Source organism: Furipterus horrens, unplaced genomic scaffold (assembly GCF_987537825.1).
Source record: "Furipterus horrens unplaced genomic scaffold, mFurHor1.1.pri manual_scaffold_4, whole genome shotgun sequence".
NCBI lineage: Eukaryota > Metazoa > Chordata > Mammalia > Chiroptera > Furipteridae > Furipterus > Furipterus horrens.
Window position 1 is genome coordinate 16,424,543 of NW_028327174.1, and position 72,089 is coordinate 16,496,631.

At 41.4% G+C, this 72,089-nt stretch overlaps 1 long non-coding RNA gene across 1 annotated transcript; it reads left to right on the forward strand.

Moving 5' to 3' along the window:
• Positions 1-17,919: 17,919 nt before the first annotated feature.
• LOC150011186 (uncharacterized) lies at positions 17,920-21,577 on the forward strand. The gene is made up of 3 exons (XR_016510646.1): positions 17,920-18,086; positions 20,198-20,272; positions 21,412-21,577. It is a non-coding gene; the product is annotated as an uncharacterized LOC150011186 (long non-coding RNA).
• Positions 21,578-72,089: the final 50,512 nt, after the last annotated feature.

Below are 72,089 nucleotides of genomic sequence, written 5' to 3' on the forward strand. Positions count from 1 at the left end.
AATGCAGAAAAGAACTTTCCCCTTTCATCTTGCATTATTTTGGGGCTATGATTTGGTTCTCCTCCAAAATTCTGCCATCTCCCTCTACCACCCAAGAGATATAATTTGCAACATAAACATTTATGACAGCCTGGCTAGGTTATTGTACAAGTGAGGACATGAGTTCTTTTTTGCAAAGCTGATCTAGTGACTACAGTCCTAAATGAATTCAGTAAGGAGACATGGATCAAAATGCAGTACTAAACACAGTTCATGAAGCATGTCTCCTATCTTATACAATCTGTCTGGGTTGCCAGTTGAATGGCAGGTTCCTTTTGAAGTAGATCACCAGAGTTGGTGTTAGAAGTGGTTTTTAATCTGTTAAAAAATGGTCCTCCCTCTAAGCAGATTTATGTGAGTGCTGTGTATTACTCATTTTACTCTGTAAAAAAAGAGCTCATGGAGAAATGGTAGAGGTAATATATTGAGTTAATTACATTGGGAAAAGCAACAGAAAAATTGAGCCAGCATCCTTAATGATACTGTTCATTCAATTCCCAGACAGGGGTTGTATCCCATAATCAAATGATTTTACTTGATATCACCCATAAATTCCCCCTCTTAACACAAAGACCATTTAGATAGTAAGCATGTCAAGGTTTAAGGGCAGTTCAACCTAGATAGAGCCAGAATGTCATTGATTAAAATGCAAAACTGATACTATTTCTGGTCCTGGTAATCAACTATGGAAAATAGTTTCAATAACGAGAAGGTCTGCAGAAGCATGATGTTATATTTACATTAATGGAAGTGATTTCTTCTTTCAGTTACATGAATACAGGTTGAACACTGAAGTTTGGTTACTAAAAGAGAAGCTAAAACCAACCCTTCATTAATCACCAAACAATTTTCACTGAGTTTTTATATGTACCCATATGTGTATTTACATATGGAAACATAGATAAAGCAAAAGTGGGAAAGAGAATGCAGAAGGCAAGAGGATAAAAACAGAAAGCACTGACTTGCAATATAAGGTGCAGGTTTCCAATTAAAACAACAACAAAAAGAAACAGAGTAAGAGCACTGTTTCACTGATGATTGTAATTAAGAGATGGAAAAATAAATAATTGCATTGACGCCAGCCTAGTTGATTCCAGATCCATTTCAAATTTTTCAGTTGGCTAGGGTTGCAAGCAAAATCAGTTGCAAGGCACAGCAGTTAAATGAGCACACACAAATAAAAATGTTGTGGTGACTTCATCACACCAAGAGGCTAACAGTTCTACTTGGTACTGCTTTTATCCATTTTTCCTGCAGTAGTTTTCTATGCTGCCTTTGGAGACCCTGCAAAGGAATTACTGTGACACCATGCTGTGAGATGAGGAAAGGCTGAAGGATGAACTCTTACCAATTCAAAGTAAGTCCCAAAGGTGTTATGTGTGGGGGAGGGAGTAAGTGGGGAAACCCCTAAAACATTTTTTTAAAAAGCTAGCTAGATAAAGAATAGAAGATACTAAGCAATATCTCAGTATCTGAGGGATTCTTCCATTCTCTAAATGGGCATGTTACAACTATTAAAAATATGAACACGTAACAGTCAGAAGTAAACAGTACATTTGTGTATATGCTTGCGTATATGTGTATGCAATTCTGATTGCATAAACATTGTTCAGCAAAATAAAGAAAGCCTAGGAATTAATCTCAAAGCTAAAGGTGCACTAACTGAAACAAAGTCTTTTCTAAATGCATCTGAAATTGCCTGCAAATACAGCCTCTAGTTCCATGGCATCCAAGTTGATGAATATTTCAAGTTGAGTTGCCAGGCACCTGATAAAAATCCTTGCGACTGGACATTAAAAAAAAAAAAATTAGGCAAAGTAAGAAAACACCATCAAGGATGAAAGTAAAGAACTAAACATTAAAAAAATCATCAGAGGAACAGAGAAGTCTGCCAGTCAAAGCACTTTCTTGCTAGGAACCATAATCCAGGTAAAAAAGAGTGGATATTTGAACAGTTCATCTAAACAATGCTGAAAGTAATTCAAACATTCATTAAGAATTCAGAGACTACAGTCTGCAAGGATCTTCATTTGTTGCTGTTACTGTGAAACCATTGCAGTTTTACTTGTAACTGGACAATCACTTAAATAAAGAGCAAGGAATTTGTAAATTTTTATGTGTATGTTTTCATATATGCAAAGAACCCTCCACCAAAAATAAAACACCAGATGTTTTTACTTAGGACTCAGGGAACAGGATCAAGGCATACGCCTGATGTCATCACCACTATTTTAAGAAGAATCCACACAGACAGTGGAAACAAAAGTGGTGAGAATGAGCAGGACATTAAGGAACTTTGCATTCCAAACTCCTAGTCAACAGGGGGAGAGACCAGAAATTTCACTCCACATTTTTTCCTCATTTCTTACACCATAAATCACATGTATTGTACAGTATCTTATAGACCAGAGTCTGAATCGCATTGAAAGGAAACCTTCCCTAGAGTGAAACGGACCAGAATTAGAAAACCCACATAAAATCAGAAAAGGTAACCCATCTCCAGGCCAAGACTACAAAAGAACTAAGCAGAATTACAACTGTGACGTTTATTCTTCGGGATGCTGCATTGACCAAAATAGTTCAACACACCTGCTACCAAAAAATAAATAAATAACATGAGGAAGATGAAAATGTCCCTGTGAAGAGAGACTCCTTCAATCACAGGTTCTGTTCCACAAGGTAAGAACTATACCAAAACGTTCTTGGTTTCTTTTGGGCTTCAAGAGGCAGCCAGAAATGGACTTGGAGTTCTGGTGCTTTCTGCAGCAAGCCTTAGGAGACCAGGTGAAATAATTAGAACACTATTCTAAGAGTAATGCCCTGGAATAAACGATCTGCCTCTGGATGCTGCAACACTTGTGTTCTTTCTTAGAAACCTGCTTATTTTCTCTTAAAAAGAGTCAAACCATTCTAACAGCCTCAAAGCATTTTATCTCCCAGTGGGAGGATGAAACTATGTTGTCAACTCAAAAATGTTCCTATCGTCAAAGACCCACCAGCCTCTGAAGAGAATATAAAAAATGGTTTGCAGAACAGGCATCCTGAGACTCCAGGGAAAGAAGCAATGAGGTCATGCAGTCTACCCCGTCGGCCAGTGCAGGATTCCTCCCGCGGCCAATGTGACTGCCCAAGTTGTTAAACCCACAAGATCCAGGGCCATTCTGGACCCGCGGGCAGGTGTATAAAGCACCACTGCCCACAGCGTACTCCGACCTAACTCATGCATGTGCTCTTTACCCGGAAAGATGCAGTAGTTCACTACGTGGGTGGAACAGCCCCAAGCCTTCTGGATTCGGAGAGAGTGCCCCTCAGCACCCCAAGAATTCATCTTGCCCACATTTGTCAGTCACCCTCCACAGATCCCCTGCACACTGCTGCAGCTCACCATCCTGAACACATTTCCCCCGGCTGCTGCTTCAAGGACAAAGAGAGAGTGCTTATATTTCCATCGCAGCCGAGAAGCTTGGGTTTATGGCAGAAATAAAAATAAAGACACAAGCAATCCGGCTGAACGATCCCTGGCATTTTAGTGAGCTCCTCAGATACGGATGCATGAAAACAGGAGAACCGTAGAGAGAGAAGGTCACTACGCTGAGCCAGGAAGAGGAAGCCAGCAAGAGCCCTCAGCTCACTGCAGCAGACCGGCTCATTCAAGGCAAGCACTTACCATAAAAATAGAAAGTCAACAGAAGGAGAAGGGATCCTTCCTCAGCGTCTTAGGCAGGAAGCAATCCACCCTGAAGCTCCTGGCAGGGCTGGGGATGCAGCCAGCAAAGTGATGAAAGGCGATCTAACCAGCACACCCAAGTCCTTTTCACTTGTCTGTGCTGTGCTGTAGAAACCCTGCGAAGTCTGCAACAGGACTCTCCGGAGAGCGAGCGGGAGCGAGAGCAGCCTGATGCCTTTCACCAGCCTCTGAGCATCACGCCCAGGACGCGTCCTCCCCCGGGTGCAGGGGCGGCAAGGTCTGTGGAGGCTGAGCACCAGGCTGGGGTCAGGACGGCGAGAAGCAGAGGAGCCTCTTTGGAGTAGAAGGAACTGCCAGCAGGAATATCAGTATTCCACATCAGTGACTGCCAGCGACCAATCAGCCCAGCCAGGGGGCCGTGTCAGCGTAACCAGAGAGCAGCGGATGACAGCCGGTTCTGAGAGAGGCGGAACGGCCCCCTGCCTCCACAGAAGTTTGCAAAGGCTGGCATTATGCCCTCCACTCAGGTGCTTGTTGTTAAAAGCAAGAGCCAAAGCCCCCTAGTTACACCAGCCACTCAGGACACTTTCTATACTTCCCACAGCATCCTTGCAAGAAGCCAACTTGAAACCCACTCTAAATAATGTCTGACAGCCTCTCACAGACCAGACAGCTGTGTTCCTGTGCCCCGAGACGCTTCCATGAGGACACCAATGGCACGTTGGCATAAGCTTCTTTATGGCCAGGGCGCCGGATGAAATGACCAGGGACCAGGCTCCCTGTTTCACAAATGAGAAATTGAAGACAGAAAAGGGGTCAGAGGTCTCCAGAAATGTGCCTCTTGGTTTCATTCATTTTCTTACATAATATGGGTATGGCAATACTTGGGCAGGATGAGTTTATAAAGAGAGAACGTTTCCCTCTGAGGTCTCTTAAATCATCCGTAAGACACAGAATGTGTGGTTTGGGGTTCATAAGCCTGAAGCATGATTTACGGGCACACTGAAGGTTGAGAAGCTCTGAGCGAGACTCGTGGAAGAGGCAAAGAAGAAATCCCTTAGCAGTGACCAAAGGATGAAGGAAGGATTTTACACTCTTCCTGCTTGCATTCCCCCCCCCTGTTCTATTTTTAATATTAAACCTATAAACTTAGTGCCCATGTTAATTACTTAGAGTTAGGTGACGATTAAATTAGATAGGGAAGTAGGTTCTAAAGTTAAATGTCAGTCGCATTGGACTCCACAGAAAAAGATCAGAACTTTTTTTTTTTTTTTAAACTTAGAGAGATTGTCCTGGGTCACCTTTTTTCTCTTTGCAGAAAAGATTAATTCCCTGGTGCTAGCCAAGAGTTAATAAGAAAACACAAATGTCCCTGAGTTTGTTTTGCAGGTGACTTCCATGATACGGAATTTTTAATTTTAGTTCTGTTTTTACCTCCCACATGTAGTACCATTTGGACATTTTGCTGTGATCTCTACCCAGACGCAAGCTAACTTTGGGGAGCCTGGTGTCACAGCTTAAAAGGAAGGACTGGGCTCCAGGGAAGCAGTTAACTCATCACCCAAATGAGTCACAGCAGGAGGCCATAAAAACGTTCCACATCAAAGATACATGTAATAAAATTAAATTTTTGAAATGAAGAAAGGATGCTTTGTTAGAGTAGCCCTATATATGTTAAATAGGAAAACCTGGGGACCTCAGTCTCAACTTCTGCTTTGTATTCATTCCAGTTCAACTTCAATGAGCAAACATTGAAAGGGCACCAACTACGTGTCTGGGTACAGAGGTGAAAGTTGTCAGGCCCTTCCCTCAAGAAGTTTATAGTCTTAGGGACAAATTGAGATTTTTTTTTTTTCAAAATTTCAACACTGTGATTCTTGCCAAGACAGAAAATGTTCTGCTATTTTAATGTCTCTCAGATAAAAACAAAGCATGAGGTTGGACTTTGGACTCAAAGTTTCAATTTAGCCTAATAAGGTGTTTTCCATGATCAAAACCACTTGAGAATATAAATGCACAAGTTAGTTTTTAAATCTAATTAAAACACGGAAAGGGTTTATAACTCAATGTTTGCCTTTATCAGCATCATCAGTTTTTGACACTGCAAAAACATGGTTAGCATAACAAAGAATATATTTAATAAGGGAATATTATCTAAAGCTCTCAAAGTAATTGAGATTAATACTGTTTATGGAACAGATTCAATACCTTGAATACACAGGGTGATAATGAAGCATGAAAGTGATAAACCTGCAGAAGTACAAATTACTCAGTAGATGAAATAATTAAATTATATAACAACTGGTCAATGAAAAGAGGCATTCCAGTCACTTACTCAACTGTAATTAATTTTTAAAGTCTGGCTACTTCTCCATTCCTCCCTCCTCCATAGGTGATAGAAGCACCTCTTCTGTTTCAGATGGCAACAAATACCAATTAATCTTTGTAGGGTACAAAATATTTATCCGAGTCAATTAAACTTGGGACGATTTGGGGGACTGCCTCTTGCTCCCTGGTGTAACCCCAGTACCTAGTGTATAATGGGTTCTGAACAACTGTTAGATGGCCCTGTGAACGGGAGAAAAGTGAATCCGACGATAACTCTACAGCAGCATGATTTAATGCCTTTTAAGACTACAAGGCTCTCTGAATTATGCAGCTATACCTACCATTTACTTAAAAAGAAAAAAAGATAGTTTTTTTCAGGATATGTGCTTCAGAGCAGCTTGCTGAAAGACAAGGATTCTTTTTTTTAATCCTCACCCGAGGACATGCTAGAGGAAAAGGGAGGTAGAGAGGGAGAGAAACATTCATCGCCTGCCTCTCATACATGCCCCGACCGGGGACTATTCTAGGCGCTCCGACCACCTATCGGGACGAAGCCGCTACCCAGGCATACGCCCTGATGGGGAATCAAACTCGTGACCTTTCTGGGTCTATGGGATGACGCTTTAACTGAGCCTCACCAGCCAGGGCTGAAAGTCAAGGACTCTTCAAGCTCAGACTTTAAACGCTAAACTGGTGCCTACTTTCTGTAACCAGGCTGAAGAGAAAATGTAAAGACACACCTATTTTCCAGATCACCAAGCAGGTAAATGGCCATGCAATGCCATTTTTGACATCAGAACCTGTTAATGGAGGTAGGAGGATCGATGAAGTCTAAACAGCATTCTGCCATCAAAGGTTACAAAACTAAGTGATAATCTCCTTAAAGGAAAGCTGTTCTCTTTTGCCTTCTATAAACCAGTGTCCAAAGGACAACTATTTACTGAAACTTAATTTGTGCCAGACTTGATTCTAGTGGCTTCACTATTTCTTTTAGTCTTCAGAGCGCTCACTCCTAGGACTTGTATCATTAGGTACACTGGGGTAACTGGGGGCTGGGAGCTAAAGGAGCTTACCCAGGGGGCAACACCAGTGTATGAACAACCAGAACAGCCTCAGAATGCTTCTTCTTCTCCATGGAAACACATTGATTAAACCACAGAAGATTCCCAAAATGTTTTTGTCTAAACATACGAGATGATTTGGGGGCCATTCCCACAGCATACATGAATTTGGGTAATGTAGAAATGAGACAAGTCCATATGAAGGCAGAAAACCGCATTTCACCTCACAGATTAAATGTAAACCCTTTTATGCAATAGAAATTAATTCTTAATGCTCACAGAAAGAAAGCAATTTGTATTTGTTGACTTGTTTTGTCCCAATTCTGACCTTACGTGACATTTTAAAGCCAGGATGAGAGGTCCTCAATTACTAGAAAAGCAGAATAAAAGAATATCCCAGAAAAGTGTGGGATCTGATGTAAGTATTGTAGTCCCTTATTTAACACATGAATTCTCCTTCAGTCTTCAGCAGGACTAAAATGGAGAGAGTACTGTTTCTCTACCAGAGGTCGCTTGCTGAGAATGATTTCCCTAGAATGCTTAGTAGGCAGGATCTGAAATATGCAACAACAGTTCCAAATACATAAAAGGTAAATAACCTGTAGCACATGAATAGAGTCATAGCGTTCACGTCTTCAAAAATTCGTTTGCTCTCAGCATTTCTCAGCCCAAAGATTCCTATGGGACCAGCAAAGATCAAATCATACAGAAAGAATCCATAAGAACACAGACCTGTAACTTTTTCTTCTGCTGTTTTGAGGATAGAAAAGTAAATCAATCACTGGCTTGAAGAGTCAGGGAGAAATTGGGCTGAGTCTGGGGAAGCCACAATAAGGAGCAGGCACCCATGTGTATGTGCGTGTGTATAAATGGAAAACGAGTGTGTACGGTACACCCAAAATCCAGCTAGTATGTCTCTACATTCAGCTGGTCCTTAAGTTTCATCAGTGTTCTCACCGCATTTCTCCTCAAGACGTAATTGGGTATTAGAATCAATTCAGGGCCTTGTTTTTTTCTCCTAAACTATTACAGCAGCTTCTATCCTTTCCCCTGTTTCAATCCAGCCTCCCCTTTCCGACAGCATCTGCTTTCTAAAACACAGCAAACATAATGATGCCAATCCCTTGCTAACAAACCAGGCAGGGTAAGGCCAAGCACAGAACCTCCTGAGCCTGGCATTCAAGGCGCCCCACAATGAGACTTCAGCCTACCCCCTCAAACCCCCGCATTTCCCACCATTACTTCCTATACGCCCCATGCTCTCCAAACACACAATTACTTACTATTCCCCACAGACAACATTATTCTTTTATTGTCATAATCTCTTTTTCCTAGAATAACCTTCCTCACTTTTCTCCTTGGAGAAATCCTACTACTCATCCTTCAAGGCCCAGTTTTGCTGTCATCTTCTCGGTGAGGCCTTCCCCCAATTCCCCAAGGTACTTAATCACGTCTTCCTCTGTATTCCTATAGCATTTTTCTTGTCTTGTATTATAGGACAAATAACACTACGCTAAGTGAGTACCTTTCAATCTATTTAATTGGGATCCTTTGATATTCCAGGTGTCTAGCACTCAGTAGTTGCTTAGTAAATACATGATGAGTGAGTCCATTTTTTATGCCTCTTCTTCAGTCAAAAGCACTTTGAGAAAACTACAAATTTGTCTCTGGAAGTCAGGAGGACTACCAGCTTATGAGCCATATGTATCTCCTCCTTCAATCAGGAGTTTCTGTGGTTTAAAGAGAGAGCCTGGGTTAGAACCAGGAGAGCCACGTTCCAGCCCTGTTCCCCGTGTCACCTCAGGTCCTCTCTCAACCTAAGTGAGAAGAATAAAACCTGTCCTGCTTACATTTGAGGGCTCTTCTGTGCTACAAATGAAGAACTGCAAGGTAAAATAACTTACAAACTATAAAAGTATGTGGTGTTGGCATAGTTACTGCCACTGTTGTAATTGTTTGATAATTATCATTGGTAACGTCCCATCAAAGCCACCACACAACTTGTTAAAGCCAGCCTAGGTGTTCCATGCCTCAGCTTTTAGTCGTTCCAATCACCTTGCTTCAGTTCTGCTGTCTGCAGTTAGAGGGGGTGGAAAAGTCGGAAGACCCTGACTTAGGTCCTAGCTCTGCTGCTTCCTAGCTATAGAGACCTAGTCTCTGAGACCTGGTTACTTCCATTTTCCATTTAGGTAGCCATCTCTCCCTAACTCACCAATATCTACAATACCCTCCAACCATGGGCCTCCTTCTGTCTCTTGAACTCAAAGAGCTCATGGCCACCCCAGGTCTGTGTCTGTGTGTCCTCTGCCCTACGCTTTTCCTTAGATCCTGGCATGGCCATGTCAGGAAGGCTTCCTAGACCCCATCGGTCATTTTCCAGCACACTACTACTTTCTTCATTCTTCTTATAACATTGATCTCTGTAACCATTTTATTTCTTTGTCTGTTTAACATTTGTCCTTTGCAGTACAATGTATGCTCCTGTCAGTCATGACTCTTTGTGTGTGTGTGTGCTTCTTAATGTGTGCCTAGCAACTAAAATAGTGTCCAGAACATAATATATTATTGATAGACATTTCATGACTATTTATAGAATGATCAAAGTTTTAACAGTTGTTACTGTGTTCTTTAATTTGCACGAAGTCCCAATTATCCTTGACTACTGAGAGGGAATGAAAGCTTGGAAGTCATTTATATCAATGTTCAGGTTTATATAGATATTTGATAATGTGTAACACTCATTAACAGACATTAAAAATGTTATCCAGGGACAAGGAGTACCTACAAGTAATCGCAAACTCCTGCCCCCGTTAGAAACAGAAATTACCAAGAATGGCACGCTGACCCTCCCTGTGGAACTGAAGTACTGAGCAATATGGTAAATTATGCTTATTTAATAAATCAAGAAGTTTACTTGAGCTTTATTTCACGTTTTGAGTTAAAATTGCTCTGTACCAAGCTAATCCTGAGAAGAAACTGACAAGATCCTTGATCTCTGAAGCATCAACTCGAACAAATGGTTTCAGAAGATCAAGAGCCCAGGAATCTACACAATTTCCCCCCAGGGAGCTGTCTTGAAGGTGAGACCCAGAAATCCTCCCAAGCCTGACCATAGTAACCCTGTTTTCTGATTAGCCCAGCTGGGAGGGGGCCTGATAAATAAATAACCATGGCAATCCTTTATAATGTATGAAGGTTACTTTCCAATGGTCATCTGGAAGGACACAGTTTTCAATTAGAGTATTTTCAATTAGCAATAGCATGCCAGTCTATCAAATAGGCCTAGGAATTTGTCATTGGCAGGAAAAAACAAACAGGTTAGTTTTTTAAAGAAAGAATAAACATCCTAGACCTAGCATCAGACACATCTTTTTCTCCCAAGTCTGCTCTTCCTCTGGCTTCCTTTTTTTTCTGTTTAGGAGCATCACCATCTACTCTGTTGCCCAAGGAAAATGACATTTCTTGAACTCTTACATAAAAGACTTTTGGGCCACTGTATCAGATACCTAGAAATGTCAGCGTCCTCCTTACTTTAACGCATCCTGTCAATGTTACCTCCTGAACATTTCTTTCTTCCTTCCATCAGCTCCCCACTGCCACTGCCTCAGTCTAGCCACCAATTCTCCCTGGGCTAATAATGAGACAGTCCCAGAGGCCAACTCCGTACCTCGAAACTCACTCTGTCCGATCCATCTTTCCCAGAGAGCCAAGGATTTTTAAATGAAAGCACCATCATGTCCTCTCCCATTGGCAACTCTCTTCTGCTCCTTACCATGTGCAGGAGGAAGGGTACCCCTTAACCTATCATGACAGTCCCTGTGACTGGTCTCCATTACACCCTGCTTGGATCCTCCCATTCATGCATGTCCTAATACTCAGAACTCACTAATTTCAGGGTCCTGGCCTAAGCTTTTCCATTACTTAGAATTTCTTATCCCTGCCTTCTTCCTCTGAACTCTTATTCTCCAAGACTCAATTCAAGCAGCTCCATCCCCTTGGAAGCATTCCTTGACTCTCACACTCTACACTCTGACAGAGCTAACCACCTCCAAGGTATGGCACTGATCACCCCGTATTATAACTGTCTTATTATGTGGAAAGTTCTAGTCCTGAGTTTTATTCATCATTGTATCCCCAGAAACAAACTCTCCCTGGAGACACTCAAATAAGTGGTTATAGCAAGTCTAGGCTTCCCTGTGTATCTGGCTCTCATACAAGACCTTATTCCCTGAGGGATGGTAGAGTACCTTACCTGTCTTTCTAACTTCTCAGCTTATCACAACACCTGGCACATATGGGTGCTCAGTGCATAATTTTGGAATTGTTTTTAATAGGACTGGCAAAAAATTCCTTCAGTTCAAGGAATTTAGAAATTCACCTGAACTGATTTCTAATTAGCTCATTTTTTAAAAAGCAATATCTAAAAATTCTCTTTCTCCTTGAGATTATAAAACACCACAAGTATTAATTTGCTCCACAAAGATTCATCCTCTGAAACTACCAGCTTTTAAATGGTAACCCAGCTAATTGAGACAACTTAGGGAAAATAAAGTATTCCAAACATACTTTCTATTTTGAATTGCCTGGCAGAGGAAAGGATATCGATTTTCTCAGGCAGAAGGGGTTTCCTGGAGACGCTTCACCAGCATTTGTGTGGAGGGGGAAGAGCCCTGTCTTTCTGAGTGCAGAATTTCACCCTTAAGAGTGGGGCTACCAGGGGGCTGTGGGTGTTCCTTAGGAGCCCAGGGCCCCTCCCCCACCACAGGCTCATTATAAGGGGTGTGGCTTGAGGACCGCTGGCAAGACCTAGGGCTTACAATGGACCCTCCACACCAGTCAGAGGATTATTCCATTTCCCCACCCACTCCCCCATCTCACAGGAAATTAGCTACGATGCATCCAAAGAACTGGAATAAAACTTCTCTGTCCATAGATGCGATGGCCATCAGCACCTAAAGAACTAATCTCCCCTGGTGTGGCTAAATGGGGGATACCTAATTGATTGGAAGCCCACCCAAGTGACTGCAGACACCTGGCCAAGTCAGCTAGAGGGCAGAATCCGCCCGCATCCCTCATTCTCCCAGAGCTGCTGACCCCCAAGCAGCACATGGAGGATGAACTATAGACCAGCGCTACAGACGTGATGATCTAGTCTTCCTTTTTAAAATACAATTTTGTCTTGTTTCTCTGCAACCAAATTTTAGTTTTATTTTTTGAGCTTAGAGGAGAAAGCAGAATGAGCCTTTTAAAGGACTGTGACATGCTTTTATTTTGGTCAAATGAAACTAGGCCATACACTGACCATTCTATACCTTTGTGAAGGATGGATTTTTCCTTTATGAATTTTTAAGAAGTCCCTTGGACCTCTAACAAAACTAGATCTATATCACTGGTGGAAATGTAAAAATCATACAGCTACTTTAGGAGACAGTTCAGTTTCTTACAAAGTGAAATACACTCAGGCTCCTACCATGCAGTCCAGCAGCTGCACTCCTTGGTATTTATTCAAAGGAGCTGAGAACTCATGTCCATCCAAAAACCTGCTCATGGATGTTTATAGGAGTTTTAGTCATAAATGCCCAAACTTGGAAGCAACCAAGATGTCCTTCAGTAAGTGAAGGGATAAATAAACTGTGGGACATCTAGACAATGGAATATTATTCAGTGCTGAAAAGAAAGGAGAGCTATCAAAACCCTGAAAAGACATGGGGGACCCCAAATGTACATTACTAACTGAAATAAGCCAGCTTGAAATGGCCACATACATACAATTCCAACTATATGACATTCTAGAAAAGGCAAAACTATGGAGACAGATCAACAGTTGCCTGGTGATGGGAGAGGAGGGAAGGATAAACAGGAAGAACACGGAAATTTTACAGCAGTGAAACTATAGTACTTTCTATGATTTTATCATGGCAGATACATGATATTTTACATATGTCCAAACCCACAGAACGTACACCACCAAAAGTAATCCCACATGTAAACTATGGACTTTGAGTGAAAATGTGACAATGTAGGTTTATCAATTAAAACAAATGTACCACTCTGGTGGGGGATGTTGATAATGGGGTAGAGGTGTATGGGAATTCTCTGTGCTTTTTGCTCAGAACCTCAAACTACTCTAAAAAAATCAAGTCTATCAAAAACCTGTGGTACAGTTACACAATGGAATACTGTGTAGCAGAAAGAAAGAAGGAACTCCTGCCATTTGCGACAACATGGATGGAACTAGAAAGAATTATACTTAGTGAAATAAGCCAGGCAGCAAAAGACAAATACCACATGATCTCACCTAATACAGGAACCTAATGAGCAAAAACAAACAAAGAAGCATAATAAAACCAGAGACATGAAAATAAGGAACAAACTGACAGTGATTAGAGGGGAGAGAGGAGGGGGAGAAGGAGGGAAAGAAGGGGAAGGAACAAGTATAAAGGACCCACGGGCAAGGACAACAGAGTGGGGATTGATGGTGGGAGTCGGGGGACGGGGCGGGCAGGGGAGAGCAATGGAGGAAAAATTGGGACAATTGCAATTGAACAACAATAAAATTAAAAATATTTTTAAAAATAAAGTTTATTTAAATACAAAAAACAATCTAAATTTCACTGTAGACTAGGTAGGTTTTTTTTTACAAGTTTCAGTTGTCATATGAAACAGATACTTCTGTAAAACAAGGGGCTTTTTAAAAAAGTAGTGAAAGGACTCCCTATACCCTGCACGAAGCAAAGGTCTAAGAAATTCACTGTGACAAACACACAAACAAATCATATGGTCATTTTTACCTCTCAGAACTCAAACTATGAGTTTTATGGTGGCTGAAACTTTGCTGCTATCATTTCCACTGTCAGGATCTAGCAAACCAGAGCACTGCGAAGATATTGTGAATTCCACCAAAAAATTATAAAGACACAAAAAATCTCTTCTTTCCTTTTAAAGCTCCTCCCCTTTTATGCTTATGTTGTATAACTACCTAGCACTAAAGCAAGAAAAATGTGTGTGTATAAAATAAAATTAAAAAGCGTGCCTGTCTCTATGCATGAATAATGACAGGACAAACGCAGCCATAAAAGATTTAAGTACACCTATAAATTATCACATTTCAATGGCAATTGCAAGAAAAGACGAGTAAGTGAAAGGAATGTCTTTATAGAAGAAGAGAATTGGAGTTGTGTGTCTGGGGAAAAGGAGAAACTGGGCTGAGAAAGGGGGTCACATTAGTGAGGAAAATAGTCACTGTTTCCCTGAAGTTCACAAGATGGCAGGTAAAAAATACATGAGTACACAGCTACACTCAATGTAGGCAGATGATGAGATGCTCTAGCACAGACGCACAAGGGGCTATCACTAATGGGGTGGGGGGTTTCTAGAGAACCCTCCTGTCTAAGGAGGGACAACTTGGCTGAGCCTCTCTGAGAAAGGGCAGTGTTCCAGCAGGTGGAGGAAGTTAGGGCCAGCCAGGAAGGTCATTGCTGCTGAAGTTATGGCCAGGAGGTGAGAGAGAACTGGGTCAGGCGTGCATTCACTTATTCGGTCATACATTCAACAAATATGTTCAGCACCTGCCAGTGCCAGATGTTATAGATGGTGGAAGATACGGAGTTCAGCAAAATGCGATGAACAGTAACAAAGTCACACACAGCAGAGAGCCAGGTGACTTGGATGCCAGCGGAGCTGACCCCTGATTCCTCGTCCATTTTAATCTCCCTTCCCATACACGGGCCAGCAAACGAACATCTCTCTTTCCCAGGCTCCTTGAAGCCAGGACTCAGAAGGAGAATTTGGTCCCACTGATTTGATGCATTTGCATGAGATTCAGAAAGGGAAAGTGACAGAGACCATATTCCTGACCTCTTCTGGCTGCTTTCCGCTCTGACAAGCAAGGTCACAGAGGTGTGAGGTTTCTCTGCAGCACCAAGGTTCTGGGTGAGAACAAGCAGTTGAGGAGCATCATTGGCTTCCTGATTCATGAATCACAGGTCTGACTGGAAGTTCTTGAACTCCAGACTTCTAATAGAGACCTAAGAGATAGACCCTTTTTCTTGTGCCTGCTTTTCCACCCCTCCTCTGATTGTTGAATCCCCAAACCCCCCGCCCAGGTTAGATCCTTTCCTGATTAAAATACTTAAGAGTGGCCTCTGTTACCTCCACAGAACGCTGACTGGTATAGGCAATAAAGAATTTTAAGCAGGGAGAGAGATGTGTGCTTCAGGAAGTGACCTTGGCAGCTGCTTAGAAGATGGGAGAGGAGACAGGTGAACCAGAAACAGATCTGGAAAACTCCCAGACAAAGCTAGTGTGCCTGGAATAGTTGGACTGAATGAAACATGTGTCATGGGAATAAGAAGAAGAGAAGGAAATAAGTTATTTCATAAGTAGAATTTACATGATCTATTGGAAACGGGATGGGGTGAAAGAAACTTAAACTTGGCCTACTACTCCATCCCACTTCTGCTGGCGCGCTCTGAAACGCTCCCTCCGCCATCACAAAACCCATCACACTTATTTAAAAGTGACCCTCTCAACCCTGGCTGCTGTGGCTCAGTGGATTGAGCATCGGCCTGTGAGCCAAGTGTCGCTGGTTCGATTCCCAGTAAGGACACATGACTAGGTTGCACGTCAGGTCCCCAGTTGGGGCCGCGAGTGAGAGGCAACCACACAGTGATGTTTCTCTCCCTCTCTTTCTCCTTTCCCCTCTCTCTAAAAGTAAATAAACAAACAAGTAAATAATTTTTTTTAAAAAAACTGACCCTCTCTTCAGGCTTCACGCTGGCTTACTTTGCTGTCTGTTGCACCCTCAGTGCAGAGAGCAGTGAACAGCCCATAACAGAGTGCTCAGTGCACACCAGGCTGATGGAAACAAGGGAGAGAGGGAAGGAGGGAGAGAAGGAAGGAGGGAGGGAGGGAACCCGCAACCTCAGAGCTGCTGTGAAGATTGACATTCTGTTAACCAAAGAAGTAATCCCTGGCTGAGTACTGCTTGACTAATGTTGAATCTTGGATTACATGGGGCATCCGGCTGAAGAAAATTAGCACATTGGTAAAAACATGACTCTGGAGGTTGGAAAATAGGGACTTGACACAAATTGTGGAATCACCGCACAGAATGAAAGCTGGCTGCTTCAGAGGAAAACAGGATGCCTCAGTAAACCTTGCATAATAGCCATATTACCACAACTACAAAGACAAGAGTCAATAAAATGCCAGCCACCATATCAGACACTATACACACATGTACTTAAAAAAAAAAACTTTAATGTGCATTTTGTTAGGTTCTACATTTTTTCTACTTTATTCTTTATTGTTTATTCTATTACAGCTGTCCTACTTTTTTCCCTTTTGCCCCCCTCCACCCAGCCCACCCCTCTAGCCCACAGTCAATCCCCTCTCCATTGTCCATGTCCATGAGTTATTCATACATGTTCTTTGACTAATCCCTTTCCCTTTCTTCCAGCATTCCCCCCGCCCTCTCCTCCCCGCCCCCCTACAGCTGTCTGTTCTGTGATTCCATGCCTCTGGTTCTATTTTTCTCATTAGTATATTTTGTGATACCCTTTGTGACAGCATGGATAGAACTGGAGACTATCATGCTAAGTGAAATAAGCCAGTCAGCAAAAGAAAAATAACATAGAACCTCACTTATACCTGGAATCTAATAAACACATGTGCTTTTAATCCATACAACTTAGAAGAGAGGTATTATTACCCCCATTTTACAGATGAAGAAACTGAAGCTCAAAGTTAAGCACTGCCCAAGGTCACTTAGCTGATGATGACAGAGTTGAGGTTCAAAGCCAAGCCTACCTAACTCCAAAATCTGTGCTCCTCATTATGCCCCTATAGCTTCTATGGAAAAAGGAGTTAGAGAACATGAATAAGGACTGGTCAGATAAAACAGAAAAGAAGCCGATGACACAAAAGCCAAATAAGTGGATCAAAAAAATAAGGGTAGACTAGAAAATGCCCAGAGGAATCCATGGTGTTGAACTATAAGCAGGTGACCTTGAATAGGGCAAATTGGGAAGAGGTGTAGAAGCTACACCTTTTGGTAGTAAAAGGAGAAAGAATAGGTACTTTCTATGGGCTACATTCAAAAAGTTTAATGGTAACTGGAAGGATGGAAGTCAGACTATTATAAGATGGGAAAACAAAGTCAATCATGAGTTTCTTTAACCTAAGCAAGATGCTTGTGGAGCCAAAGAGAATAGTGAAAGGTGGAAATCAGAGACAGAGAAAGTAGAGTCCTCCTTTAAAATATCCCCAAAAGATGGAAAGAGTGTACAGCCCAGCCATTGAGAAAGGAGGGAAGACAGATGAATGATAAGATTGAGTTGTGGTCTCCCATCTGATATCTACAGAAGAAACACCGAGGGTCTCAGGAACTACTTCCAGTTTGCTAATTAGCCTAACAGAGAGTATGTGTTTGCACTGATCAGCCTGCACTCAAACAGAAATGATTTCTTTGCTTTGGTTGGAATATCTATCAACCCATTTTATAGCACTGATTGATTTCATGCAGAGTGGAAGCTCTAATAAGAAGTCAAATTGGTCTTTGGTTAGCCAAAAGAAAGTCACCACTGATTATTGTTTATTAAATACTGCTTTTTTCACAGTCTTCCAAAAGTCATAAAAGGATCCTTCATAGCAAAACAATAATCCACTGTCAGTAGAATTAGAGACTATGTCAGCAGAACTATAAAAATGCATAGAATACAATCAGATATTATTTAAATAGCTACAAATGTTGTGATCAGGAAAAAAACAGAATACTATCAGGAAATAAATAGATTAGTTAAATCTAGTCGAGCAATGAAGCAACCCCGGTGGATGATTAGAGACCTAATCAGACGACAGAAGATATAAACAGAATCCAAAAGGTGAGGACCATAAAACCATTCCATGCGGATTTGGAGACCTCACTGATACAACAACTATGGAAGAGAAATCTATGTGTCCCTCACGAGGTAAGAAAAATCCACCTGGACATCTGCACCTCCAGCCTCAAGTACTAGCAACATGGTTGATGGCAGAATTCCTTTCTTGGTGGGTAAAAATACCTGTTAAGCCAGAGAGAACTTAAGATATATTATACCTGGAAATAACGTTATAAATCATATCTGTCACATCAATAGCTTTGTGTTTGGTATTTAAAGAGTTCATAATATTTAAGAGAAATTGGTGCAGTGGATTAGCTAGCAGATGATTGTTGTGATTCCCATGCAACTTAGGTGATTGAGTAACAGACTTGTGATTTCAAGTTAAAAGTTACAGTAGGACTTTGCTAGGTTTGTCACAATATTTGAATGCTTAGGAGAACTTAAGTTTCACCACATTTATGTACTTACTTTATTAGATTTATAAAAATTAGGAAATGTTTGTTAGATAAGCAAATTAAGTCTTAAAAAGATAACAGGGTATTACAATTATTAATGCATTAAAATGTTTAGGAGGATTAATTAAATGAGGCCAGACAGTCACCAGATTCCTTGTGACTGTTAACACTGATAAGTTTAGAACTGAACACTGTTTGGGGATTAAACCTAAAAACTTAAGGAAAAAGTAGGTTTTTGAATTTATAATTTTAATATACTAAATATTAATGTGTAGTGAATGGCAAAGACAAATAGTCTTTTGCAAGCACAAAAGTCCCAACAAGGATATGTGTGTATTTTTAAAGGCTTCCCAACTGATGGATAGGTAACTATTGGGTGGGCCAAAAAGTTTGTTTGTTTTTTCCCTAAGATGGCTCTGGTAGCTCTTAGTTGTCTTTAATTTCATTCAAAACAGTTTTGTTAGATTGTATTATGACAGCTGTCATATCAGCATGCATTTAAAAAAACTTATCAAAATTGTGTAGCCATTTTAATAGTGAAGATGGAAGAAAATAAGCAACATTTCTGGCATATTATGCTTTATTATCTCAAGAAGGGTAAAAATGGGACTGAAACCACAAAAAAAGATTTGTGCAGTGTATGGAGGAGATGCTGTGACCAATCAAATATGTCAGAAGTGGTTTGTGAAGTTGTATGCAGGAGATTTCTCACTGGACAATGCTCCATGGTCAGGTAGACCAGCTGACGCTGATAATGGTCAAATCGAGACATTACTTGAGAACCATCAACATTCTACCATGCAGGAGATAGCCAACATCCTTAGAATACCCAAATCAATAAAGTTATTGGTGGAAATGAAAAATGTCTTTTATTTTACGGAAAAAAACAAACTTTTTGGCCAACCCAACTAGATATGTGCTAGTGGAAGATCTGGGTGGTGGCTGTTCACTGTAAAAATCTTCCTACATCCCTACATTGTTTTTAAACTTTTATAATAAAATTTCCAGGAAATAAAAGCTCTCCAAAGGGCATTTTCAAAAATTTTAAGCATTGTCTTCTGAAGCCAATGAGAGAAACTCACAATGCAATGCCAGTGTGAGAATATTTCTGATCAGAAGTGAATATTAAGGAAGTAAATCACAATTGCTGGACAGGGAATATTAGTATAGATAAAAGGTTGGAAAAGAATCTTTATAGATATTAAGAGTCATTTTTGTGGAAGGGAGTGGAAAGATAGGGATTACATTTATAAATCTAAATTCCAATAATATTACAAAATAATGGCACCAATTATTGCCAAATTGTATATGCAAGAGAGGCAACTTTTTCTTTTCCCCACATAGAACTTAGAAAGAGTCTTCCAATTTATGGAATCTCTTTAAGGAAAACCCCCAAATTAGGGAAACTGAATGTTAGGGCTGCATCTGCCAGTCTAGGGACAACCCCTCTTTCTTGTGGCATTTTGCTCTTCCCAGCAGCTGGTTCAGAATTTTAATAGGGCCATAGGAATCTGGAGACCTGGTTTCTAGTCCTCACTTTGTCACTAAATTGCTTTCTCATCGCCCTTACCTGTAAAAATGAAGACTGGCTTGTTTTACAGGTGCCTTATAACTAAAACCGGATTGAATACCTATGTGCCCTACCTAAAACCTGTGGGAAACATGCCCCTACAAGTTAAATACCAATACCTGCCTATTTTCCCTCATACATATCCTTCTTTCTCACTGGCCTCTCATCCCCAGGCAGTCCTTCAATATGTTATCTGCAAGAGAAAGTTACCTTCAAAGAAAAAGAGAAGGTCAAGGATTATCTGGAAGGTATCTACTTTTCTTTTTTGATCTCTGTAAAAGAAATAGAAGCAAAAGTCCAATGAGCAGTGGGGCGTGGGGGGCAACAATGAGGGGGATTTTTTAAATCTTAATTTAATTGAATTAATCCTTAAACCCAGCTCTTAAAGGCTACTATTCTTTTTTTACAACAAAGTCATGTAGCCCCTTCACATTAAAAAACTAACTCTTGTTCAAACAAGGAACACAAAAAAGTATTTCATCAATAGATTCCAGCAATTATACCAGAGCCTGTACCCCTTGGCTCTTGCAATGAGAGCTGTAGAAAGAAAAGACATCTTCCCAGGCCCTGGGGCATTTCTGGTGTTGAATCCCCGGGGTGGTTTTGAACCAAACCAGTAACTTCCCTGAGCTCTGGCTTGGGTCCAGATCACTGCAGGGGGGCTGTCAGCAGTCGGTTCTGACTGCGTCACTTCCAGCAACCACTGCACTCACCACCCAGAGCAGGCCGGGGCAGTCTGAGCCTCTGGGACCCAGGGACATGCCCAGAACAGGCTTGGGAGCCACACTGCAGGGCCTGGAGTCCCAGGTTTACCTGTTCCTGGCTGCGTAACCCGGACAGGTTCCTTTACCTCTCAGTGCCTCCACGTCCCCTCTTGGAAAATGGAAATAATACTGCTACTTTCTAAGGTGTTATGAGGATTAAGGGCACAAATTCATGAAGGAAGAGCCCCCGGCACATAGTAAGCACTCATTAAGTGTTAACTATTATTGTCAGTTAACATTTGGCCCCTTGTCTCAGTTCTTCCCATATTAATCAATTGGCAATTAAAGTCTGTGGTTATAGTACAGACCAATCTTTTTAAAAAATCATAGTTGTTTAAAGACACACAGCTGGGAGAAAGCCACTCAATTTATTTTCCTCTTAACAAGGAAAAAGCTCTTATCTGCAAAATGTCAGAATGGCAATTGGGAAAAAAAAAGTCTGTACTAGTTGTTCATAGCTTCCTCCCTGGAGTGGCCACTACCAAGTATGAGCAGGTTGTGCTCAGTTTTCTCTCAGTATTTTGTTGCATTCCAGGTGCTTCTTTACACTTTTATATGGATTATTTCATTTACTACTTAAAACAACACTTACGTAGGGGACCAGCATTACTTTCATTTTTCAGGCCTGGCGTCTAAGATTCTGAGAACACCAACACAAGGTCACACAATTCTGAATCGTTGGATCTAGGACTCAGGTCTATTCAATGACAAACGCTGAGCTCCGGACCCTGTACCCCACTGCCGACTATCACGCCCTGCTTTGATAAAGGAACTAATAATAAAGTGTGCACTCACAAGCCCATGGGTCAGTCTTATTTTGGATGAGAGGGTTTTGGTTTGGATCTAAGGTCTCTTCCTGATCTCAAATTTGCCCACGTTCTACACATCATTTTTAAGAAATACATTTCCAAAGACCTACACTTCCAGCAGTTACTCCATTGGGGAAGGAAAATTAATTCTCTGTATACTTGAAAGACTGCTGTATTTTAATGTGCTCAGTTTTTCACTCAGACAGCCCCAAACAAGCATTCTTTAAATCGCATTGAAAAGCAGGGGGTTTTATATATAAGAATTGATTTTAATTGGAGGGGGAAGGAGAAAGGTGATATTGGAGGCTTTGAATTGCGCCTCGCTTTCTCAGATTATAACTCATTCTCTGCCTAAGCATGAGAGATCTTTAGATTGAAATATAACTTGGAGGAGAGATTACACTGGATTTTTTTAAAAATTAACTTTATACAATCATTTGTCTTCAACTATACTTCCCCTTTAGGTAGCTATTCCCTAATTTTATTTTCATTTATGAGATTCTCTATAGAAAACTAAATTGGTCTTGCTGTTAGGAAACTGATGGTCATAGAAAAGAATTAAAGCTGAAACTCTGTGTTGAAGAAGAAACAGCAAGACGGACAATGGCCATCCCATCGTGGTTTGTCTGACTAAGCCTCATTCCAGGCACCTGGGGCGGGGGCCACAATGCAGTGGGCACATGCACCTCCCAAATGTCAGTTACAGCACAACATATGCACTAGCTCTATTGGCTACTAAGTCTCTTCATCTATTTGGATTTTTAAGTTCTCGCTAAGGAATAAGTTAATCAAAAACTCAATATGCTTCAGGAATTACCTTCTTCAGGGATATAACCTCAAGATGTTAGTCCCTTTTTCTATTCAATTAGTTACACCCTGTGACCTAAAAAAGTATTGGGATGCTCTAGTCTTCTAGCAATAAAAATTGCTGTTGATATAATTCAGCATACCCTTAAGGAGGTCAGCATTCACAGATAATTTGCTTTGGGTTTACTTCCTGGCTATTCACAAGATTTCATTAAAATTGGTCATAGAACTTAATATTTTTGAATGTTATAATTATTTAACTTCCTTTTCTCAAATAAAGATTTTCTAGACTACTTTTATTGAGAGGATAAAACCATACAGGGCATAGAGGTGGTTATGTTTTTCCAAGTCAGACTTTATAACAAGGGTTGGCAAACTTTTTCTACAGAAGACCATATAGGAAATAAATATTTTCAACTTTGCAGGCCATGCTATCTCTGCTGCAACTACTTAACACTGCTGATATAGCTTAAAAGCAGCCTTAGACACTATGAAGACAAATGAACAGGACTGTGTACCCATAAAACTCTATTTACAAAACCAAGCAATGGGCCATATGTGGCCCAAGGGCCATAATTTGCCAAACCTCCCTAGGCCATCTCAAGAGGCTGAATTTCTAAGGGTGGCTGATTTTCTACTTGGCATCACAATAGAGATTATTTAAAAACTGAGCAACTTGAGTACTATATAATAATCCTTTATTGTGTGCATCTGTGTTTTATGCACTCTACTAGGTATGTGTTCTATTTCATGATTAAAAAAACAAAACAAAAAACTTTGAGCAAGTGACAAAGTGATCCAGGGATTCTGAATGGTCAAGACTTAGAGGCAAGATACAAAAGGAACTTTTCTGGATAGGTCAAAGGTTTTTACAGAGATAGAGAAATTTTGGAGTTGGAAGAAACTTAATGTTATGTAGTCCTGCATCCTTCTCGATGGATGTTTTTGCAACATCTCTGGCAGGTGTTCCATTAACCTCTGAAGGAAGCTGTCTATGACTGGTGTGGTGGAAGAAGTACCATTTTATAAAGAAAACCAGCCCTCTGTGATTATTTCATTCAATTAATATTCCTGTGGACACCAAAGGAAAAGACAACAAAACAAAAATAAGTGGAACTACATCAAATTAAAAGGTTCTTCATAGCCAAAGGAAACCATCAACAAAATGAAAGGTAACTGAAAAAATGGGAGAAAATATTTGTAAATCATGTATCTGATAAGAGGTTTACATCCACAAAATATAAGGAATTCATAGAATTCAACAGAGAAATATATGATTATAAAATAGGGAGAGGAACTGAACTGACATTTCTCCAAAGAAGTCTTACAGGTGGCCAACAGGTACATGAAGAGGTATTCAACATCACTAATCATTGAAATGCAAATCAAAAGCACCATGAGATATCACCTCACATCTTTTAGAATAATTATTATCAAAAAGGTAAAAAATGGCAAGTGTTGGTGAGGACTTGGAGAAAAGAGAACCCTCAGTTCACTATTGGTGGGAACATAAATCGGTGCAGCCGCTATGGAAAAGTTTGGAGGTTCCTCAGAAAATTGAAGCTACCATATGCTCCAGCAATCCCACTTCTGGGTGTTTATTCAAAGGAAACGGAAATAGGATAATGAAGAGATATCTGCACTTTCGTGTTCATTGCAGCATTATTCATAATAGTCAAGAAACAGGTTCCTACACCCAATTTCATTATGTGTGTGGAGGCTTCCCCACACCAACAAGCAGTATTTCGACACAAGTAGGATGTCCAAGAATTCAACTCAATACCAACGTTATCTACTGGGAGATAGAATCAGATTCCACAGGTAAAGGACTCAGTCCTACAAGACCACCTTCCACAGCTTGTTATCTGTGCTTCTGACTGACTGGCTACAAGTTGGAGGTTCCCATGACCCTCTCCAACTCAGAATGCCAAGTGTAAGTCCAGACTGTCAACTGTACCTCTAACCAAATGGCTATAAATCAGAGGTTCCCATGACTCCATCCTTGAGTTTGATTACTTTGCTAGAATGGCTTACAGAACTCAGAGAAACATTTTACTTACTAAATCACCTGTTTATTATAGAAGGGTATGACTCAGGAACAGCCAAGATTGAGGAGATACATAGGACAAGGAATAGGGAAAGGGCACAGAATTCCCATGCCCTCTCCAGGGACCCCACTCTCCCAGGACCTCCACGTATTCAACAATGTCCGAATCCTGTCCTTCTGTTTTTTAATGGTAGTCATGATTGATTAAATCATTGGCCATTGGCAATGATTCACCCTCCAGCTCATCTTTCCTCCTGGATGTCTAGATGTGGGAATGAAGTTCCAACCCTCTAATGACAGAGTCAGGTCTCCTGGCAACCAGCCCCTATCCTCAGGTGCAGTCCAAAAGTCACATCATTAACATAATAAAAGCCACCTTAATCATTCTTATTACTTGGGGAAAATCTTAGGGGAGTTCTGTGCCAGAAATGGAAATCAAGACTAAATATATATTTCTTATTATAAATCCCAATATCACACCAAGATGAAAACAACCTAAGTGTCCATGAAAGGATGAATGAATAAAGAAGATGTGGTGCATATATACACAAGGGACTATTATTCAGTCATGACAAAGAAGGAAATCCTGCCATCTGCAACATGGACGGGCCTTGAGGACATTATGCTAAGTGAATGAAATAAGCCAGACAAAAATAACTACTGCTTATTAGTATAAGAAATTTTTTTAAAGTAAAATTCATAGAACGAGAGCAGAAAAGTGGTTTCTGGGGGCTGTAGGGTGGGGAAAATAGGAAGAGGTTGGTAAAAAGGCATAAGCTTTCAAAAATAGATAACTACTCCTGGCAATAACCAGGTTCAACTTATAATGCTCGGCTCTGTGAGAACACAAACACCTAAGACACTTTCTGTCCCTTAGGGAGGTGACAGTCTAATGGAAGAAATGACAGGATACAAATAATTATAACAGAAAGGAGAAAAAATAGTAGAAACTTATTACATCTTAACGAATAAGATGAAATACAAATAATCTAATTAAAAAATAGGGGAAGGACTTGAACAGGCACTCCAGCACTCCACAGGCATATGAAGAGCAGCTCAACCTCATTAGTTACCAGAAAAATAGAAAGTAGAACCACAATAAGGCACCATTTCACATCCACCGGATAGGCAAAATGTAAAATTCAGATGGTTTCAGATGCTGGCGAGGATGCAGAGCAATTAGAACACTCAGGGTTATTGTGGGAATTCCGTATGTAGAGTGTTTCCAGTAGAGCAGGTCCTTGAATAACATCACTTAGTTTAACATTGATAAAAATAAATAAAGAAATGGTGCCCTGCCAGGGCCACAGTCTCCAGGGAATTTGCGCATTCTCCCCAAGTCTGTGTGGGTTTCCTCCCACATCCCAAAGCTGTGCATGTCAGGTACACTGGCATATCTACATGGTCCCAGTCTGAGTGGGTGTGGGGTGTGTGACTGGCCCTGTGATAGAAGGGTGTCCTGTCCAGGGTGGGTCCCCGCCTTGTGACCTGAACTGCTGGGACAGGCTCAGGCCACCTGTGACCCTGAACTGGAATAAGCAGTTTGGAAAAGTCCTTCTGTTTAAAGCTGACAGTTTCCAAGAACCTATCAATAATGGTAAGTAAGGACTTGCTGTATCACCGGGCACACAGGAAACACTATGTACGTTAGCGATCATCAGTCATCATCATCATGACTGTCACTGAGTTATTATTATGTACTCATGGTGGAAGTATAAATTGATATAACTAATTTGGAAATCAATTAGGCCTGTAATACAGCTGAGCAGGTTCATACCCCATGGCCCAGCAATTCTACTCCTGTGTATAGCTCTAGAGAAACTCTTGCACCTGAAGACATGTGCAAGACAGTTCAAAGAAAAATTGTTCTTAATTCCCCCAAACTGGAATCACGCAAGTGTCCATAAATTGTAGAATCAATAAATACATAGAGTATATTAATATACTGGGATACTACTCAGTAGCAGAAATGAATGAATTACACTTGTCAACAACATGGATACGTCTCACCAAATTTATCTTGAATTAAAAAGCAACTAAAAGATAATATACTGTATGATGCTGTTGATATATAAAATTCAAAAATAAGACTAAGCTATGTATTGTTTAATGATAGCAATATATAGTAAAGCCATAAAAATAAATTTAAAAAACCCCAATTTAAGAGTGCTTGCCTCTAATATTGGGGGGAGAAGGAATAGGATCAGGGAGAGGCCACAGGAGCCTTCAAAGGCAATGCTTATGTTCTTTTGTTTAAACTGAATGGTAGATAAACAGGTGTTGGAGGTCATGGGGCCCTTTATAGCTTATGTACACTTTATAACTATTTTACATCTATTCAATAATAAATAAAAACCTATTTTTTAAAGAATTAAAGAAGAGCGGTCACTTCCACCTGGGAGAAAGTGGACAGATATGTCACCACGGAAAACTGGATTCCTTTTTGTGTTGGTTTAACTGGTTGGCGGCAGTTTACTGAAACACTGCCTGGGATTCTACAGCTGAATCAGGCTCCAGGGAGGAAAAATCTACAACCAATTCTCAGTGTCTGCCCTGGTCACTGATTTTGAAAGTGTCACTAACTCCCTGAGGTTTTGGCAGTCCTGGGTTGAGGTTTTCCTTGCTCATAGTCATTCCATTATCCCACATGTCTCCAAGTGAACCAAATGTCATCTGTGTTGGGTGTTGAAAGAGATGTGGCAATCGGGATGAGGGAATCCAGCGTGCCAGGCAGAGGAGCAAGAACAGTATGAGCAGTCAAAGAAAACCAAAGAGCATTTTAGGTCCCAGCCAAAGTCTGCTTGTTCTAATTTAACACATTTCTTTTCAATAGAATCAGTGGTATGGGGAGTATTATATATTTTAAAATCACTTAGATTTGGCTCTAAAACATAGATTTTAAAAGATAGATATATTCAATTATATAAAACTTCTCAGCAACTTAATAGGTTAAGTTTAGATTCTGGACACCCATCAACACCACTAATCCTCCCTCCCGACCTCCTTCCCTCCCTTCCACTGTGTTCTAAATGCCAGGCACTGTGCTATGCCCAAGAGATATAAAACAAACAGAGTCCCCGTTTTCAAGGAGCTTAGCATCAAACAAGAGAGAAATAGGTAAATGTAAAAAAAAACAACAACACAGGAACAATAACACACCAAGACAGGGCCTCTTACGGTCTGTTAACTATAAGATCTAGGACTCTCCAGTGCCTTCCTCTATCTCCTAACCCATCACTCCTGCCAGAGAGAAGGGGTGAAATACCAGCCGGCAGGCTCCAGCCACAGGTTCTCTTCTCACCTCCTCCAATGCAAGAGCTCACGGGAAGTCCTTACTTACACCTAAGGAAAGAGAATTCAAGGCAACTGGCAGAAAGTATTTTCTTTATTATTATCTTTTCCAAATGAACGCTTAGGTTTTTAGTAACTTTTCCCTGCCGATTTCCAAGAAGGTTGTGGGTGATTATTAGATAGATAATAAGGCTTTCAAGATGAAAATATAAAATCAGGACTCATGTAATGGGAAGAAGCAAGAATCTGAAACCCTAAGCCAGTAATTTTAAAACTGTAGTGTGCCTAAGAAAAGCTTGTGTTCCGCCTAAAATGCACATTTCCAGACCCAGAATCCAAGAAATCTACATCAGTAAATCTGGGGTGAGGTCAAGAGTCCATATAAACAGCATTCCAGGTGATTCTGACAATAGTAGTCTAAAGAAAGCCCTTTTAAATACCACTGACATTGGCTAAAATACTCATTTTAATAAAAGTAGACCTTGAGCCATGCCAGTGGTTCAGTTGGTTGGAGTGTTATTCCATACACCAAAAAGTTTTGGGGTTCAATCCCTGGGTCAGGGTGTGTACGGGAGGAAACTAATCAAGGTTTCTCTCTCACATCGATGTTTCGTTTCTCTTTTCTTCTCTCTTCCCTCCCCCTACTTCCCTCTCCCTCTCCCTTCCTCTCTCTCTAAAATTAATAAACATATACTTGGGTGAGGAATGAATGAGTGAATGAAAAATAAATAAATAAATGTAGAGCTTGAGTTTCCTAGTAACCAAAGCAAAAAAGAGAAACGTGGTATAATATATAATCATGACTACATCCAGAGAGACAAACATTTTATAAATTCTAAAAGTGATATAACGTGTTTTTATTACTATCTACAAAAAAAACAACCTCTGGGCTGAGTTACCTGAAACTTGGAAATGTTATCTCCTGAAAGTTTAGATAACTTGGATGAAAAAAATTATACAGAAATCCATCAAATAGTACTCAATGTAATTCTAAATTCATTTTACTCCTTGCAGTAGGTGTTAAGTCAATATCTTACAGCCAACTTACAATTGTGCCTCTGACTCCTACGCCTCCACAAAAGAAAGCTTTCATGATAATTGTTTAAGTCCAAATGACTTAAGGGATCCCTACCATCGAACAATGGGGTGGGAAGCAAAGAGGTCCTATTAGACATGGGAATGAAAGTGTATTTTTCTAAATGAATGTGAACTGACACAGATTTCCGAGGAGTAATCTACAATACAGATGGCCTTCTCTTCCATGACTTTAATTCTTTATAGTTGTATATCCTCTCACAATTCATATGAAGATTTTCCATATTCATTTAAGCACCACAACAATCCTATATGCAAATGTCTAAAAGCCTCATACCACAGTTAGAGAAACTAGGCTCAGAGATGCTAAGCAGTTGCCCTGGACAACAGCTGGTAAGGGCAGAGGTGAGAATGAAACCCAAGGTGGCCTCTTCCACTCCACAATAAACTCTCATTGTTATCATAACACCAGAGTAACAATTACATTTTTATCTTCATGAATATTCTATCCCTCTTTTTGCATTATTTATGAAGAGGTCAGATCAATTGCAGGAGCCATACATCCCTTGCACCTTTTCTTTGTATTAAAATCGCAAATGCATACCTCTCGGGATAGCCTTGCACTCTTGGTGAGGGAAGTGAGATGGACAGGGATGCATAGTTTTTTTAGTTTAATGAATGCCACCCCCAAAAATTGACTTCAGAAGTCTGTGAAAAAAGCATGAAGTTTTGTAGGTTGAAAATGACTGTGTGAATAGGTTTTCTGTCTTTGTATTTTAGTCCTTCTTTGGTTTCAGAGAAGCTGTTGACACGTCATAAATAGCTACCTAAACAGATGGTTCTTCACACATTAGACGCTGCCACGGGCACAGAGAGATTCATGGCATGACATTTTTGATATCTGTTAATTACTCAGATTTAAGGGAGTCAAAGTCTCTTTGAGATTTTATAAAAACAGAACCACACTACTAAAATTAATGCGACTCCCACTCTTCTAGAAATGTCTGAGTGTGTCGGGAACTCACAATGGAGAAATCTGAAAACCTGGGGAAATTGTAGCATTTTAAGTTACAAGAAATAAAGTATCTTCTGTCATTCAAAAATATTACTAAAAAAAAAAAAAAACATTAGCATGAAAGTATGCCAGTTACAACCCAAAGCTACAACAAACCAAATAAAGCAATTCGATTCAACAAACGCATTGAGGACCTGTAACACACAGGCCCTGGGCTGAAAACACATAGAAAACACAGACACAATACAAGGTTCTTGACCCAGCAGCACTCAGAGGCTCAAGAGAGCTGGCTATGGGAGCATGTAAATTAAAATGCAGTGGGATGAGGGCAGGAATAAATGCCAAAGGCGCAAGGTCAGAGGCAGAACTTTTCCCATGGGTTGCAAAGACTCTGTCACCTGCATCACCTTCATTTCACCCACCGTCATTAAGAAACACATGTGATACCAACTGCTGAGCACGTGTCTACGGTCCCTCCATAGACACTGTTTTTGACCTTGTTTCCTGAAGGTGGAGAAGAGAAAGACACTTAGATGAGCACTGTACTAAGATTCATATTTTTTCATCACTACAATTCCACAAGATCTCAAGTAGCATGCATTTCGGTATTCCTCAAACCATAGCTTGACTGTCTCTCACTGTTGTTCATTAATACCTCATTACATTAATTATACTTAACACTTTCAGCATAAAAATGGCACTCCACAGCAGCTTAATGTACAATCCGATGTGGCATTATCAGACAGGAACTTGGATTTGTCTAAGATTCTCTGGCAAGTCGGTTGTAGAGCTGGAATGTAATGACTTGGGGCCCATCTCAAAATCCAGATTTGCTAACAGCCCTTCTCCATGAGAGATTTCCTTGGCTGTTCCCCCAGAATATCAGTCAAGTGTTTCATTCCTCTCAGTTAAAAAAAAAAAATTAAGGTTTTGTATAATTTTTATCCACTTTTGATATATTTCTTAAATAAAGCAATTTGACAGTTTTACTCACTTTAAGCTATGTCCTTCTTGGGTAGAACACTTTCTCCTTGCAAACCCTAATAGCTATAACGACAGTATAATCGAGCGAGAGGCACCATGAACTCACCTATAACCAGCAATGGCTGATGGACTCACTTCTCGTGATCCTCAATAACGGTGTGACCAATACCATTAGTTCTCACTTTACCCTAATCAGCACTATTCCTTCTGGAACACATGTGATTGAATGATGCCCCGAGGAAGTACAGCAACAAAAATGATCATCTGGTAATTACCCCAGCCGTCCATGGGTGTCGGGAGGTTTTCCACAGTTTAAAAGCAGCCTGCAGCTGAACGTGTTATGTCTCTGCAGAGGCCTCTCTTAACCAAATATGGCCCCAATCCTTGCTGTTTCTCCTTGGGAAGCATCACAGGAGGTCTTCAGTTTAGGAACCAAGTGTACTAGGCCTTTTGCTTGGAATTCAGAAAATAACCTCGCCAAGGGACTAGGGAGTGTGTATTCCTCTTATATGTCAGGATATAGCACCAAGCCTGGCATATGCTTAATACATGAGAGGTGCATTAATGAATGAATGGAAGAAATGGGGTTGTAAGTCACGGTAAAATTCAAGGCCAGTTCACACAAGCCCCCATGGCTGTACTAATGCACCCAGACCACGTGAACTGAGAGTGGAGCATGCTGGACACCGGCACCTGCTCCCCCAGCAGGACTGGAGGGGAGCAGGGACCTCAGCCGGAGCTGCGCTTTGTGACCGTGGATGGAGAGCCTGGCATGGGAACACTCACCTGGGTAACAAATGCCCTCAGGGGCACTTCTCCCTTAGTGTGAATCAGCCTGTTTGTTTAGCCTTATTCCCTGGTGGAAATACGCCTCTTTACTTATTATGGCTAACCTGCCTTTACACTGTAAACTCTTAGTAAGTCAGAGAGAACCTGAATGGAGGAGAAGAGGAGGAGCCAGGCTGAGTACTTCGCATTCTTCACCCCTCCCCTCAGGGACTGGCCCGTTGTGGCATAGACAGGTCCTCATCCTTGCCCCGCAAGCTGGTGTGAGTGTAACCAAAAGAACTTCAAAGTGACAGAAAAGTGTGCATCTGAATGTCTCAGAGTGAGACGGGAGGGGAAGGGCCTTAGATAAAACTCCATAGCATGAAAGCATTTATATCTGTATTTATTTAAGAGAGTCATGGAATTTTAAAACAGGGGTAACCTTAGAGATTGACTCAATATTCTTCACTTTAGAGATGAGCAATGATCAGAGAGGTCAGGAAACTCATTCAGAGTCACACAGCAAGATCACGGCCCATCAGCCCCCTGCTCGCCCCCCTGTACTGAGAGAGAGAGATGAGTTGCAAGCCGAGGAGAAACAGCGTGGTGCAGTCAACAGGTATCAGCTGTTAGGCTCCAGGCAGTTACCATCTCGGCTCCTTATTTCCAAATGCAGATGGCTGCTGTCAGTGAGTGCATGGAAAACCCCTGACATTGAACCATTACGTAACAGGTGCTCAGCCCATCTTAGCCCCATCTCTTTCCCCCAAATGGCCTTCTCCAAAGCCTGAAAAAGGCCATCATCCCTTTGGGATCAAGGTTTTTGTGATACCCAGGGACAGTGACAAAGAAGTAACCATGTAAAAAATGTATGGGGCTGTGAACCCAAAATTCAGAACAACAGTTACATCCGTGGGGAGAGAAGGGTCGCGCAGGGGCTTCAAATGTATCCGTAATGTGTGACATCTTCAGGTGAGTGTGGGTATGTGTGTTTTCATATTTTTATGCCTGTTCATGTATCTATTTCATAATAAAATGTTTAAGTGAAAAGAAATAAAATTAAAAATCCTTGAAAAAACAGAGCATGAGGGCAGGAAGTTTTTACATGGGGTCAGAAAATGAAAACTCTGAGAGGATGAGAACTATCCCACAAAGACAGGTCCAGCAAAGGGGTCCCAGACAGCGGCAGGGTGCTGGCATGTCCTATGAGGAAACGGACTAAGGGCAGCGCGTCACAACCTTGACCTCTATCAGCTTTGCCTCGCCATCCTATGCAATGTACAGAGAAATCGAAAATGTTTGTATCTACATCCCCTTCCAAGCTTCAGGTTTGGGGTGTGGATGCCTTTTGTCCAGGTAAGGAAGGAAGGAGCCCCGTTGAGGGTGTCTTGTGTTCTTGTTAGCTGTGCCACACTGAGCCCAGAACGCTAGCAGCTAAACTACGCCCAGGCTTTCCTCACAGCCCTACAGATGTGGGGCCGAGAAGGGTAAGGAGAGAGAAATGGCTGAGCCAAGAGAGAGGAATCTGTCATTAACTCTCTCCCGATTCTGCTCTCCGTCATGTTAAGAAAGCTCCAATCTATTCTGTTCTTAATTTGAAAAGATGAATGCAATGCATTTCACAATGCATGCAGTTGGTGCTAAATAAATTCATGGAATAAAAGCAATGCTGCGACTATACACACATAGAGAGACCGGGGACCAACATAAGCCAGCTGGAAGATACGAGATTTGATGTCCAAAGACCGGAGCTTAAGTCCATGCTCCAGTGTGTCTGTGAGCAAAACACGTACCATATCTAAGTCTCCACATCCTCACACTAGCATTCTAACACCTCCCTGTGGTGGGCTGAACAGTGCCCCTCAAATAGACGCCCACCTGGAAGCTCAGAATGTGACCTTATTTGGAATTAGTCTCTTTCCTCATATAACTAAGGACCTCAAGATAAGATCTTCCTGGATTAAAATGGGCCCTAAAGTCAGGTATCCTTGTAAAAGACAGAAAAGGGGAAGGCAGACATGCGCATCGAAGGCTGGGTACAGACAGAGGTGTGGAGGCAGGGACTGGAGTTATTCCGGCACAAACAAAGACGTCCAGGAGCTACCAACAGCTGGAAGAGGAACGGGAAGGTTCTTCCCTGGAGCTTCTGCAGAAAGCATAGTCCTGCTGGCATTTTTATTTCAAACTTCTAGCCTCCAGAACTCTGAGGGGGAATAAAATTCTGTTGTCTTGTGCCACTAAGTCGGTGGCAGTTCGCTGCAGCAGTCCTGGGAAACTACTACCCTACCTTTCAGGGCCAGTGTGAGCATCAAATAAGATGTTGCGTGTGAACGCACGCTGTGAACTATTTAGAGGGATATAAGGGGTAGCTGTCATTAGTAATGGCTTCACTCATACGTGGAATCTAATGAACAAACTGAACTAACAGGCAAAACAGAGACAGACCCATAGATGGTAGAGAGCAGGATGAGAACAGAACTCTGGGGGGGGGGGGGGGATTTATGGGGGTAGAGAGAGAGAGAGCAAAAAGGCAAAAGGGCTCATGGGTAGGGACAACAGTGTGGTGACTGCAGGGGGCAGGTGGCTATAAGGGAGATAAATGGTAATGGGGAAAAATGCCAAAAAAAAGAAAAAAAAATCACCAAATTTGTGAGAGTAAAATGTTATCTGTGAGGAACCAAATTCCAGACCTGAGGACACATCCCTAGCATCTCTCTCCTTAAGAGACCAGTTAGGATGCTGGCATCTGGCTTTTTGCCAGATCCAGACCACCTCACTCCATTCACACGTAGTGCTTTTAGGGGGATTCCAGAGGAGTTGGTGCAGAAAGAGGGGGCCCCTCTGCCTTCAGACACTGGTCACATGGCACTTATCACACGCTGGGCCACCACTGGCACCATCAACTCACATCCAAGTGCAGTTCAATGCATGTCAGCCTTACTCTAATCCTGACTGAGCCAGGAGGACCAAGGGCAGGTGACTCTCGGGTCAGAGTCTTTCCATGAACAGTGACATCCTGGGTCAAGCAGTTCAGAACAGATGAGCTCCAGGCTGAGAAGAAAGGGCCTAGGGCAAAGCCCTGTCAATTTCCCATCTAAAGCCTCACTTAGGACATTTCCAGGTAGGCTGTAACTGTCACAATGCTTTCCAGACACTTGAGTATTGATTTTAACTTTTTCCGTTATATTAAAATCCATAGTCCTTGAGGGAATGGGGAATAAATATAAATGGATCAAAGAAGGTCAGCAAAAAGCACAAAAAGGGTCCTGTGCATAGGTAGATACAGACACAGAGAAGGAACAAAGGCTGCAGAAACCATTAAAAAAGGGGGGGGGGATGTAAGAGAAAGTTGGGATGATAATTGTTGTTGGATTCGATGGTGACTTCAGACTTCACAATATGCTTGTATGAAATTGGCACTCTTCCCACGTTAGAAATCAGAACAAACAGAGGCAGGTTGGCAATCTGTGTTAGGGAACGAACATCTACTCATCAGGAATTAACGAGGTGAGTGGACTCCGTGGCCTTCAAAGGTTCCTTCCAAGTCTGAAATTCACCCTCCTCAAATGCCAAGTTTGCACAAGGTCAGGGTTCCTGGCATGTAGCACTCACCACTCCAGGCCCTCACAATCAGGCCTACCATCGGAGCAAAGCCAGGGAAAGGAGAGTGTACGGGAGTCATCAGATACGAGACTGACAGGAGGCAGGCAGGGGCCCAGTCGTCAAGTGCTCGAGAGACTGAATTTCATTCTCTAGACACCTGGGAACCACTCAAGTTCTACAAAGGGAAGTGACATAACCAGATGTGCACTTTCAAGAGATGAAGCCGACAGCCTCCCTGAGAATGGAGGCTTCAGGAAAGACTTGTGACAAAATAATGGTTTAGACAAAGGCGATGAGGTGTAAACCAAGGCAGGGGGCGTGGGGTGGGAAGGAGGAGACCGACTGACTCAAGAAGGCTCACCCTTTGCACATGGGGAGCAGGGCAGAGGGGGAGGTCTAAGAATAGTCTAGGTTTGTGGCTGGAACAACTAGGTACATTCACCAAGACAGTAAAAAACAGAAGGGACAGAGAAGAAATTGGTGCAAAAAAAGAAAAGGTTTTTGGGTAACCTGAGTTGAGATAATTGTGGGATACCTATATGGAAAGGTCTAGAAAGAAGTCAGAAAAGGGCAGGTGGGCGATTTGAGCCAAGAATACAGAATACGAATTGCAAGCGAAACCGGGTCGTGGCTGCGGAGTTTTAAGTTGACTGACTCTGAATTCCCACAAAAACACAAAGATGTGGGTATTATTATCATCCATATTTATTTATGTAAATATATTCAGAGCCAATAAATGATAAGATTAAATTGAAAACTCGGGTTTTCTGGCTACGATCCTGTGCTTTAGCCACAGGATAAAAGTCTTTCTCAATAAGTGGCACAACTAAATTTGTATGGCAAATTTTCCCTCAAGATGCAAGTTAGATGTTTTTTTTTTTAAGATTTTATTTATTTATTTTTAGAGAGAGGGGAGAGGAGGGAGAAATAGAGGGAGAAAAACATCAGTATGCAGTTGTCTCTCATGCACCCCCAACTGGGGACCTGGCCCACAACCCAGGCATGTGCCCTGACCGGGAATTGGACCAGTGACCCTTTGACCACAGGCTGGTGCTCAGTCCACTGAGCCACACAAGCCAGGGCAAGGTAGATTTTTTAAAACTCAAATGTGGGGTGTGGTGAAGAAAGAAGAGGCTTTGCCTAACTTCATGTTCTCATGCCCCATGTTACATCTTGGGCTTCCTGGTCAACACTTATTCCATCATTAAAGAACATTAAAAATCTTTCTGTGCACAAATTAAAGTGACACCTTTAGTTTCATCCTAAATCTTCACTAATCTGCTCTTTATATAGGAAGGCTCCAAAGTAAAGTGTATTTTATAACACATAATATTGAAATCTTGGCTGTTCTAAAATTAAATGAGGAAATAAGCTTAAAAATATTCTATTCAACAGGATTTATAATGTTGAAATTCAAGGCTAGCAGTGCAATCCATAAAAACTCTTGAAAAAAATAGAGAGGGGAGTATACTCCTTGACATCAGTCTGGGCAATTATTTTGGACTTGACACCAAAAGCAAAGGCAACAAAAACAAAACAAAACAAACAAGTGGGACTATAGAAAACTAAAAAGCTTCTGTAGGTAGCTACAGGAAACCATGAATAAAATGAAAAGACAACCTAGGGAATGGGAGGAAATATTTACAAATCACATATCTGATAAGGCATTAATATCTAGAGCAGTATATAAAGAACTCACACAACTCAACTGTAAAAGAAAACAAAAATGGGCAGAGGAACTAAAGAGACATTTTTCTTTAAAAATGACATACAACGACATATTTCACAGACCTAGAACAAATACTCCAAAAATTCATATGGAACCAAAAAAGACCCCAAATACCAAAAGCAATCTTGAGACAGAAGAACACAGCAGGAGGAATCACAACACCAGACATCAAACAATACCACAAAGCCACTGTGATCAAAACAGTCTGGTACTGGCATAAGAACAGACATATAGATCAATGGAACAGAATAGAGAGTCCAGAAATAAATCCAGGACTATACGGTCACCTAATATTTGATAAAGGAGGAAGGAACATAAAATGGAGTGAGAAGAGTCTCTTCAACAAATGGTGCTGGGAGAACTGGACGGGGACGTGCAAAAAAAAAATGAAACTAGACCGCCAACTTACACCACACACAAGAATAAACTCAAGATGGATCAAAGACTTAAATGTAAGCCGTGACACCATAAAAGTCCTAGAGGGAAATATAGGCAGGAAAATTTTAGATATCTCATGTAACAACATCTTCATGGATACATCTCCTAAGGCAAGAGAAATAAAAGAAAAAATAAACAAGTGGGACTACATCAAACTAAAGAGTTTCTGCTGAGCAAAAGAAAACATCAGCAAGATGAAAAGGAAACCAACCATATGAAAAACATATTTGCCAATGATATCTCAGACAGGGGACTGATCTCCAAAATATATAAAGAGCTTATACAACTCAACATCAAGAAAACAGACAACCCAATTAAAAAATGGGCAAAGGAACTGAACAAACACTTCTCTGAAGAGGACATACAGAAGGTCCATAGACACATGAAAAAATGCTCAACATCATTAGCCATCAGGGAGATGCAAATAAAAACCACAATGAGATACCACTTTACACCTGTCAGAATGGCCATCATCAACAAATCTACAAACAACAAGTGCTGGTGAGGATGTGGTGAAATGGAAACCCTAGCGCACTGTTGGTGGGAATGCAGACTGGTGCAGCCACTGTGGAGAACAGTATGGAATTTCCTCAAAAAACTAAAAATGGAACTGCCTTTTGAACCAGCAATTCCACTGCTAGGATTATACCAAAAAAATCCTAAAACCCTAATTCAAAAGAACCTATGCATCCCTATGTTCATAGCAGCCCTGTTTACAATAGCCAAGTGCTGGAAACAACCTAAGTGCCCATCTGTAGATGAGTGGATCAAAAAACTGTGGTACATCTACACAATGGAATACTATGCAGCAGAAAGAAATAAGGAACTCCTGCCATTTGCGACAACATGGATGGAACTAGAGAGAATTTTGCTTAGTGAAATAAGCCAGGCAAAGAAAGAAAAATACCATATGATATCACCTAATACAGGAAACTAAAGAACAACATAAACAAATGAACTAAATAGGACAAGGAGCAGAATAACAGTCAATAGGGGGAGGGGGGAGAGAGAGAAGGGGGATAAGTAAGGGAAGGGTTTAGTCAAGGAACATGTATAAATGACTCATTGACATGGACAATGGGGAGGGATATGATTATGGGAGAAGGGGTGGGCTGGGTAGTGGGGGGAGCAATGGGGGAAAAATGGGACAACTGTAATTGAAAAACCAAAAAATAAAATTAAGGAAAAAAAATGACATACAAATGACCAACAAATACCTGAGAAGATACTCAACATCACTAGTCATAAGGGAAATGCAAGTCAAAACCACAATGAGATATTGCCTCACACCTCTTAGAATGGCTGTTATCAAAAAGACAGGCCATAACAAGTGTTGATGGGGATGTGGAGAAAAGGGAATCCACATGCACTGTTGGTAGGAATATAAATTCGTGCACCCACAATGGAAAACAGTATGGAGGTTTCTCAAAAAATTACAAATAGAACTAGTGTATGATCCAGCAATCCCAATTCTGGGCATACATCTTGAAGAGATATCTGCACTCCCATGTTCACTACAGCATTATTTATAATAGCCAGGACATGGAAACATCTTAAGTGTCCATCGACAGATGAATGGGTAAAGAAAACATCACACACATGCACACACACACACACAAACACACACACACACAAGCACACACACACACACACACACACAGGAATATTAGCCGTAAGAAAGAAGGGAATCCTGCCATTTGTAACAACATGGATGGAGAAGACAATACACTAAGTGAAATAAGATAGAGAAAAGCAAATTACTATACAATACATCTAACATGAAATTTTTAAAAACCAAACTCACAGAAACAGAGAACAAACTGGTAGCTGCCAGAGGTAGGGGTGGGTTGGGAGAAATGATGTTAATCTAAAGGTACTAATTTCCAGTTAAAGATAAATAAGTCCTAAGGATGTAATGCACAGCATGGTGACTATAGTTAATATTGTATTGTATATTTGAAATTTGCTAAGAGAGATCTGAAAAGGTCTCATCACAAAAAAGAAAATTGTACCTATGTGAGGTGATGGATGTTAATTAAAATTACTGTGGTAATCATTTTTGCAATATATACGTATATCAAATCATTATGTACTACACCTTAAACTTACATAATGTTGTTTCTGTAGATTATAACCCAATAAAGGGGGGGCTAGCAGTTTAGATGGATAATGTAAAACATCCAAAAGTCACTTAGCTACAACTTAAAAATTTTTGTGGTTACATTTTATTCAATAAGGAAGCACTATCTAATGCCTGAGAAAATAATAACAGTAATAGTAATTAATAATGACACATGAAGCCCTGACTTAGGCTAAGTAGAAGAAAATACCCTATTTATCCTAGTGCTTTATCTCTCAGACGCTCTTTGCAAACTATGCTATGTTAAGACCAATGATACTCTGATAAAATAGTAAGAGTTCACCTTTGTCACTTGTCCTTTCCCTAGAATAGTGAAAATGGTTAAATGGTAAGGTGGGAAAGGATTTCTCTGTATAGGAAAGGGAGGTGAGAGAACATTAGCTGCAATATCAGCAAACTGGACAGCAGGTGAGAGCCAAGTGAGTGCCCAAACTGTTAAGAGAACAAATATTTGAGTTGAGCAGGTGGTAGTAAACCAAGGGGAAATTTGTTAAGTCAGTTAATGATAATTAGAAGAAGATAACCATGGTTGATTGTAATCGAAGTACAGTGACTGTTACAAAGAGTTTTACATTAAGAATTAGAGACAAACATTAGTTTAAGGACAGAGTGAATACTTAATAACCAAGCCATTCGATTCACTAAGCATTGATCACCGTTTTGCATCACATATTGTTCAAGGCCGTAGGGATCCAAATTCAAATCACACAATTTCCCTGCCTGTATGACACTCCCCATTTGGCACAGAGAAGATACACATTTGGCTATGACTCACTGTGGGTAATTATCTGCTTAAGATGCTCTGGGAACACAGAGGAAAGAGCATTGGAAAGCCCTCAGAGAATGGCATTTGAGCAGGATCTTAAATTTCATCAGGCAGAAGAGGATGAGGACCAGACATTCCCGGGTGATGGTTCAGCATAAGCAAAGGCAGGAAGACATCACAGTACATCAGGTAGAGCCAGAATACAGGATGCTTGGGGCAACAAAGCTAATAAGACAGGTCAGGTCGGACCATAAGGGTCTTGAGCACCATGCTATGAAGTTGGAACTCAGATTATCGTTGGCCAGGGACCAACTATAAACTATAAAACTATATCGTTTTGTATTTATGTTACTATGTTAAAATACATATAACAAAAGTTACCATGAGTATGGATATGGCAAAAGTAGGTTTACAGTTGTGAATATGCAAAACAGTTTATTCCATATGAACGATTGTAAACCTACTTTTGCCCATCCCTGTATGTTCAGTAATGTTGTGCAACTATGCCACTATCCAGTTCCAGAATCTTTCATACTCCAAAAAACAAAAAACAAAATAATTCTATAAACATTTAGTGATCATTCCTCCTCCTTTCCCCTCATCTCCTGGCAACCACTATTCTGCTTTGTGTATCTATAGATTTGTAAATTCTGAATATTTCATATAAATGGAATAGTACAATATATGACCTTCTTTGTTTGGTTTCTTTCACTTAACACAATATTTTTAAGATTCATCCATGGTGTAGTATATATCAGTACTCAATTCCGTTTAACAGCTGAATAATATTCCACTGCATAGATATATCATATTTTGTTTATCCATTTGTTTATCAGTTGATGGACACTTGGGTGTCTCCTTCTTTTGACTATTGTGACTAGTGCTGCTATGAACGTTGGTGTACAAGTCTTTTTGAACACCTGTTATCAATGCTTTTGTGTATATACCCTGGAGTGAAGTTGCTGGCTCATATGGTAATTCTTTGTTCCACTTATTATGAAACTACCAAAGCCACTGATGGTTCCTCAGCCAAGGAATGGCACGTTGGATCAATTTTTTAGACAATGATATCAAGTGGCTGAGAAGGAGAGAAAAGAATGAAGGCAGGAAGGTCATGCGGGAGCTATCGCCCCAGCCCAGATAAGACAGTAGAAAGCTTTAATCCATGGAAGTGACCATGAAAATGAAGAGAAGAGGATAGATTCTAAGTACATTTCTGAGGGAGAATGAGCAATAATTAATGAGCAATTATAAGAGAGGATTGAAGAAAACACTATGCATGGCTCCACATTATAATGAATTAGATACTGAGCTCCAAAAAGAAGGTGTCATGTCTTAGTCACCCTCACATCCCCAGTGCTTAGCAAAGAGCCTGGCTCAATAAACAAAGAACAATTCCAGTGTCTAGCTGAATTAATGATGTCAGCCGTTATTCATAAGTGAAAAAAACTGATAGACAATGGCTATAAGATGACTCTTCACTGTTTGAGAGAGAAAACGATGGTGATCAGTTTGTTGAAACAGGGAATGCAGAGTGGTAGACAGATAGGTGCTTGTGGAAACATGAGGGTAGGGATGTCCAACAGATAACTAGAAATTCGGAGCTAAATCTTAGGGGGGAAATAGGGACACAAGAATATATTTTGACATAGACTATTTGTAACTTTCATCATTAAAAATCTCTCATTTAAATTTCCAACTTCATAAATCAACTTGAAATTCCATAATACCATGGTATAAATATCTTCCTAGGAAGAACTGGAAGAGTAAAAACTATGGTGTGGGTTCTGATTTAATCTAAATTATGCCCACATCTAGTAGGATTCAGGAAGGGCAGTCAGTCCTCAAACATTTACTTTCCTAAGATGAGCTGTTCTAAAGAGAAGAGCCTTTTACAAGGCAGTTGAGGTAAAAGGAGGTCAGACTAACTGGGGTATGAGGAGAACAGCATGGTGCCTCCCTTCAGGCAAACAGACTCAATGGCTCAGATCTAAAACCTACTTGAGAAAAGCGCCACTTTTGAGGCAAGGAGACCATGTATGTGTAAGATAGGTTGTGAAAAATTGTACCATTGGTTCCAATCCTTCACTCTGCCCTAATTCCACATCCTTTTGCCACGTAACTCTGCAATGCCCTCCTACTAACAGACATTCTTTCCCTTCTTTAACATTGAGCTCAGCCATGTGACATGGTTTGGTCAATGGAATATTGCCTAACGTATTCCCAAAAGAAGCCTGAAAAGCTTTCTTTTGCATGAGAACATGCGAAGGCTAGCCTACTGGTGGAGGAAAGATTTATGGAGCAGAGCCAAGTCACACCACTTGCTCCAGCTGAGGACGGCCTAGATCAGACAACAGCCAGCCAACTCCAAGACACTGAGTGAGCCCAGCCAAGATCAGCAGAGCCATCTAATCCCAGATGCATTAGTAAATGCTCACTGTTGTACACTGAGTTCGGAGGGTTGTTCAGTATGCAATATCATTATAGCAATGGTTAACTAATATAGGGTTCTTTGCCACAATTTTGAAGGGCTGTCCCAGTTCCAGATCTCCCTATGTGATTGGCTGAGGCCTCTGTGCATAATCACTGCCCAAATCCTCTATCTGGCCAATCCTGCTTCCTTCTCCCTCCCACCGCGCCCCCCATCCCCCACCATACACACTGATCCCAAGGCCTCTCCCCAATAAACTTCTTACATGTCTAGCTCTGCTCAAAATGTTTCCCAAGGAACCCAAACTAAGAAAACTAAGCTCCCTCTGAAGTCAGAAACCATGGTTGTTAGGACTTTTTGTTTGATTTTTTTTGTATCTAAACAATGTATATGAAAAAGTTAGAACCCTTATACTTCATAGGTCAATAATTTTTCCATAACAAAATAAAAGTATCCCTTCTACTTACAAGTGTTCATAATGCAAATGTCTTTATGGAGCATGTTTTGGGAACTCAGAGCATGTTTTGATAAAGAACAGTATTGCCAAGGAGCTTTAAGAAGATCCCTTCATAGCACCTGCCTGTCGGTAACCAAATATTCTCTGGTATAGGGAGCTTTTTAAAAATGCAGAATCTCACCTACCTGCCCCCCATCCCTGCTACTGAATGACAAGCTGCCATTGAACAAGATCTCTGGGTAATTTGCACTCACATTAAAATTTGAGAAGCACAAGTTCGGGATTAAATGAACCCCAATAAAGGAAGCAAATTCCATCAAAAGAGGGGGTGCTCTGTCTGGGGCGTAGCCCATTCTCTGTCTCATTGCTTCACTAATAAACTCACTTTCACTTTTAAACTCTATGCTGGTTCACATTTGAATTCTTTTCCGTGCAAAGCCAAGAACCCACAATAGGCTGCAGATACTTGGGTTCTCAACCCCCCAGAATGCCTGCAACAGTCCCACCCCACCTCATTCACACGCTTTCAGCTACACTGGCTGTATCTGAATTTCTTATACTCATCTCCCCTTGCTACCAGAGGTCCTTTACATGCCGCCACCACTGTCTGCACAGTCCTTTCTCTGCACTTCCCTTTATAAAAGTAAAATAAAATTGATGAGTGGATAAAACAATTTTGGGACATTTACCCAATGGAATGCTACTCGGTCACAAAAAAGAAGAAAATTTTACCCTTTGCAACAGTATGGCTGGACTGGGAGAACATTATGCTAAGTGAAATAAGCCAGTCAGAGAAAGGAAAAAAATACCATATGATTCCACTCACATGTGGAATCTAATGAACAAACTGAACTGAAAAGGAAAATGGGGACAGACTCATAGATGGAGAGCAGGATGACAGCTAATGAGGGTGGGGGGTTAGGGGGTGAAGGGATTGAGCAAAAAGGAAAAAGGGCTCACAGACGTGGACAACAGTGTGGTGATTGCTGGGGAGAGGGGGTACAAGGCAACTAAAGGGTAATGGAAAAAATACAATAAAGATTTAAAAAATAATAAAATGAAGTAAAATATTACCAAAATAAAATAAAGTTTGAGAAGCATTGGTCTAAACTACAAAGCTTCTGTATCATATTTTACCTTGGAAATAGTTGGGATATCCACTCACTCACATACCACATCCACTAATTACCAAGGCCTAATGAAGCTATCTCTCAAATGCCCCCTTGGGACTGTACTGCTCAATCCCAGCTCAGACCCTCTTATCTCTTGAGGAGCACAGTTTGAGTAGCAAGAGTTTAGGTGACCAGGTAAGTGGACAACTTTATTGGAGCATCGTAAATGCTTTTTGATTCTAAAATATATCATTCTTGCAAATCAGATTTAATATACCTTTAAATCAAGTTCTTCAGTTTCTTATATCAGAAATCCTCAATCCTTCATACTGCATCATTTAATTGACTTTGTCCTCATGTGCCATTAATCATTCCGTGATTCACTGTTTTCAATCTCCTAAAACTAAATAACCACCACGCATGAAGAAGAAGTGAACAGAATTGTGCTAGAATCAGCATTAAATGACAGGACATAGCCTTGAATTCTGAAAAGGACGATATAGCCAAATCTGGAACAAGAGGAATATAGGAAACTTGAATAAAGCTCAGTGACTTACTTGTCTTAGTCAATTTCTCTCATTGAGTGAGCATTTCCAATGATCCTCTTAGTTCTAAAGTATAAGTGATCCCAGTGAATGTCAGATTTTCTCAGAGAAGTGGCATAGCGTGGTGGTTAAGATTCTGGGCCTGCTTTCAAATTTCAGTTAATCATGGAATGCCAAAAATAAATAGAATACTGGAGCAATAGTCCCAGAGAACCCAACCATCCTATGCAATAATATCTCTATGGATAATGCATTCAGTGTTCGACCTTGAATGTGAAAGACACATTTACCCCCAGCTACCCTGGAATCAATCAGCCTTCATCCACCACCCTGTTGCTTGGAACACCGGTCCCTCACCTGACCAACCTCTCCTCAAAAGCCCACCCTTCTAATGTGACATCTTCTCCCAGTCAGTATTCTAGAAAACCACAAATTCCCTTCCGAAATGCCAGGACAAGTGGTTTACTTGTTATAACTTCCTAACTTAAATAGGTTAACCACCATATAAACCTTAGGAACTTTATTCTAAGATTAATATTGAAATACTGTTTCAGGGATATTTTGACAAAAAGCAGAGAGAAGTGGATAGCCCATGGCATTTTAAAAATCATAGAAAATGTTCAGTCACTTCCGGCCAAGATGGAGGCTTAGACGGACACGCTCGGTCTCCCTCTACAACTAGAGAGGAATACAACTACTTCAAAACAAAAGATAACTAGAAATTCCAGAAAATAAAACTACACGGAAGCGAAACATACAAAGTTATAGACCAGCGGCGCTCTTTGGGCAGGTAAGAGCGAAAGGGGGCGGTGCTGTTTGCGGTAGCACCAGGGACAGCGGCAGGGAGGACAATCCCAGCTGCAGTCGAACCCCCGGCAGCTCGCGACCCCAACACTGGGAAAAGCAGCCACCGCATCACCTCGAACAGTGAGGCCCAGAGGGCGGGAGGACGGATCCTGGTCTCCTAGCGGAATAACTGCAGGAATCCATCTTGGACCCCCGCCCCACACAAAGCGCCACAGCGCTGCGAAATAGGTTGCGGATCGCCACTGGTCGCTGGGCAGTGACGACAAAGTGCCACAGCGCGGCGAAAAAGGTTGCGGATTGCCACCGGTCGCTGGGTTGTGACGAGTACACAGGCACTGCCCGCTATAGCCGGCCCAAGGAAACAAAACGCATCCGTCAAAATGAGGCAGACAACTATAGAAATCCCGGTGGCGCAGCTCACCAGGCAACAGATGAAGAATCTGACAGATGAACAAATAAGAAACCTGTCAGAGGCTCAGTTCAGGGCCATTGTTATCAGGTGGCTTACAGAATTAACAAAAGATCTGGAAAAAGATGAGAAAGAATTGAAAAACACTCATACTGAAAGGAACAATACCACATACGAGACAGATGGTGAGGAAATAAAATCCAGAGTTCAAATCAACAAACCAGAACATAGAGAAGGAGCAAACAACCAGTGCAGAGAGAGGAAACAGAAAGCAAAGAAAATGAAGAGAGGATCAGAAACCTCTGGGACAGCTATAAGAGACCCAATATAAGAATCATTGGTTTACCAGAAGGCGAAGAAGATGAACTAGAAATTGAAAAATTAAGTGAAAATATAATAAAGCAGAACTTCCCAAACTTGGGGAAGGAAATAGACTTACATGTCCAGGAAGCACAGAGAATTCCAAAAAAACTGGACCCAGGGAGAACCACTCCAAGACACATTATAATCAAAATGTCAAAAGTTAAAGATAAAGAGAGAATCTTAAAAGCAGCAAGAGAGAAGAAAAGAATCATGTACAAAGGGGTCCCAATTAGACTATCAGCAGACTTCTCAAGGGAGACCCTGCAGGCAAGAAGGGACTGGCAAGAAATATGCAAAGTAATGAAAATCCAAAACCTACAGCCACGAATACTCTACCCAGCGAAACTGTCATTCAGAATAGAAGGGCAGAGAAAGTGTTTCCAAGACAAAATAAAACTGAAAGAGTTCATCAGATCCAAACCACTGTTATATGAGATGTTAAAGGGACTGGTTTAGAAAAAGGAGGATCAAAACTATGAATACTAAAATGAGAACTGAATCACAAGAAACAACAACAGAAGCTAGGGAATTGAAACAAAGGCAAACTAAATAGGCAACAAGAGTGGAAAAGAACTATAGGTATGGGGAGCATATTGGGGGGAGGTCAGCAGGGAGGGGGAAGGGGGAGAGGGAGGGAGATGGTATAGGAATTAAGAAGCATAGTAAGAAAGAATGGAATAGACAGAGAGAGGTTGAGAAGAACTATATGCACAAACAATGGACATGGACTAAAAGGGGGGGACAACTGGAGGGAGGGGGGGCCACCGGGTGGAGGGGAGCAGAGGGAAGGGAAATTGGGACAAATGTAACACTATAATCAATAAAATACATTTAAAAAAAAAAGAAAAAAAAAAGAAAATGTTCAATTAAAATCAGAGAAGTCAGAAAACGAGGAAGGAAAAAAACAAAGAGCAAACCAATGCCATGACTAGAAAGCAATGACAAACATGGTAGACATTAATCCAACTACAGCAATAATCATTTTAAGTGTAAATGTAAATGGTTTAACTCCATCAATAAAAGGCTGTCCAAGAGGACAAAAACACAATGCAGAAGTTCATATTGTCTACAAGAAACCTGCGTTAGCTACAATGGTTTAGAAACTGTGTCTAATTTACACATGTCCTGCTTCGTATAGAGTGTAGCTGCTCTCCCATTACTATGTACTGTGAACTTCACGGGGCTAACACTCACGCAGAAATTTCATCTTTAGGCTGACCGGGAACATGGTATGCCGGTGGGAGCTGGTCAATGAGCATCTCTGAGCACGCCGTCTCCCAGCTGGGTCAGATTGCTCTCATCTCCTGGTCACATCAGTAGCTCAAATTGCAGGGTCACTTTTGGTGGCACCCTCCCTCTGAAATTGAAAACCTCCCTGTTTCTTTCGGCATCAATTCTGAATGTAACTGATCACAATTTGCTGAAAGAAACTTGCGCTATTGAATGGGTACCTCTTCCAAGGTCCTCGACACCTAAATTAGTAGCATCACCACAATTACACACACCTTGACTTTTCAGAGCTTGCACACTTAGAAGCACCAGTAAGGCCAATGAAGTCACTAGGAAAGGTAAATGTCACATATCCCATCTCAGGACAAGATGTGGGGCTGTCCTCAGACTGTTGGCACACAGGTAAAACCCAGATTCTTGGGAAATGATCACTGATCTGGAATAGAGAACAGTCATTTCACATCTCCCTTCCCTTTCACAAATGAGGAACGTATTGAAAATCCATAAGGAATGTTTAGAATCCATTAACGTTCTCTTTCTAAAACTCAATTCTACTAAGAGATCATCAGAGAGAAAGTGGGGAGACACAGGAGACTGGGAAAGGAGGGCACAAGGCAAAAGGGATGAGTTCTCACTTATTCCTGAGTGTGGAGAAGCAGAGAGATGAGCACTGGTCTTGAACACAAATGAAGAAGCTCTGATTTACTACAGAGTTTCGGAGGACTGTACACTGGGGGCTGGTGGGCAAATTTGATGTGTATCACCTGTATCCTCAGAGAGAAAACCTCTCTTTGGAAAGAAATCCCCTTCAGGATTTTGGTTAAGGCACTATTTGCAAAAGGCCCTTGTTAAATATAGGGTAAAACTCATTATAACACATGAATGCATTCTCAATGGATAGACTACCAGATTATTTGCACTAAACAGAGCTCCAGAGAACAGACTTGACTGGTGTTCATCAGTGGTTCTCAGCAGGGTGTGATTCCCCCTCCCCCCACTCTTGGACATCTGGCAATGTTGGGAGATGTTTTTGTTACTCACAACTGGCATCAGTTGGGTAGAGGCCAGAGATGCTATGATGCACAGGACAGCCCCATGAAAAAAAATTACTCAGCCCCAAATGTTAACAGTGCCAGGGCTGAGAAACTGGTATAACTTTAAAAAAGGCCTAGGTACAGAATGAGATACAATATAGGGAGAGTTAAAGGACATGAAGAAACATGAAAAAGGGAAATTCAAAAGTGCTAAGGACATGCTTTACGAAGGACAGGCCCAGGGGGGACAGCAGAGCCCTGGGAATGCCAGAAAGGCAGGGTCAAGGTATGATACATAGGAAGAGAAACTCAAAGGGAAGCAGCAGCATTAAGAACTAATGATGAGCGTCACTTAATCCTGTCTGCATTGTTGCCTCCTGAGACTCAATGGTTTGGCTGAACTAAGTGGCTGGGTTGGTGAAGTATGGGGTGGTCTGTGGGCTTCACTTTAAAACTGGTTTCTCTTTTCTATCCTAATGACAGAAAGGACCCAGAGGTCTGAGAGGGGAGAAACCTAAAATATTCCCCTCAGCCCAAACTAACTATAATGGGCAAAAAGGCTTTGGACAGGTGAGATGTGTCTGGCACACCTTCCTCCAAAGAAGCCCTTTTTTTCCCTAATGTGGGATATTGAAAAATTAATCCCTGCCTTTTGTCATCTAGTGGTTATGGATTGAATGATGCCTTTAACCCTGTTGCCAAATCTGTTGCCCCCAGAATACAGCAAGGATGCCAGCCTGTTAAACCGAGCATGCCATTGTCCGGGGACAGCCAGCTGACCTGGAGTCTGCACAATCCTTCCCCATGTGGAAAGGCCACCCTCCCCTCCACACCCCCACTCTTATTAGGGATTTCTGGACCCAAGGGTAGGTAGGACAATGACCATGCCCAGCTTGAAGCAGCTAGAGGAGCTCGAGACCTTCACCCATTGTCCATTATGAAATTATAAAGGGTCTTAAGTCTGAGAGGGAGGGATTGTTACTTTTTTATTGTTAAAATAACTAATTAATTAATTCTCTTTTAAAAAAGAAGAGGAAAAATATATGAAAGGGTGAAGCCAGAGAACTTGTATGTACGACCCATGGGCATGGACTTGTGTGTGGGGGATTGCTGGGGGAGGGGTGGTGCTGGGCAGAGGAGAGCGAAGGGGAAAAAATTGGAACTATTATAACAATATAATCAATAAAATATATTTTTTAAAAAAGAAGAACTAATGATGAACAGTGGGACAATGAGTTAGGCACCGTGTCACATGCATTGCAGGACGTTAGCAGCCTTTCTGGCCTCTACCCAGTAAGATGCCTGTAATACTTCCTGCCCAGTTGTGACAATCAAAAATATCTCCCACCATTGCCAGATGTTCCCAGAGAAACAAAATCATTCCAGTTTGGAAACAATTCTTCTAGACAGATCTTTTTGAATCAAGTATATATACATATTTTCTCTTTTTCTTAATCTTAGTCCTTTCTTCTAGGTTCCAATCCCTACTTGTCTAAAACAGGTTTCTTTTCTAAAAAAGGTGTTTTTACCATTTTTTAAGTAGATGTGCATTGGGTATACTTTCCCAGTCTTTTTCCAAAAGTATTTTTATGCTGACCTCCCTCTTCAATGATCATTGAGCTGGATTTGGAATTCTGCATTGACTGTTTTTCCTTCAGTACATTGAAGATATCAATGCACTATCTTCAGGCTTTTATCATTACTATTGGAAACTCTGTCCTCAGTTTGTTTCTCATTTGCAGGCAATCTTTGCCCCTCAGGTTGTTTCTAAGATTTTTTCCTCTCTGTTTTTTTTTTTGTTTTTTGTTTTTGTTTTTGTTTTGATTACTCACCATAATGTGTTTATATGTGAATTTATTTTTATTTATTATTCTTGGCAGTCATTGTTTCATGAATCAAAGGATTTGCATTTCTCTTCAATTCTGGAAAATTTTCAGACATTGGCCTTTTTCATTTTTTAGTTTCTCTCTCTCTCTCTCTCTCTCTCTCTCTGTCTCTCTCTCCCTCCCCTCCCCCCCCCCCTTCTATTTTCATAATCCAGAACAGGATTTCTATTCAGTGTATGTTGGAATTTCTCATTCTGTCTTCTATATTTCAATCTCTTCCTCCTTATTTTTCTAGCTCCTATCTCTGTAGTGCATTTGGCATAATTTCTTCAAATGTATCTTCCATGGCTAAATCTCTCCTCAGTTCTGTCTAATCTGCAGTTTAAATAGTCATAGAAAACATACTTTCTAATGTTTGTCTATACACTGACCAAATACAAAATTAAGACACTAATTCTCAACTCAAGAACTACTGTATACTTCTAGTAGACTAACCAGACATATGAAAAGAATATTATATTGCAGTGTAATAAAAGCAGAATTCAAGATGTCTATAGGAATGACCAATGGAACAGAAAGAAGGACTAACTAAATATGCTGAGGGAGAAAGGAAAAAACTCATAGAGGAAGTCCCTTCTTAACTAGGTTTGAAGAATAAACTTTCTAGGAGGAGATATAAGGAAGGACATCCAAGTGGATGGCACAGCATGTGCCAAATCATGAATCTTTAGTGAACAGTAAAGAATTAACTGTAACTATTGCATGGCTACATCTGCAGAGAGCGGTGAGAGATGCTAGAGGGGCACTTAAAGCCCGTGAGGAAGGCCCCCGTGTACCACGTATGAAGTGTTTACACTGCATCTTACAGGCAATGGGGAAGCAACAGAAGTGGTCTAGGAGGTGTAGGTAGAAGGAAAAGGAGGCATGGAGGAAGGGGAGGGAGGGAGGGAGAGAGATAGACATGAACTTGAGAAAGCTAACCCTGTGGACATTGAAGAATTAAGATGTAGGGAGGCTGGTTACAAGATGACTGCACTAATCTAGGTAGAGGTAATGAGAACTTGAGCTGAGGTAGTATCAGTAGGGATGGAGAGGGGGGTCTGAATCAGCGATATTTCTAAGGTAGACATATGAATGTGTCAGCCAGCTGGCAGAAGAGGCAGATGGCCTGCAGAGGGTTAGGCAACAGGACACCAGTGTTTGGATTTGGAATCTGAGTGGACAGTGAGACCATTAAACAAAGTAAGAAACTGAAATTTTAAAGCAATCAGAAAAAAGTTCCATTCGAGGAACATAACTTTTGAAATCTGAAAAGCCTGGTAGGCAGTTGTAAATACATCTGCAGAGCTTGTCAGGCAGGGAAATACTGCTCCGGAGACATCAGGTGCAGCTAGTAACTGAGCACAATGGAAGGGAGTGATTGAGAATCAGCTGGGGGTGGGGCGTGACCAAAAATGTAAGTTCTCTCACGGTAATGGTGTGAGTTGTAAAGCTCGGTCATCAGAAATTGTGTCAACCTACACAGAATATCTGAGACGAAGACAGTTTCTGAACTTTCCCCCATGGGTCTTTCAAATGTATCTTCTTTTAATTGAAAAAATAATTTAGTAATATATTTTGCATCCAAATATTTTACTGTTATAATTTGATAATAATATATTTAATATTATGTTATTAGTATTGTAATAGTATACTAATTTAATAACAAAAACATGTGTATGACATCCTAACATGAATCTAAATACTTATAACACTGAATTAAAATACTTGATTTGCTTCTCTGTCTCCTCCTGTAGACTTTGACCACCTTAGACAGGGGTGATGCCTTACTCAAATTTCTATTCCAGGGATTTATCACAGGACATGCATGGCACAGAGTGAGAACTTTGTATGTACTGGATGGATGGATGGGTGATGCATGGATGACACACAGGTTCTGCGTGGGTGATACACGGGTGATGCATGGGTGATGCATGGGTAATGCACGGGTGATGCAGGGGTGATGCATGGATGAATATGAGTAGATGAACTGAGCAAGCTCAAAACTGGAAACTGTTTTTCCTATCTAACCTGCTACAATTTATATACTAACTAAAACATTGGATAAATTCTTAAACATAAGAAAACTCAAACAATCAATAAATAATTGTCTAGTTATTTTGTGCTTACAACTTGTCAGCTCTTCCACATCAGGCCTGAAGTTTATGCAGAAGAAAGACAGCTTAGAAACATGAAGTGACGTATGTCTCGCAAAGTTTGGAATTTGTAAGACATTCTGATACACTTGCACAGAGTTTTCTTCAAACTAGCAACAGAAATATACATGGGGAAATAATAAAATTTATTGTTTTAAAAAACAAAAAGAAAAAAGAAATGAAACTGGAAGACTTCACAGAAAAATGTATATTAAAATCAATAAACTTCTGTAAGAAATCAAATAAATGTAATAATTGACCTACATATAATCATAACTGAGACTTAGAGGAGCTATCCTAGCATCTAAATTTTTCTATAATAAAATATCACATGCTTGTGTAATACATCTTTAATGTTCAGGCTTATCCTGTAAGTATACAAATAATAATAATAATGCCACTTGCTTGGAAAAATTCAATATTGTATTGCCAATGGAAAGTTCCAAGGAATGAAGGGAATTATGGACTTTTGTTTTGGGAAACCTGTAAGTTAAAAATAGACACCTCTTCCAAAAGTCAGAGCACAGGGATCTACACAAAGAAAAAAGCCAACTCAATGGGAAAGGTGGTAAAATGTTAATCTGACAGCTGCCATTCCACACACTTCTTTGTCAAGAAATGTCATAACCTTTCAGCTACCCTGGCCAAAGGCAGCACTTTCTTAACTTGAAATTTTATGAAACCTTTAAAGTAAGCAGAGTCGATTTTCCTTCGTGATAATATCAAAACCCAGATTTCAAACTTACGCGTGGAAAAGTATTCACACCCTCGATCACGATCATGATGTTTCTATTCTTGTGATCATCTGGTATCTCCGCTGCCAGGTAATTATGATGATGTTTCTACTCTCAAACTAATCCTCAACGGGGACAACCAGAAAGGTGGGAAGTTTTGCCATGGCAGAGCTGTGGTATGCAAATGTCCCGCAGTGCTCTACAATATCAATCTTTGGCATTTCTACCTAGCCATTTAACCAAAGACACTTTGGAGGGGGGTCCTTCAAGGTGTGTATGGGTCAGAAATCAAAATTCGTGAAGGGAGAGCCTGCAGCATGCAGACTGCTGATGCTCACTCCGTGCCATGGGCACAGCATCCCCTGGGGTAGAGCCCAGGAATCTTCATTGTTAGCAAGTTCAAGCGGAGTCTGCAATCTGCTGTTTTAGGTTGCTTTTCTTAACCTGAAACTTCTGCAATATCAGCACCTCACCTCTAGGTGGCAGCATCTGTGAATTGTTGAGCGGCACCGTAATGTTGAGTGTTGATATTCAAAGATTGATTTCCAGAACAGGGATTACACGTTGGATATGGACAACTAAACCATAACTCTAAGTGCTATAGCTATATAAGAAAAACGTGGCAGAATATATTTTACATAATATAAACCTCCAACTCAGACGTTTTATTATGAACACAATTGACAGGCTATCCTTGTAGAGATAGGTAAAACTTTCTGTAACTCATTTAAATTTAAGGTAAATTACAAGTTTTAAGGCAAGATGTTATAAGCAGTTTTCTTGCCTTGATTGTTTAAGTCATACTTCCCAAGGATCACATAGGTTAGCAGTCAGCAAATACTTTTTGCAAAGGGCCTAATAGTAAATATTTAAGGCACTGCAGGCCAGAAGGTCTCTATCACAATCATTCAATTCTGCTGTTGTCTCATGAGAGCAACCACAGACAACACACACACATATGAATGAGTGTGGATGTGTTGCAATAGAAGTTTATATATGAATACTAAAAGTTGAATTTCATATAACTTTCATGTGTCTCAAAATATTATTACTCTCTTAATTTTTTTTCACTGTATGGACTAAATGTGTCTCCCCCCAAAATTCATATCTTGACATCCTAATGCTGGATGTGATGACTGTAGGGCCCTTGGGAGGTGCTTAGGTCGTAAAGGTGGGGCCCTCCTGCATGGGATTAGTCTTCTTACTAACAAGACCCCATTGAGACCCCTCACCCCTTTCACCACATGAGGACACAGTGAGAAGTCTGAAACCCAGAGAAAGGACCTCATCCAGCTATGTTAGCCCCATGATCTTGAACTGCAGAACTGTGAAAATAAATTTCTATTGTTTATAAACTACCCAGTCTGTGGTATTTTGTTGTAGCAATCTGAATAGACTGAGACATCAATCATTTCTAAAAAGTAAAAACTATTCTTAGTTCTTGGGCTAAACTAAGCAGGCCAGACCTGGCCCATTGGCATTGATTTGCAGGCCCCTGACCTAGGTCAAACTGGTGGAGCAACATGAATCGGTAGTAACTGAGGCAGTCAAAAATTATTTTTTGATGACTGTTTTGCATACAAGAGTTTAGTACAAGATAGATGCCTTGTCACTAAATAGAGGATTTAAAAAATTAAACAAACTGATACAAAATCATATGACATAACTTGGAATTCCGATTCAGGGTTGATTTCCAGATGGTCATTTTACCAAATAGAACTAGGTCAAATACAGACTTAGGTCAAATATTTGCAAACACATCCAACCTTCCTCCTAGTGCAGCCAGACTATTAATATGGGAAAGGATGGGGGGAATTGTGGGAGTGGATGACAGCTCACAAGCAGAAACACAGACATAGTTTGGTTGTTAGGCAAATGCGTGAACCTTAAATAGGCTGAGTCCTGGTCTCCAACAGGAAGCCCACTACTCTTACCTGTCGTGTCTTGACTCAGGGTTTCCTGGCTGCTGCTACTGTAAGAAGGCACTGGAGTGATGGACAGTGACGCTGGGCAGGACAAAGGCGTGGCCAGCTCTGCCCTGCGGGTGAGGGTCTGGTGATACACAGGGATGCCTGCATCTTTGGAGACAAAGAGAGGCAGATCTGACGGGAGGGTAGGTCTGCCTTGAGCATACGGATTTTTCCAGTGGGTAAGACCAATGGCAACAGGCCCGGAAATGTCATAACCTAGAGAGACAAACACATTAGGTTAGGAGCAGCAATAGAAGCCTTATACTGTAGTGCTTTTCATCTGTGAGTCAAATCAAACACCATTTGAGATAAGAATACAGGTTACTTTACAAATGCACAGGCTAAGATCATCACACTTGATAGGTCTTGTTCACTTATTCAACATATGTTTATTAAGCACATACTATGTGCTAGTTTCCCAGTCTGTTCCATCTTGAGGAGCTCAGAGTCTAGTAAAGAAGATCAAGATTTGTTTATAAAGAAAAAAGAAATACCTGAAGAAATACTACATGCTAGACGCTTTGCATAAGTGATTCTAATCCTTACAGTAATCGTACAAGGGGACTAGCTATCACTATTTCAGTTTTACAGATGAGGAAACTGGATTTCAACCAGCCCCAGGTCAAGCAGCCAGTAAGGGCCAGAAACAGAACTGGAGCTCAGAGCTGTCTGACTCAAAAATCTGTGTTTTCCTCCGAAACTACAACTAACCTTAATACAAAGCAAAATGAAAGAAATAGTTTAGAAGTAGGGAAGAAGGGGAGAGAGCCCTTTTAGGTGGAAGGACCAGGTCATGGAGAGGTGACATGCGCTTGACCTTATAGGCAAAGGTTACCACCTGGCACGCTCCCCGACTGGGAATGGAAAGAGCAACCTTTCCGGGTGATGGGAGGGACGTTCAGTACACGCCAGTCAGGGCCACATTTCATTCTTCACATTGATGTTTTTTCGTGTCGTAACCCTTGTTTACAAAGCAGGTTGTATGGGTAGTGGGAGGGGACGTCGGAGAGGCATGTGTGAACAAAATGAACTATGCAAATATTGTCAGGGAATACCTTTTGCAGAATGAAACCTGCCTGACTCATCCTTCCAGTTTTCTGTTATGCCATTTCCTGCAGAAGCTTCCGTCACTTTTACAGTCTGATCAATCCCTTCTTCCTCAGTGCTTTCTCGGTTTTTTATAACACTTATTTATTATTTACTCTTCCAAGTATGTAGGCAAGACAGAGAAGGAAAACTCTGATTCCAAAAAACCTCCGCTGCCTTGCAGCATACCTCTTCAGGGGAAAGGCTAAGGGAGTAAACCCCGACAGAAAATCCGGAGCCGGAGTCCCTAAGGCGGTTTGACGTTGTAGTCAACACCGGCAACTCCTGCGGCGCACCTGAAGCCAAGCTGTATTGACTCCGTCTTTCCCTTGGACCCTTCAGCTGCGAAGAGAGGGGGGGCCTGCTGCATGGGCAACAGCAGACCCTCCATATCACCCTGCCCAGGCTCTGTAGCTTCAGCTTCACTGGAGAGGACACTCCAGCGTCATCGCAAGATGTCGATTCAACACGGGAGGAGACAGATACCGTGTCACTCCCGAGTCGTACTGCACAGCCATTCTCGGCGGTGCAGATAGACTCTTAAGAAGCTACACCATCGTCTCTCGAGACGGACGGCTGCCAACGACAACCTAGAGGCCAGAGAGCTCTGTAGGTGTGCTTTGGTTAGCTCACACTTTTCTTAATTCAAAACACAATTCAAATCAAAATTCACAGCAAGAATTTGGAAATAAATCCAGCTCTTTAGCTTCTTCTGAAAAATCTTTTGACGTTCTCCTACAGATCAAGCCACCCCAGACCACATTCCCATGTGGCAGCTGTCAGCTAGAGGAACAGCAGCAGTAAACTTCTTGAGATGGAATAAAGAACTTCTACTCTGCCACAGACCCCACCATTCCCTAATATTCCTCCCAGCCTGCTTCACCCATTTGTCTTATATGTCTGAACTCTCCAGTCCTTTTCACTTGCAACCAAGATACAGAATTTAGTTTACAATCTAATTATAGTCAGGAAAAAAAGAAAAAGAAAACTGAATGGAAAGGTAGGTTGACACAAAACAGTCGATAATCTTAAATACCAAGGTAAGAAACGAGATTTTACTTGACACACAAAACAACATTCCCGAAAGTTTGTGAAGTGGAGACTGAAATGATCACATTCACAGCTGCAAAAGTAGCCAGAGTCCGTGCCTTCTTCCTCCGGTGGCAACCTCTTTGAGGAAGCTTCCTGTGACCCCCCCAAGCTGTCTTCATCATAGTGGAGGGAGGCCCAGTAAAAGATGCCGAAGGGCAGGCATTGGAGATGGGTGAGGAGATGCCCAAACGGGGGCAGGGGGACGGGTGAGGAACCAAGAAAGCCCAAAAGGGTAACAAGGGAGGAGGCTGAACAATGGTGTCCGAGGCAGCCCTCCCACACTGTGCTGGAAACCACTAGAATGGGGACAGGTGTCAGGCGGTCCTTGCCCGCACACTTCAGGCAAGTGTTTTCCTTTCCGGGTGTGTCTCCCTCAGGGACTGAGCAACCCTGAAGGTCAGTGGCTGTCTCCGTCAACTCTGAGACTCCCTCCGAGGGCTGTTCTATTTGACTCTCCCTCACTCCTCTCCCCTGGCCCCGTGAGCACCTAGCACAGGAGGCAAGGCTCCGCGCTGGCACTCAGTGGATCCCCGCTGTTCACTGAATTCTTCCTGGATGCCAGCGGCAAGACGGTGAGGCAAGAGGCTGCGACGCAGAGGCCCGGTGAGCGTTATTAGGCGGCCAAATTTAAGTGTGGGCAGCAAAGAAGGAAAACAGATTCAGAGACATAGGCCACGTGGACTTGGAGAGAAAGAAGTCTGGGACTGTCAGGTCACTTTGTCTCTCACTGGCAGGATGGCAGAGAAGACATCGGGCCAACAAAATGGCAGATTTCCTCATCCTAACTGTGCCAATCAGGACTGGCTTCGCAAGGACTGGGGAAGGTTGGGTGTGTTTTTAGACATGAAGAATTGGAGCTTTAGTGGAAATGTCTGGCAGGAGGCTAGGGAAACAAGTGGAAATGAAGATCAGAAAAAATGCGACCAGGGTCATAAATCTAGTATTCATTCACATAGAAGACATGGCTGAAGCCTGGGAATGAACAATCGACTTCGCTGTCATAAAATAACTAATCCACTAAAAAAAAAAAACCATACTTCCTGCCACTGTGCTAAGGGCTATACCAACACCACCTGATCTGAAACCTCATCATAACCCTATCAGGCAGGGACTACTATTCCCATTGACAGATAAGGAAAATGAGGCTAAGGGACCTTGCGACTTCCCCCAAGGTCAACAGCTACACAGAAATAACAGTCAAGACTGAAGGCCAGGCTCACTGACTGTAACACAGGTGCTCTGTACCACTGGGCCATCCTGCCTTGCTGAGAGTGGGCAGCAAGAGGGATTCTGGGAGCTGGAAATGGGCCTGCTTCCCCACAATTTGCTCTTAGGTTATTCTTTTCTGAATAATTTTTCATAAATGAATCTTGGTAGACCAGAGTGTCCAAGGAACGTGAAACTTTAGAACAGGCCAAATGGATTGTTTGACCTCTTCTTAGCTGGTCACCCTCCTAAAAGGTGACTGATTAGAATGTAGTGAAGGTGAGTAAATCTTTCTTGAGCAAGGGCTCTGGGGTCTCTGGAGATATTCAACAAGAACACAAATTCTCAGCGTTTTGAATTGCAAGGAGCTAGGGCCACAGGAGAAGACTGGAGTGAATACTACTGACCCAGGACTAGCTCTGGGTGTGTTTGCTGGACTAAAATTCTGGTGCAAATTTATCTTTTGTGATCAGTATTCTTGGATCTCCCACATCTGCTCTAAGAGTGTACTGGGCCATAGAAATGAAGTTCCAGAATACTCCCTTTAAATTGATGTTCCAATGCATCCTTATTAAAAATTTGAAAACATATTACTTTCTATTTACACCAGAGAATTCTTTTCAAGAAGAATAATTACAGGACCAGGTTTTCCCTTGCCTGGGCACTCTATTCAGAAACTGGCTTAAATCCCTCTTCTCTTTCTATAGTCCCAAGCTCCTGGGGACTCATTATTACAGACTAGAGCACAGTATGAAGCGTTTTGTGTAACAGTCCCAAGGAATAGCCACAATTTCAGGTTTTACCTTGTTTTTAAATAAAATTATAGCTGATTTATAGCATATACTTAATTTTGAGGAGATATTGTTCACATAGCTGACAAGTTGTTGTGTTTTTTTGGTTTGTTTTTTGTTTAAGAAATTACACCATTTACTTCATTTTAACCTATGTTATTGATAAAAATGAGCTCTGATAAGATCTGCATAAGTATATTGGAAAATAAATAAACCAGCCTAAATTTAAAAACAGCAATGAGGTCAAAGTATTTGGAGAAGATAACCAACCATCCATAGGAACAGTTGGAGTCCAAGTACCTACGAGGCAAGTTACAGGAACGTTGCATTGGTGGCCTGTCCATTCTCCCTCACCCACCATCCCATCCACAGGGATGGGAGTGGGGACTCAGCTCTCTTTGAGTCCTGTCACCCCCTAGACCCTGAATCATGAAGAGAGATATGCAGGCAACAGTCAAAAATGGCAGGCTGGCTTGAGAAAGAATGATGTTAATTAATTATAAAGTTTTAAAATTTCATACATGGGTAAAATGGGAGTTTACTACCAGAAAATAAGGAATTATCTAAGGGTCTCAAGGATAAATAGATTTTTTTTAGAGGAGTAATTTTTCTGTTTCTTGAAATTTTTTGGCACTTCTGCTTTGGGCAGGACATGGGTTCCTATAGGGAATCCACAAGTGTGCTCTTTTTTTAAATGAAATTCCCTCACAAATGTGACACTTCTGTGTGAGACAACTCTTCCGTTAGAAGGACGGAAGTGCCGAAGATAAAGGAAAACAAAAGGAGCTTTTAAAAGAGGACTCCTTGGATGAGCCAGCAATGTCTTCCCTCCCGTATTTCGAGTCTGAGGTTGTTGATTATTTTCTTCTTTTACTATAAACATTGCAAAAATGCTTTGTGCTAAACAGGCTGTGGGCACTGGACACTGTGCATTGCCTGCACAGAAACGCATCAGCTCTTCTTCATCCCAACAGAGTCCTATTTTGTTTGGGAGAGTCACCCCGACCCTGCTCAGCCATGTGACTCAGGGCTAGCGGGCCTCACCCTCACGTCCCTCCGCCTGGGGAAGATCTAAAGAGAATAGATCTTCTTGTAAGGACATCTGTCATATTGGACTAGCACCCACCCTAATGGAGTGTGACTTCATCTGAACTTGATTACATCTGCAAAGACCCTATTTCCAAATTAGGTCACATTCACAGGTGGCAGGTGTTAGGACTTCAACTTATCTTTTTGGGGGGAAGACAATTAAACCCTCATCATCTTGACATGATAGCCACAGTTCACAGTTAACTAGACCAGGGAAGGGCACTTGGCCCTTGGCCAGCCAGTCTGCAAGATGACAAATGACAAAATTCTTGTCCAATGGGAGACAGATTAGCTGGGTTCTAATCCCAGCTCTTACTACCCATGTCTCTTAGGTAAATTTCTTAATCTCTAGAGAACTTAGTTTCCTCATCTGTTTAAAATGGGGAAAATATTAGTATCTACCTTAGGGCTGTTGTGAGGATAAAATGAGTAAACAGAGAAAAAGTACTTAGAATAGTGCTTGGCACAGAGAAAGCTCCCAAGGAGTATTATCTACCAGATGGTCCTCACTATCAACACCTCCACAGTCACTGATACATGTCTTAAAAGAGAGGTCTCCAGTCACAGTTCATCACTCCTTATTCAGAGCTCTGCAAGCTGGCTCCTGTTTCATGATCCACTGACATGGCTCTCAGGGACATCACCATAGCAAGCCTCAATAGGAACTCTCCACAGTCTCCCCTTCTAGAAATTCTCTGGGCTTTCCAAGAAATGTGCTCATTTTTGTCATTATTTCTACCCTAATTGTGCTTCCCCCAAAGACTAGCACTTGGCCCTCGACACACTCAATGTCGTCTTCAGCTCCGGCCCTCTCCACATTTCCAGTTTCCGGTGGGGAATTTCAAGGTGGGGGCAGTTTCATTGGCGCCTCAAACCCAACACGTTTAATCTGGCCATCATATCGTCTTCCTGACTTCTGTATTTCTAGGAAGGGTTTAGACTCCCTGTCACCCTAACTCAGAATCACAGGACACACTTGTCTTTCCCCATATCCAGTCAACGACTAGTCCTGCCAACTCTTCCATGTCTTCCCCTCCAGACCTGCCTTTTATCCCACCTTGCAAGTTCATTACTGTCTGGTGTCAAGACTACAGTCATAGCCACTTTCTCTGTTATGACACCGCATTCTCTCACATGAGATCCATTCTGTTCATTCTAGGAAAACTGCCAGCCAGTCTGCAAGATGACAGGTGACAAAAGTCTTGTCCAATGGGAGACAGATTAGATGAACTCATCCATGATCTCACACTCCTACTATGAACCCAAAATGACCTCCCAGTGCTTAATTGCCTTTAGGAATGACATTTTAGGTTATTTAGTGCTTCCGAACCAGCATCCAGGGGCATTCCACAAGAACTTATTTTTTAATTTTTAATTTAATTTAATCACCTAAAAATTAAATGATGCCAATTGTGAACCAAGTTATGCCACTTAATTTTAGTGCCTAGGTTTGCTTTTGGGCTTCCATCAAGTTGGGACCAATGGGTACACTTGATGAGAAAAGGGGAGAGGGATACATCAAGGTATATTTTTGTCAATGAAGAGCCAATAACCTCACCTAAGTGAGATTAACACAGATTTCACAGTGGGACAAACAGAGAAATGTGGTGGCAAAGCAGAGTCATCATACAATACCCAGCAGTAAAGTGAACCCATACCTCCGCAGCCAGTATCACAGTGCCTTACAGACAGTGACCGCATTCTAGCAAAATAACAAATCCATCATATTAAATTAATGTGGTAAGTGTCTTTTGGGGTTTTTTTGTTTGTTTGTTTGTTTTGCTTTATGGTGTTTTAAAATGTATTGGTAAATTTGACTTGATTTTTATGGCTATTTGGAATACAGGAATAAACTTAGTTTCATGTCTGAACATACTTAAGTATTCTTATAATAAAAATAATTTGAATCCATTTGAAAGGTTCATAATTATTATTTCTTTTTGCATTGCTGGAATTTGAGAAGCCATGATCTAGTGTTTAAGAGCATGAGCTTTCGTGTCAAGCAGACCCAGAGTCAAACCTTGGGCACATTTGTTTCTGGCTGGGTGGCAAAAAGCAAGTTTCCTCATCTGTAAAATGGGGAAGTAATAGTACCTTCCTCAGAGAGTCCTGATTAAGTAAAATAATATATTTCAAGGGCCAAGAGCAGCTGACACAAAGAAGAACAATTATCATCAGTTGTTTTGTTTTTTTTTTCCTAAGGCGGTGGCCAAGATTCTGGAATCAAGAAAATTTTGAAAGGATGAAGAAGGGAGAGAATGGATTCAGCAAACAGAAAAGTACTCAAAGTCACTCTTCCCTTTTTGAAAACATATTTAAGGTATTTAGAATGGAAGGGCAGATAAAGTACTTCCCTGACAAGGTAAAGCTAAAGGAGTCCATCATCACCAAGCTCTTATTATATGAAATATTAAAGGGACTTATTTAAGAAAAAGAAGATCAAAACTATGAACAGCAAAATGACAACAACTCACAACTATCAACAACTGAATCTAAAAAACAAAACAAAAACATACTAAGCAAACAACCAGAACAGAAACAGAACCATAGGTATGAGGATCATTTGGAGGGTTGTCAGTGGGAAGGGGGAAAGGAGAGAATGTGGGGAAAGGTTCTGGGATCAAAAAGCATAATTGGTAGGGACCAAATAGACAGGGGGATGTTAAGAATAGTAAAGTAAATGGAGTAGCCAAAGAACTTATATGCACGACCCATGAACATGAACTAAAGTGTAGGTAAGGGGGCTGCTGGCGGGAAGAGAGGTACTGGGCAGAGGAGGGCAAAGGGAAAAAAATTGGGACAACTGTAACAGCATAAACAATAAAATAAACTTGTTTTTAAAGGCTGAGAAGGAAGGCAGCTGGGAAGGAGCATTTGGTGAGCACACAGCCTCCCACCATCTCCTGGAAGGGTCACTTATCTGAAGGAGAGGGATAGAAAGCAACGCACCCCAAGCTGCAGACCAACTTTCTGAGAAGTCAGGGGACAGGGCAGCTGGTACACACAGCGCAGCTAGCATTCAGCAGCGCTGGTTTGTTGTTATTGTATGCACCCACGCTACTCATGTATTGTATGGTATCATATGCATACATCTCATACACACGGGAACTAATGTACGTTTTCTACTTACAGTGGTCATAGAAAATTTCTTTTTAAATTTGATGAACATAAATCTTAAAAAGCAAGCTAGTTTTATTACTAAGCACATAGTCACCCAGGTGATCCACAAACAAGTTAAAGCAAATGATGAAAAGTGGCGCAAACCCGGATTTTGAAAATCCCTCTGGACGACCCTGCCTCCTTTGCCCATTTGGATGTAAATGCAATAAGCGTCCACAAGAGGGCGCCCAGGAAGGTGCATCCACAAGCAATTGCTCTGAGTCTGAGAATAAACGCTCATGTGAACGCCGTTTCCACTAACTCCTCCTTTCGCGCTCAAACCCCATGCCCTCCCAGGCAGTCATAAATGCAATAAAACAAAATAACACCATTTCTCACCTATGGTGACCTGGCTGACACAGCTGTAGTAACTGCCCGTCGTGGCGGTGGAGAAGTTATAACTCCCGCTGCTCACATCTTTGTCTGTTAAGGAAATAAAAAAGGAGGTCAGTCATATTCTGGGAGACACCACGACCACAGTGTGACTACATGACCGCTGGTAAATGCACCAGCCCTGTGCGTCTCATACTAACTAGTCATCTTGCTTAGGGGGCGCTAGGTTGCCGGGCACTCGGAACATTTCAACAAACACCCCAGGCTACCCCACACGGGCAAGTTCAGTTCGACATCACCGTTATTATAGTGGAGGCTGAAGAGTACTGGGGGAGGGGCGTGGAAAGTAGGGGAGGGGGGCAGCTGCAATAAACTGAGGAGGGACGGCAGTGGGGACGGCGGCCAAACCATGAGAGACGTGAAGCGGACACAGAGAGAAGTGGATGTGACTCCCTGCGAGGCTAAAAGTTTACCACGCGGCACCGGATGCCTCACGATGGTGAACAGGAAATGTTCTAGACAGAAGAGGCAAAAGCAATGCAAATCTCCCGTTGACATACCATCTTTGCATTTTACTCTCATTTCCCGCACCAGGTACAAGAGGGCAGACTGCCCCCCAGGGCTGTGAGGGAAAGCCGAGAGCCTGGCTGGAGGTCACATCACAGCGCGTGGCAGAACAGAGCTCAAATCGAGATGCGAACTGCTTCAAATAGTTTATGAAACATGGTGGGACATCAATAACTGATTTGGAAATATCAAAATAAACGCATACTGTCATCTGATATAAAATACCACTGGTCAGAGACAAAGAATCATTAGAGTAATCCTTGTAAAACTCACCTGAAGGAAATATCTGAATATTTTGTTGTGATAGTAGGAAAACTTTGAAACTCTGATCTATAATGGTGAGAAGTATAAGTCAGAGGGAAAAAGATAATTATATAGAATCAGTCAAATGCATTCAAAGAGAAAGGGTCTCTAGAAACATAATGAGATTTTAAAGAGAGAGTGTTGTGAAGTTGGTGGAGAAGATGGTTTTGTAGTTGAACGTGGTTAGGAAGAGTGAATTGCAGGCCTGTGGTCAGGGAAGGCAGGAAGGGGGAGTCATCTGCAGGGGCGGCTGTATGTGCCCGGGCTTGGAAAGTACTAACAAAAGCAGATGGTGAGCCAGGGGGCAGAGAAACAGTGGTGGCCCTCGGTGGCCACAACAAGGCCACGCACTGCAGATCCACAAACAAGGAGGGAAAATGCTAAGTATTTTAACATAAGAAAAATAATGCTAGCAAATGCATGTGGTCAACTCCTCCTCTAAGGAACGAACATTCCCAGGCCATCTCCACTCTCTACGGTGCATCCTGATTAATGGGTCCACTCCCTGCCCCCAGCAGTGCGCAGCAGGTTAGAAGTACAGGCTATAATGCAAGTCTGGTTCCAGACCACAGCAATAAAGCCGGTATCACAATAAAGTGAGTCACACAAATGTTTTCATCTCCCAGTAGACTGCAGTCTACTAAGTGTGCAATACCATTATGTCTAAAAAAGGTGGATCACTTGTAATAAAATATTTTATTGCTAAAAAATGATAACCATCATCTGCGCCTGTTGGAATAAAGGTGCTGATAGACTTTGCGGGGTTGCCACAAACCTTCTATTTATTTTTATGGTATCTGTGAAGAGAAGCAAAATAAAACGAGGTGTGTCTGTTCAGTTTCCCCCACTACCCAAGAGTAGAGCATTCCTAGGAAACCTTTGTAAGCCAAAATGGACTAAAAGCAAAGAAACAATAACCATTCACTTAAAAGCAAAAATCCTCTTCAGGTTTCTTTCAGTTAGCAGAAACAGGTACCAAGGTAGGTCTTTCAGAAAAGCAAAGTGATATAACCCAGGAACTTTTGAAAAGCGGGGACTACCTGTACTGGTTTACATGTATGTATCCTAAACCATGTGCTTGTCAAGGACAGACTCAGGGGTTATTCGCAGTTGGAATTTCCAGAGCCTAGCACTGTCCCTGGTCTAAGGCATATCCTCAACACCTATTCATTGGTTGAAAGAAAAAAGAAGTGCCTGAAACTACCGTTCCCCCTTCCTCTTAGTTATAATTTCACTACAGGTTGCTCTGATCAAAGATGAAAAGCACGGGGCTGGGAGTCAGCAGCGGTGGGTCTGAAGCCCAGCTCTGCTGCACATAAGCTCTTTGAACTTGGTCCAACACTACTTTGCTTTTATGAAAGACTTGCATTAGTACCTGCTTTCACTACCTAAAAGAAACCCCAAGAGGATATTTGCTTTTAAATGAATGGTAATTGTTTCTTCGCTTTATTCCATTTTGGCTTCTTTTAGTATTGTTTTTTCCACCTGAAAACAGTGACAGTAATGCTTATCTGCCCTTTCTGGGGGGATGGGGGAGGGAATGAGGTATGGTTAATAAAAATAATTCAGCTACACAAATGCATAGTTAGCAAATAATTCAGTACATATTTGTGGAATGAGCTGAATCAACAAAATCCAGACCTAAAACATATCAAACTACTCCACTCCCAAGTTGTCATTCCTAATTCTTTTTAAATACTTTACTCATAATCTGTCCTTAAAAGATTTTGGAAGTGAGGAAACAAGGTCAATAGCATCAAAGGTGAAGAGAGAGAGAAAGCAGGGACGGAGAGAAAAAAAGCAAAGAAGATTGATTGAGATTTACAAGTATAGAAATGCCTGCGGATGGGGAGAAGAAAAAAACAAATGAAGGAGAAAAACATACTGAGAAATTAGTAATCAACAGAGAGGCAGAATGCTTAAATTCAGAACAAATGCCTGGGAAGAGGCAGTGGATAAATTTGATGGTAAAACTATTGAAATATGAATTATATCTGACTGGTAAAACTAGGGCATAATTTGGGTGGCATGATTTCAAAAAGACTCAAAGAGCAAAAGTACAAAGACAGGTGGCAGTTAAGGTACAAGGTGACTCTGAATAAAGGAGGGTGTCTCCTCTCTGTAGGAATTAAACAAAAATGTTAGATTTTATGGGAGAGCTTGGATATCTTTAACCCTTTAGGAACGAGCAGAAGTTAAAGTGTGAAAAATCAGGTAACTAATGGAAAACCTTGAGACTCTGAATGAGATTAATAAACTTGGTAAATTCTGGAGTATTTAGATTAGGCCCTTGGGCACATTATTTCATCTCTATGTGGCTCCATTTCCTCACATTGCAATAGAAATAATAAAGGCACCTATCTTAAAAGGCAGCACAAAGAAAGTGTTCATTTACTACTAGCTATTATTTTTATTTTATACTTAAAAAGGCCAAGGCCAACCATAAAATGGAATACCCTGCAGCAAAGAAAATGAAGTGAAGCTGCACCAAAGATTATGGATGGAGCTCATAATCACAAAGTGAAATGAAAGCGGCCACACAAAACCATACGTGATTCTATTTGTGAAAATTTCACAACGAACTAAATTCTGTTCTTTACAGGTGCATACAAGCAGTGTAAAAAGGTAAAGAAAAAACATCCCAACAGCCAGCACAGGAGTCCGAAGAGGGGTTCCACCTGGTTGGGAAGAAGGCAGCTAGAACTGAGGAAGGGCCGAAGAGGCCAGGGTCGGCTCGGTGCTGCTAGGATGCTTCATTTCTTGGCCTACGTGGTGGTCACATGGTATTCACTGTATAATTACTTGTTGTACTATAAATCTGTCTTACCCAACTATAAGTTAGAACCCACAATAATTTTTTGTTTAAGAAATAAAGAGAGGCAGAAATCATGGCAGGGCAAACTAGAAAAGTAAATTCTGAAAAAAAAAACAACTGAAAAAACGAGATGGTGGTAGAATTAGGTTACTTTCTCTTTGCCAGGCACCGTGCTAAACATTCATTAATTTGCTTGCATCCATTATTTCATTTAAGCTTCAAAACAACCCAGTTAAGGTTGCTATGATTATCCCAACTTCCAGACGAGCAACTGGAAGCTCACAAAATGAAGGAATTGGCTCTGAGTCACACTTCTGAAAAGTCACAAAGAGGGAATTAAAACCCAGGTTTGTCTTATCCGAGGCAAATATTTGAGAAGAGAGGCAAAGACAGAAGGAGGGCAGATTAATATCACAAGCTGGGCTGGGTGGATTCCCACTGTACCCAGCACTGCACGGTTGATGGTCATTTATCTGATGTGCTAAGCGTTGAGGTTCTGTGGGGAACCAGACAGACATCATCTCGTGGGTGCTGTTTCCAGAGGCCTACTTAACAGAAATGTGTGGCAAAATTAACACATTCTGTCCCAAATTATTTTGCGTGTACTCATAAACTGTATGACCTGACAGCAACCACAAAAATCGGGCCCATTTCAACATTCAAACTATTTTACCTTCCATCCTTACCACAGAGAAAAAGCCAGTTCCATGCCTATTTACAACATGCCACTGAATGTGGATTTCTGGTAAATATATAGGCAAATCTGAACAAACACTGTCAACATAAAATGATTATAATGTCTAATGTGGGAATTTATTTTTAAAAAGGGATAGAATTAAAACACTAAATAATAGTAGCATACGAGCCAGGAGCTGGGTGTTCAAAGTCAAGCAATTATTCCAGAGGGAGGCTGACAGATTAAATTTAGAATTAGTTAAACAAAATGTAATGAATGAGTGTGGAGTTTGTTAAAATTTAAGTAAAAGTAGATGGACAATTAGTAGAACAACAGAAATAGGCAATATTTCCCAACTCGTGTGTTGTGTTGGAGGGGTGGGGAACAGATGGAGGGAAGAATGGGAGAGAAGATGCAACAAGGAAACTCAACTTAGAAAAAGGAACTAAATAAGAATCAGGCATAGGAGAAAAAAGACAAAAAGAAAATACAAAGTAAAATGGTAGAATTAAGTTCAAATACATATGTAATAACAATACATGTAAATGGCATAAATTTGCTATTTAAGAGATTATGACATGGATTTCTAAAAAAAAAAATCAACTAAATGTGGCTTATAAGAAAAACACCTGAAAGAACACAGAAATGTTTACTGTAAAACATATAAAAAAAATACAACAAATACTAACTAAAATAATGGTGGCGAAGTCTTATAAATTTTAGACTAAAAAGACTTTAAGACAAAAAGCATTATTAAAGATAAAGATCATTAATATCATTAATAAATAATGATTAAAAGTTCAAGTTAAATTCTTCAGAAAGATATTTTTTAAATGGACCTCGACTTTCTCCTTTATTTCGTGACTGAAATTCATTCATTCAAAAATTATTGACTGCCTTCCGCATACGGTAGACATGGGCTGGTCCCAGGTAGGAACTGGTGCCTTGGGAGGTCTCTCTAAGGTGCTGATGCATCAAAGTCTAGGAAGTGTTTTTCTACTCACGAGAGCTTTTCCTATAAAAACAGATCTCTTTAATACTAGTGGGTACAGTAAAGAAGGTAAGCACAACATTGCTAGAGGGCCTTCTAGGTTTTCACAAAACTTTCCCATTTGCTCTTTCATGTGATTTTTGCAATGGCACGAGGTATCAAACAGGGCAGGTACTAGTAGTAACAGGACCGCCCTCTGCACCTCCCACTGGGCCCGAGCTAGACTCAGACTCCGGGAGAGCAAGGCCATCCCCTGTTGGTCTTCTGACTGCAGTTCCTGGCTCTGCCTAAGGTACAGACAGCACCATAAATGTTTGCCAAAGCCGCTAGTAAGCTTTCAAAGACTTTAGTCACTCTTCCTGCACTTCAAACACTGTGCCTGGCACTCATTATCTCAGCTTCCCTTTGACTCTAACTCTCCCAGACTCGAACCCTGATGAAAGAGAAGCCTTTCCTTTCTTACCTACTTGTACCTACTCCATTCAGGGTTGGAAATCCTGTATTCTACTCCCAGTTTTTCTGGAACAATGTAAGATTCATGAAAACATGTTTCTGTTTTTACTTCTACAAGTACAACAGTGCCTACACTCACAAAACATACATTGAATTGTTTGTTCTAGAAACTTCTTGGTAGCTCTGGACTGCGTAGTCTAGGTCTATGTTCTAATAGAAAATCCATATGCCTGTTACAAGAACATAATGTCTTAAAGAAAAAGATTAAAATGCTTCTTCAGAAGATCAAAATAAAATTTAATCTTACCCCAGAACGAAACTGCTAAAATGTGATAACCTGTACATGCTTTGCTGCAGCTTCTTAATCAAAAGGATCCTAAGGGGTGTTGACCATGAACATCTGGATTGCATAGTAACAGGCAGCCAGGTCGTGGAGGCAAAAACAAGAGAAGTCATCAACTAGCTCTTTGGATTGTTCTTGTAGCTAAACCATGACCTCCCATCAGCTGGCATGCATCTGGTTTTACCACATAGTATGGACACATTTGCACTTGTTCGTTCAGTGATAAAAGTTATTTTGCTAATTTGCAACAGGAAAATGGGGTTTTAAAAACTTGTGCATGGTATACTGCCCCCTATTATCCTTCATTCTGTCCTTCAGTCGGTCAGACAGCCAAGTGTGGATCACCTACTATGTGGGATTTTACAACCCATAGGAGGGAGTACTCCTTATAGTTCGAAATGAAGACTGTTAGGGAGAGGATTTACTCTGAGAGGTCCCAAGAGAGGAACCAAGTCAGATGGGAAGGGTCAAGATGGAGGGGGAGTGAGCAAGGTCCAGACACCTGAGAAAACCTGGTGAAACCAGCCACACTAAAACCATCTCCCACCCACCCTAACAGGTGGGATGCTGGGGTCCAGGGAAGCCAGAGAGAGGGGTGGTCAGCCCCTGGAGAGCCTTGTTTGCTAAACTAGGGAGGATAGACTTTGACCTGTAAGCAGAGAGGAGCCACTGAAGAATCTGAAGCAGAGGAGTAACGGGATCAGGTTTGCAAGTGGGATCTGAAGGGGCCAGGACTAGGGGCAGGGGACCAGCTGCGGAGGGTGCTACTGCAGTCAGAGTGAACCCTGGCGGTGGCCCGGCCTTGCATAAGAGCAGTGGGCAGGGAGAGAAGAAAACAGAGAAAGACTTTAAGGAGAAAGAATCAGCAGAACTTGGCTGGGGGAGGCAGTTGACAGGAATAGCGAATGTTTACTGAACACCAGTCATAAGCATTTACAGGTACTTTTGCATTTAAACCTCATAGTGACCCCATTTTACAGATAAGAAAACTGAGACACAGGATGTAAATTAATTTTCCCAAGGTCCCTAAGAGTACATAATGGAAAGAGAGGACTCAAAGAGGACTCCAGAATTCTGGCCTGGGTGACTGAAGAGAGCACAGTGGCCCCTGCCAACCTGTCCCAGCTTCGATGTCACGCTTCACCAACAGCATGTTGCTAGCGGCTGCCTCTAAGCCCCCTGCCATCTCTTCCTTTCATCTTTGCTCATGCTGCTGCCCCTCCCTGGAATGCCTTCCTTCTCCCCGCTGGCCTTATAACATGCCTCCTCCGGGTAACTGCTCCTGATCTGTCCGTCACTCCTCCCAGCCCTTCCCCTACAACAGTGCATTGTAATTCTCAGTTTAGGAACCTGTCTTCTCCAGCTGACCATGCCGTCTGTGACAGAAACGGTGAGATCTCATTTATCCTGGTACCCTGGATCCAGGCTAGAGCCTGGGACGTTGTTTGAGCTCAGTCATTGTAGTTATTCTACAGGAAACAGTGTGGGAGAGGACTACTGTTCTGTACACACTCGAGTCTGAGATGTCAGAGTGGCATACGGGCACAAAAGTCTAGCAGACAGCTGGGTATACGAGCACAGCACACACTGGAGTGCAGTTCTGAGTTGGCAATTTCAATCTAGGAGTCATAGGGGCAGAAATTGTGACCTAGGGTCTCATCTCTTTGCCTCTCTCCATCCCATGTGGCATGGTTATGCTTAGCCCTCACTACATTCCTCTCCTGTACACTCTTCCAATCACAGGTCCTGAGCTTCTGGTCGTCCACTGCCTTTTTGCCTTTGCTCAAGCCACGCCTCCTGCCTGGAATTACCCACACACATTCTTTTATTTTCTGCCTCTTCCTAACTACCC